Source organism: Rhinoderma darwinii, chromosome 4, assembly GCF_050947455.1.
Source record: "Rhinoderma darwinii isolate aRhiDar2 chromosome 4, aRhiDar2.hap1, whole genome shotgun sequence".
Classification (NCBI taxonomy): domain Eukaryota; kingdom Metazoa; phylum Chordata; class Amphibia; order Anura; family Rhinodermatidae; genus Rhinoderma; species Rhinoderma darwinii.
Window position 1 is genome coordinate 410,821,459 of NC_134690.1, and position 61,416 is coordinate 410,882,874.

At 56.9% G+C, this 61,416-nt stretch overlaps 2 protein-coding genes across 3 annotated transcripts; one reads left to right on the plus strand and one right to left on the minus strand.

Annotated features, from left to right (window-relative positions):
* The first annotated feature begins 4,271 nt into the window (after positions 1-4,271).
* TJAP1 (tight junction associated protein 1) lies at positions 4,272-11,762 on the plus strand. The gene is made up of 5 exons (XM_075863546.1): positions 4,272-4,427; positions 4,505-4,571; positions 5,520-5,627; positions 8,856-8,939; positions 9,178-11,762. Exons 1-5 carry the CDS (start codon positions 4,333-4,335, stop codon positions 10,303-10,305), a joined length of 1,482 nt encoding a protein of 493 aa, XP_075719661.1. The 5' UTR covers positions 4,272-4,332; the 3' UTR covers positions 10,306-11,762.
* Positions 11,763-17,402: 5,640 nt separating this feature from the next.
* On the minus strand, positions 17,403-35,787 carry LRRC73 (leucine rich repeat containing 73). 2 transcript variants are annotated; one of them, XM_075864642.1, is made up of 7 exons: positions 35,698-35,787; positions 30,780-31,113; positions 30,544-30,704; positions 30,340-30,462; positions 28,544-28,644; positions 28,017-28,203; positions 17,403-17,807 (listed from the first exon to the last, which is right to left on the minus strand). In XM_075864642.1, exons 2-7 carry the CDS (start codon positions 31,049-31,051, stop codon positions 17,722-17,724), a joined length of 930 nt encoding a protein of 309 aa, XP_075720757.1. In that variant the 5' UTR covers positions 31,052-31,113; positions 35,698-35,787; the 3' UTR covers positions 17,403-17,721. The 2 variants fall into 2 exon arrangements, with proteins under 2 accessions (XP_075720757.1, XP_075720756.1); XM_075864641.1 differs by having other exon boundaries at positions 35,627-35,716.
* Positions 35,788-61,416: the final 25,629 nt, after the last annotated feature.

Below are 61,416 nucleotides of genomic sequence, written 5' to 3' on the forward strand. Positions count from 1 at the left end.
TCTTCTCCTTCTTCTCCCCCCCCCCCCTGGTCTCCTCCTTCTTCTTCCCCCCTGGTCTCCTCCTTCTTCTTCTTCCCCCCTGGTCTCCTCCTTCTTCTTCTTCCCCCCCTGGTCTCCTCCTTCTTCTTCTTCCCCCCTGGTCTCCTCTTTCTTCTTCTTCCCCCCTGGTCTCCTCTTTCTTCTTCTTCCCCCCTGGTCTCCTCCTTCTTCTTCTTCTTCTCCGCTGGTCTCCTCCTTCTTCTTCTTCTTCTTCTCCGCTGGTCTCCTCCTTCTTCTTCTTCTCCGCTGGTCTCCTTCTTCTCCGCTGGTCTCCTCCTTCTTCTTCTCCGCTGGTCTCCTCCTTCTTCCTCTTCTCCGCTGGTCTCCTCCTTCTTCTTCTTCTCCGCTGGTCTCCTCCTTCTTCTTATTCTCCGCTGGTCTCCTCCTTCTTCTTCTTCTCCGCTGGTCTCCTCCTTCTTCTTCTTCTCCGCTGGTCTCCTCCTTCTTCTTCTTCTTCTCCGCTGGTCTCCTCCTTCTTCTTCTTCTTCTCTGCTGGTCTCCTCCTTCTTCTTCTTCTCTGCTGGTCTCCTCCTTCTTCTTCTTCTCTGCTGGTCTCCTCCTTCTTCTCTGCTGGTCTCCTCCTTCTTCTTCTTCTCTGCTGGTCTCCTCCTTCTTCTTCTTCTTCTCTGCTGGTCTCCTCCTCCTTCTTCTTCTTCTTCTTCTTCTTCTTCTCCGCTGGTCTCCTGCTTCTTCTTCTTCTCCACTGGTCTCCTCCTCCTTCTTCTTCTTCTTCTACTCCGCTGGTCTCCTCCTTCTTCTTCCCCCCCTGGTCTCTTCCTTCTTTTTTCCCCCTTGGTCGTCGTCTTCTCCCCTCCTGGTCTCCTGCTCTTCTTCTTCTCTCCCCCTGCTCTCCTCTTCTTCCACCCCCTGGTCTCCTCCTTCTTCTTCCACCCCCTGGTCTCCTCCTTCTTCTTCCACCCCCTGGTCTCCTCCTTCTTCTTCCACCCCCTGGTCTTCTTCTTCCACCCCCTGGTCTTCTTCTTCCACCCCCTGGTCTTCTCCTTCTTCTTCCACCCCCTGGTCTTCTCCTTCTTCTTCCACTCCCTGGTCTTCTCCTTCTTCTTCCACCCCCTGGTCTTCTCCTTCTTCTTCCACCCCCTGGTCTTCTCCTTCTTCTCCCCCCCCATGTCTTCTCCTTCTTCTCCTCCCCCCCCCCCTGGTCTTCTCCTTCTTCTCCTCCCCCCCCCTGGTCTTCTCCTTCTTCTCCTCCCCCCCCCCTGGTCTTCTCCTTCTTCTCCTCCCCCCCCCCCCTGGTCTTCTCCTTCTTCTCCTCTTCCCCACTGGTCTTCTCCTTCTTCTCCTCCCCCCCTGGTCTTCTCCTTCTGGTCTTCGCCTTCCTCTCCTCCCCCCCCCTGGTCTCCTCCGTCTTCTTTCCCCCCCTGGTCTCCTCCTCCTCTTTCCTCTTTCCCCCCCACGATGATCTCCTCCTTCTTCTTATTATTATTATTTCCCCCCTGGTCTTCTCCTTCTCCCCCCCCCCCTGGTCCCTACTCCTTCTTCTCCCCCCCCCCCCCTGGTCCATTCCTGCTTCTTCTTCTCCCCCCCCCCCGGTCTCCTCCTTCTTCTTCCCCCCCCCCCCCCCCCCCCGGTCTTCTTATTCTTCCCCCTTGGTCTCCTCCGCTGCTGCTTCTTCTTGCCGCCACATGTCTCCTTTTGCCAGCTCCTCACGTCTTCTCTTCTTTCTCCCCCCGTTCTTCTCCACTCTTTCTTGTCCCCCACCTGTCTCCTCCGCTTCTTCTTCTTTTTGCCTCACCCACCCATCTCCTGCTCCACTTCTTCTTCTTGCCCCCCTGGTCTATTCCCCCTTCTACTTTCCCCCCCTGGTCTCCTCCTTCTTCCCCCCCCCTGGTCTCCTCCTCCTTCTTCTCCCCCCCCCCCTGGTCGTCGTCTTCTTCTTCTCCTTCTTCTCCTCCTCCTCCTCCTCCCTCCTCCTCCCTCCTCCTCCTCTTTCTTCTTCCTCTTATTTCCCCCCTGGTCTTCTCCTTCTCCCCCCCCCGGTCCATTACTCCTTCTTCTTCTCCCCCCCCCCTCCCCTGGTCATTCCTGCTTCTCCCCCCCCCCCGGTCTCCTCCTTCTTCTTTCCCCCTCCCCCCGGTCTTCTTATTCTTCCCCCCTGGTCTCCTCCGCTTCTTCTTCTTCTTTTTGCCCCACCCACCCATCTCCTGCTCCACTTCTTCTTCTTGCCCCCCTGGTCTATTCCCCCTTCTACTTTCCCCCCCTGGTCTCCTACTTCTTCTTCCCCCCCTGGTCTCCTCCTTCTTCTTCCTTGCCCCGCCTGGTCTCCTCCTTCTTCTTCCTTGCCCCCCCTGGTCTCCTCCTTCTCCTTCTTTCCCCCACTGGTCTCCTCCTTCTTCTTCTTTCCCCCCCTGGTCTCCTCCTCCTTCTTCTTCTCCGCTGGTCTCCTCCTTCTTCTTCTCCGCTGGTCTCCTCCTTCTTCTTCTTCCCCCCCCCCCTGGTCTCTTCCTTCTTCTTCTCCTTCCCCCCTGGTCTCCTCCTCCTCCTTCTTCGTCACCCCTGGTCTCCTTCTTCTTCTTCCCCCCTGGTCTCTTCCTCCTTCTTCTTCTTATTTCCCCCCAGGTCTTCTCCGCTGGTCTCCTCCTTCTTCTTCTCCGCTGGTCTCCTCCTTCTTCTTCTTCCCCCCCTGGTCTCTTCCTTCTTCTTCTCCTTCCCCCCTGGTCTCCTCCTCCTCCTTCTTCGTCACCCCTGATCTCCTTCTTCTTCTTCCCCCCCTGGTCTCCTCCTCCTTCTTCCTCTTATTTCCCCCCAGGTCTTCACCTTCTCCCCCCCCCGGTCTTCTTATTCTTCCCCCCCTGGTCCATTACTCCTTCTTCTTCTTATTTCCCCCCCTGGTCTTCTCCTTCTCCCCCCCCCCGGTCCACTACTCCTTCTTCTTCCCCCCCCCCCCCCGGTCTTCTTATTCTTCCCCCCCTGGTCCATTACTCCTTCTCCCCCCCCCCCCCCGGTCCACTACTCCTTCTTCTTCCCCCCCCCCCCGGTCTTCTTATTCTTCCCCCCCTGGTCCATTACTCCTTCTTCTTCTTATTTCCCCCCTGGTCTTCTCCTTCTCCCCCCCCCCCCGGTCCACCACTCCTTCTTCTTTCCCCCCCCGGTCTTCTTATTCTTCCCCCCCTGGTCCATTACTCCTTCTCCCCCCCCCCCCCCCCGGTCCACTACTCCTTCTTTCCCCCCCCCCCGGTCTTCTTATTCTTCCCCCCCCTGGTCCATTACTCCTTCTTCCCCCCCCCCCCCCCCGGTCTATTCCTCTCTCTTCTCCCCCCCCCCCCCTCCCCTGGTCCATTCATCCATTCATGCTTCTCCCCCCCCGGTCTCCTCCTTCTTCTTTCCCCTCCCCGGTCTTCTTATTCTTCCCCACTGGTCTCCTCCGCTGCTGCTTCTTCTTGCCGCCACATGTCTCCTTTTTGCCAGCTCCTCACGTCTTCTCTTCTTTCTCCCCCCGTTCTTCTCCACTCTTTCTTGTCCCCCTCCGCTTCTTCTTCTTGCCCCCCTGCTTCTTCGTCTACTTGCCCTGATCACCTCATCCCAGTCCCGTCTCGCCAAGTCCCCCTGTCGTCTCCTTATCCTCCACTCTTTCTTCTTTTTGCCCTGATCACTCCCCCCCCTCTGTCTTTTTCTCGACTACTTCTTTTTTTTTCTTCTACTTGCCCTGGTCTCCTCCTCTTTGCCCTGAACATGCACTTCCGATGTCTCATAAATAATTTCTGTAAGAGATGTCCGGCAGGTTGTCCCCCTGCCTCGAGCCGCTTCCGTGTTTCCAGCTGTGTTTCCTTGTGACGTACCCAGTGAATCTAGGACACTGGACATCGGCTGCTGTCACCATAGTAAAGAGCTGGGACGTCGATAGAGCAGCCGTGCAGGAGGAGTGGTATTGTGTGAAGGCCTCAGTGTATACACATGACACAACGTCACACCCACAGTACAGATGTATCAGAGCAGCAGGAGGGTCACACAACATTGTGATAATGCTGGGACCCTGCACACAGCTGAGATCTCAGGGGCAGCACTGGATGATGGATGTAAGAAAGTCCGTCTTCCACCTTTATATGGCTTAATAGGGAAACTGGACACCCTTTAACTATCCCCTCCCCCTACAGCATCAGAGTCCCCATGTATAAGACCACCATCCTTATAGAGCCCCCGTCCTCTACTGTTGATGGTCTATAGTAACATCTTCCGCAGGAGTGGTCATCCTGTCTGCTTTACTTCAGCTTTCTGCAGCACCAGAATGACGAGCTGCGCAGGCGCCTGGCGTACGCCACCACCAAAATTGAAGCCATGGAGCACGAGGTGGACGCCAGTCGGCATTATTTGGAGGTGGAGCTTAACCGTAATCGGGAGGAGATGGAGAAGCTCAAGGACAAGTTCCGCAGGTAAATGATGTTGGGTGATGTTTATGTAGTTCCATCACCTGAGACCCCGGTTCCCATCTTTACCTTCTGTCCTCCAGGTTACAAAACAGCTACACGGCCTCCCAGAGGACCAACCAGGACCTGGAGGAGAAACTACACACGCTGGTGAGCGCTCCACCCGCTGCATGTGGCCAGGTCTAGTGGTGGGTGGAGCTGGAGGGTCCTCATTCGCTGTGTGTTATGCGGATCTGGCTCTTGCTTCAGTGGTGACAGGTGCAGTGTTGCTCTACGGATGACGTTGAACGTGTAGGAGACGGCTGGTGTGACGGGGATCATGGTATCGGTGGAGCAGATGAGGTTCAAATGACAACTTGGGTAGAGCAGATAAGGTCCAGGTGGTAGTGTAGGTGGAGCAATTGAGGTCTAGGTGATGGTGTTCATGGAGCATATGAGGGCCAGGTGGTGTAGGTGGAGCAGATGAGGTTTAGTCAGAGAGAATGAGGTTCAAGTAATGTCTTAGGCAGAGTAAATAAGGTCTAGGTGACAGTGTTCATGGAGCAGATGAGGTTCGGGTGTAGGTGGAGCGGATGAGGTTCGGGTGGAGCGGAGGAGGTTTGGGTGTAGGTGGAGCGGAGGAGGTTTGGGTGTAGGTGGAGCGGAGGAGGTTTGGGTGTAGGTGGAGCGGAGGAGGTTCGGATGGCGGTGTTGCTTGTTGTGGTGGTGACTGAGAATGGTTGAGTGTGTGGTTGTGGTGGAGCAGTGGAGGCGCACATTGTGCACTGCTATAACTTACATCTAATTCTCTCTCTCTCTCTTCGTTTTGCGCGCTCGCAGGCCTCCTTCAGCCAAAGTTGGATCTATTCAGTTGCGTTTGGTAGTGATGGGGGATGGGTGACTCTTCCAGGGTCTTTGTCTCGTCTGTCTGACTTTCCGGAATGCCACCCGCTCTCTTGTCTTCCACCTGTGGCATCTTCAGGGTTAATAGTGGCCCCCCGGCATCCTCCCCAGTGTGGCTCTGTCTTCTGTATGTCGTGTGGATGAGTTCATGTGTTTCCTCCCCCACCTGTCGTCCTTCTCCGCAGTCACTGACATGTCCCTTTTGGTCACCCGTAGATTAAGAAAGCCGAGGTGGAGCGCAAGACCCTGGACTGGGAGATTGTGGAGCTCACCAATAAGTTACTGGATGCCAAGACCAACATCAACAAGCTGGAAGAGCTGAATGTACGTCATGTGTGGGGGAGGGGGGGGGGCTTCTCTGGAGAACGCTGCAGGTTGTAGGTTCAATCCATACGGTCACCAGGGCAGGCGTTCAGGGTCAAAATTGCCCCCATCATATGAACCTCAGACTGCCAGGCAGAAGCCCCCAGACTCATTTATACAACCAGATTCCAGGGGAATTTGGGACGTAGTTGATTGATTTTTACAGGATATAACTCCGGACCAGTACAGGATAAGTAATGTAATGTATGTACACAGTGACTCCACCAGCAGAATAGTGAGTGCAGCTCTGGAGTATAATACAGGATGTAACTCAGGATCAGTACAGGATAAGTAATGTAATGTATGTACACAGTGACTCCACCAGCAGAATAGTGAGTGCAGCTCTGGAGTATAATACAGGATGTAACTCCGGACCAGTACAGGATAAGTAATGTAATGTATGTACACAGTGACTCCACCAGCAGAATAGTGAGTGCAGCTCTGGAGTATAATACTGGATGTAACTCAGGATCAGTACAGGATAAGTAATGTAATGTATGTACACAGTGACTCCACCAGCAGAATAGTGAGTGCAGCTCTGGAGTATAATACAGGATATAACTCAGGATCAGTACAGGATAAGTAATGTAATGTATGTACACAGTGACTCCACCAGCAGAATAGTGAGTGCTGCTCTAGAGTATAATACAGGATGTAACTCAGGATCAGTACAGGATAAGTAATGTAATGTATGTACACAGTGACTCCACCAGCAGAATAGTGAGTGCAGCTCTGGAGTATAATACAGGATGTAACTCCGGACCAGTACAGGATAAGTAATGTAATGTATGTACACAGTGACTCCACCAGCAGAATAGTGAGTGCAGCTCTGGAGTATAATACTGGATGTAACTCAGGATCAGTACAGGATAAGTAATGTAATGTATGTACACAGTGACTCCACCAGCAGAATAGTGAGTGCAGCTCTGGAGTATAATACAGGATATAACTCAGGATCAGTACAGGATAAGTAATGTAATGTATGTACACAGTGACTCCACCAGCAGAATAGTGAGTGCTGCTCTAGAGTATAATACAGGATGTAACTCAGGATCAGTACAGGATAAGTAATGTAATGTATGTACACAGTGACTCCACCAGCAGAATAGTGAGTGCAGCTCTGGAGTATAATACAGGATGTAACTCAGGATCAGTACAGGAGAAGTAATGTAATGTATGTACACAGTGACTCCACCAGCAGAATAGTGAGTGCAGCTCTGGAGTATAATACAGGATGTAACTCAGGATCAGTACAGGATAAGTAATGTATGTACAGAGTGACTCCACCAGCAGAATAGTGAGTGCAGCTCTGGAGTATAATACAGGATGTAACTCAGGATCAGTACAGGATAAGTAATGTAATGTATGTACACAGTGACTCCACCAGCAGAATAGTGAGTGCAGCTCTGGCGTATAATACAGGATGTAACTCAGGATCAGTACAGGATAAGTAATGTATGTACACAGTGACTCCACCAGCAGAATAGTGAGTGCAGCTCTGGAGTATAATACAGGATATAACTCAGGATCAGTACAGGATAAGTAATGTAATGTATGTACACAGTGACTCCACCAGCAGAATAGTGAGTGCTGCTCTAGAGTATAATACAGGATGTAACTCAGGATCAGTACAGGATAAGTAATGTAATGTATGTACACAGTGACTCCACCAGCAGAATAGTGAGTGCAGCTCTGGAGTATAATACAGGATGTAACTCAGGATCAGTACAGGATAAGTAATGTATGTACACAGTGACTCCACCAGCAGAATAGTGAGTGCAGATCTGGAGTATAATACAGGATGTAACTCAGGATCAGTACAGGATAAGTAATGTAATGTATGTACACAGTGACTCCACCAGCAGAATAGTGAGTGCAGCTCTGGAGTATAATACAGGATATAACTCAGGATCAGTACAGGATAAGTAATGTATGTACACAGTGACTCCACCAGCAGAATAGTGAGTGCAGCTCTGGAGTATAATACAGGATATAACTCAGGATCAGTACAGGATAAGTAATGTAATGTATGTACACAGTGACTCCACCAGCAGAATAGTGAGTGCAGCTCTGGAGTATAATACAGGATATAACTCCGGATCAGTACAGGATAAGTAATGTATGTACACCGTGACTCCATCAGCAGAGTAGTAAGTGCAGCTCTGGAGTATAATACAGGATATAACCCAGGATCAGTACAGGATAAGTAATGTAATGTATGTACACAGTGACTCCACCAGCAGAATAGTGAGTGCAGCTCTGGAGTATAATACAGGATGTAACTCAAGATCAGTACAGGATAAGTAATGTAATGTATGTACACAGTGACTCTACCTGCAGAATAGTGAGTGTAGCTCTGGAGTATAATACAGGATGTAACTCCGGACCAGTACAGGATAAGTAATGTAATGTATGTACACAGTGACTCCACCAGCAGAATAGTGAGTGCAGCTCTGGAGTAGAATACAGGATGTTCCTCAGGATCAATACAGGATAAGTAATGTAATGTGCACAGTGACTCCACCAGCAGAATAGTGAGTGCAGCTCTGGAGTATAATACAGGATATAACTCAGGATCAGTACAGGATAAGTAATATAATGTATGTACACAGTGACTCCACTAGCAGAATAGTGAGTGCAGCTCTGGAGTATAATACAGGATGTAACTCAGGATCAGTACAGGATAAGTAATGTATGTACACAGTGATTCCACCAGCAGAATAGTGAGTGCAGCTCTGGAGTATAATACAGCATGTAACTCAGGATCAGTACAGGATAAGTAATGTAATGTATGTACACACTGATTCCACCAGCAGAATAGTGAGTGCAGCTCTGGAGTATAATACAGGATATAACTCAGGATCCGTACAGGATTAGTAATGTAATGTATGTACACAGTGACTCCACCAGCAGAATAGTGAGTGCAGCTCTGGAGTATAATACAGGATGTAACTCAGGATCAGTACAGGATAAGTAATGTAATGTATGCACACAGTGACTCCACCAGCAGAATAGTGAGTGCAGCTCTGGAGTATAATACAGGATGTAACTCCGGATCAGTACAGGATAAGTGATGTATTTCCAGGGTGATACTGCTGTTGATGGAGCTTTATTGTACATGTGACCTGTAATATGCGGATCAGGGTTGGATGTACTTTCTGTTTATGACACAGTCGTCTTTATTACCAGGAGCGCTATAGACAGGACTGTAATCTCGCCGTGCAGCTTCTCAAATGCAACAAGTCCCACTTCAGGAACCACAAGTTTGCCGATGTGAGTATTCGCTTCGGTTTCCCTTCTTCTGGTGAGTGTGAGGCGGGGTGCGGGAGTCTCCAGTAAGGGGTCGGCCAGCAGTTTTTGTCGTTACATTAGCATTGATTATGGCTGTTTGTGGCTCAGGGTCTCACATGAGAAGTGTCCAGCGCCGTGGACCGTCCTCCACAGCCGGCAGTAAGACTTGTACATCAGTGCCACGTTATTGACCCTCGTTTTTATCTTTCCTCTTTCTCAGTTGCCGTACAAGCTGCAGGACATGGTCAGTAAACATCTCCAGAACTCCACCTCGTCTCCCGGCTCCGGTCAGGACACTCCTCCTCCTGGTCTGTCCCATTCGGATGTGGTGCCCACCTCCGTCATTGCACGGGTTCTGGAAAAGCCGGAATCTCTTATTCTTAACTCGGCCACGTCCAGCAGCGGCAGCGGCCCAGCTGCGGAGGACGTCTTTGTGCACGTAGACATGAGCGGCTCCGGTCAGCAGCAGAACGGCGTCCTCCAGAAGCAGGGGAGCGTGGACAGTGCCACCGAAGAGCCCCCAACCTTCGAGAAACTCAGTCCCTACCCAACTCCTCCACCTCCCCACCCTCTGTATCCAGGACGCAAGGTCATCGAGTTCTCCGATGAGAAGGTGCAGATCCCCAAAAACAGTCCACTGCCCAACTGTACGTATGCCACCAGACAAGCCATCTCACTCAGCCTCGTGCAGGGCGAGGAGAGCCCCGACCGACACCGCACTGTCCCAAACAGCCCGTCATCGTCCGGCAGCTACCCACAGCGGGCACGGAGTGCAGACAATCCTGCCCGCTCCCCATTAAGTAGCGCAGCCCCCAGCTCTGCCAGCTCAGAGGAGGACATGTTGGCGAATTGGCAGAGGATGTTTGTGGATAAAGCGGCTCTGAGTTCGGGGGGGTCCTTGGCGCACCGCACCTCCTTTAGTCGGGACACCGCGCTGGAGTTGCAGCAGAGGTTCAGCCGCTCCATGCAAGAACTGAGCCTCGCGGCACAAGCTTTTTCTGAGCGGGAAACGTCTGGGAACAGCTGGATTAGTAGCTGGGAGTCCAGTCCTGAAAAGGAATTCACCGGGACAAACAGGGGACCACTTCCCAATGAGTACGGCCAAGAATTCTCCAAGGAAGAGGCTCAGGACCTTCTGTCTGGAGCTGCGGAGGAAGAGGAGGATCTGGTGGAGCCTGAAGACATTGAAGAGGAGCAGATTCTGGAGACTGAGGAAGACCGGGAGATGCTGAGAGAGAAACCTCCAAGTGGCCGACCGCACCGAAGCCCGAAACGAATGGGTGTGCACCACCTGCACCGGAAGGACAGCCTGACCCGGGCGCAGGAGCAGGGGAACTTACTGAACTAGCCCAGGAACCCGATATAAAGGACGTCTATGGGCTGTGGCCATCACCGTACAGTATATGCAGCCATGACTATAGTGCACTACAGGAGGAGGGCTACCCACCGGACAGCTCTGGTTCCCACACAGCAGAGGAGGACCCGGTGTGATGGTGGGAGTCAGGGGGAGGGATGTGATGGTGGGAGTCGGGGAGCGATGTGATGGTGGGAGTCAGGGGGAGCGATGTGATGGTGGGAGTCGGGGAGCGATGCGATGGTGGGAGTCAGGGGGAGCGATGCGATGGTGGGAGTCAGGGGGAGCGATGCGATGGTGGGAGTCAGGCGGAGCGATGCGATGGTGGGAGTCAGGCGGAGCGATGCGATGGTGGGAGTCGGGGAGCGATGCGATGGTGGGAGTCAGGGGGAGCGATGCGATGGTGGGAGTCAGGGGGAGCGATGCGATGGTGGGAGTCAGGGGGAGCGATGCGATGGTGGGAGTCAGGGGGAGCGATGCGATGGTGGGAGTCAGGGGGAGCGATGCGATGGTGGGAGTCAGGGGGAGCGATGCGATGGTGGGAGTCAGGGGGAGCGATGCGATGGTGGGAGTCAGGGGGAGCGATGCGATGGTGGGAGTCAGGGGGAGCGATGCGATGGTGGGAGTCAGGGGGAGCGATGCGATGGTGGGAGTCAGGGGGAGCGATGCGATGGTGGGAGTCAGGGGGAGCGATGCGATGGTGGGAGTTAGGGGGAGCGATGTGATGGCGGAGCGGTTAGGTTACACTTGGTATATTGGATTGGTGACATCTTACGGCGTGGTGGTGGAGGTGGCGTTGTGCCACTGGTCCCTCCTCTGTTCTGTGCTTTCCTCGGAGTCGACATTTGCTCCTGATCTCCCCTGGATGTCATGGATGGAGCCGCTGGCGCTGGGTAGCCCGCCTCTGCCGGATTTTCAAAGCTCTGGATTTGGCCTGATTCCCCCTCCGTTGTGGGCAGATTACGGGTGGCGCCGGGCACCAGAGCTTTGGACATCTGATCGTTCTGTGGTATTGGTCGGCAGTGACGCAACGTTGAGTATTTTCTTGCGGTGAGGTGGCGGCGTGCGGCGAGCTGACCCTTCTCCTCAGCCGCTTGTGTTTTTTGTGATCTGTTATTTTTCGGTTTGGTGGTACTGTCCTGCCGCTGACGTTTTCCGTGGCTCGCTCGTCCTGCCGCTGACGTTTTCCGTGGCTCGCTCAGGGCGCGGTGTTTTACGTTCCGTCTCGTCAGACTTGTTGTCCAGATATCGGCGCTCTCCATCGGTCATGTCTGTATATAGACACATATATATATTTTTGTATCTGGCGGCACAGTATTCTCCGTTCCTGCGTGTCTGGCGCCTCCCGTCCTCCTGATCTCGGACTGTTATACCCGCGTAGATTTATTTTCAGACATTTTTTCAAAGCTGATGTCTATTTTCCAATGAGAAATAAACTATTTTAACTGAAATGTGACATGTGATAATTGATGGGGGGGGGGGGGGGGGACACCCTGCTGATATATATGTATATGTGCCCCTTCTTAGTGTCTCGCACTGATGGACTGAGGATCGGCAGACATACAGGGATGGAAGAGTCGGGGTGTAAAGAATACGGCATTAGGAGCACGTCCCTCAGCGCTGTGCAGTCCCATCAGTCTGTGTACTGGGAGCCAGAGATGTCACTTGTAGCATCAGATGTGTGACGTCATTGCAGGGGTGTGGCTATGTCACATGTAGCATCAGATGTGTGATGTCATTGCAGGGGTGTGGCTGTCACATGTAGCATCAGATGTGTGATGTCATTGCAGGGGTGTGGCTATGTCACATGTACCATCAGATGTGTGACGTCATTGCAGGGGTGTGGCTATATGTCACATGTAGTTTCAGATGTGTGAAGTCATTGCAGGGGTGTGGCTATGTCACATGTACCATCAGATGTGTGACGTCATTGCAGGGGTGTGGCTATATGTCACATGTAGTTTCAGATGTGTGACGTCATTGCAGGGGTGTGGCTATATGTCACATGTAGTATCAGATGTGTGAAGTCATTGCAGGGGTGTGGCTATATGTCACATGTAATATCAGATGCGTGATGTCATTGCAGGGGTGTGGCTATATGTCACATATAGTATCAGATGTGTGATGTCATTGCAGGGGTGTGGCTATATGTCACATGTAATATCAGATGCGTGATGTCATTGCCAGGGGTGTGGCTATATGTCACATGTAATATCAGATGGGTGATGTCTTTGCAGGGGTGTGGCTATGTCACATGTAGTATCAGATGTGTGATGTCATTGCAGGGGTGTGGCTATATGTCACATGCAGCATCAGATGTGTGACGGCATTGCAGGGGTGTGGCTATATGTCACATGTAGCATCAGATGTGTGACGTCATTGCAGGGGTGTGGCTATATGTCACATGTAGCATCAGATGTGTGACGTCATTGCAGAGGTGTGGCTATATGTCTCATGTAGCATCAGATGTGTGACGTCATTGCAGGGGTGTGGCTATATGTCACATGTAGCATCAGATGTGTGATGTCATTGCAGGGGTGTGGCTATATGTCACATGTAGCATCAGATGTGTGACGTCATTGCAGGGGTGTGGCTGTATGTCTCATGTAGCATCAGATGTGTGACGTCATTGCAGGGGTGTGGCTGTATGTCTCATGTAGCATCAGATGTGTGACGTCATTGCAGGGGTGTGGCTGTATGTCACATGTAGCATCAGATGTGTGACGTCATTGCAGCGGTGTGGCTATATGTCACATGTAGCATCAGATGCGTGATGTCATTGCAGGGGTGTGGCTATATGTCACATGTAACATCAGATGCGTGATGTCATTGCAGGGGTGTGGCTATATGTCACATGTAGCATCAGATGCGTGACGTCATTGCAGGGGTGTGGCTATATGTTACATGTAATATCAGATGTGTGACGGCATTGCAGGGATGTGGCTATATGTCACATGTAGCATCAGATGTGTGACGGCATAGAAGGGGTGTGGCTATGTCACATGTAGCATCAGATGTGTGATGTCATTGCAGGGGTGTGGCTATATGTCACATGTAGCATCAGATGTGTGACGTCATTGCAGGGGTGTGGCTATATGTCTCATGTAGCATCAGATGTGTGACGTCATTGCAGGGGTGTGGCTATATGTCACATGTAGCATCAGATGTGTGACGTCATTGCAGGGGTGTGGCTATGTCACATGTAGCATCAGATGTGTAACGTCATTGCAGGGGTGTGGCTATATGTCACATGTAGCATCAGATGTGTGATGTCATTGCAGGGGTGTGGCTATATGTCACATGTAGCATCAGATGTGACGTCATTGCAGGGGTGTGGCTATGTCTCATGTAGCATCAGATGTGTGACGTCATTGCAGGGGTGTGGCTATATGTCACATGTAGCATCAGATGTGTGACGGCATTGCAGGGGTGTGGCTATATGTCACATGTAGCATCAGATGTGTGACGTCATTGCAGGAGTGTGGCTATATGTCACATGTAGCATCAGATGTGTGATGTCATTGCAGGGGTGTGGCTATATGTCACATGTAGCATCAGATGTGACGTCATTGCAGGGGTGTGGCTATATGTCACATGTAGCATCAGATGTGTGATGTCATTGCAGGGGTGTGGCTATATGTCACATGTAGCATCAGATGTGACGTCATTGCAGGGGTGTGGCTATATGTCACATGTAACATCAGATGCGTGATGTCATTGCAGGGGTGTGGCTATATGTCACATGTAGCATCAGATGCGTGACGTCATTGCAGGGGTGTGGCTATATGTTACATGTAATATCAGATGCGTGACGTCATTGCAAGGGTGTGGCTATATGTTACATGTAATATCAGATGTGTGACGGCATTGCAGGGATGTGGCTATATGTCACATGTAGCATCAGATGTGTGACGGCATAGAAGGGGTGTGGCTATGTCACATGTAGCATCAGATGTGTGATGTCATTGCAGGGGTGTGGCTATATGTCACATGTAGCATCAGATGTGTGACGTCATTGCAGGGGTGTGGCTATATGTCTCATGTAGCATCAGATGTGTGACGTCATTGCAGGGGTGTGGCTATATGTCACATGTAGCATCAGATGTGTGACGTCATTGCAGGGGTGTGGCTATGTCACATGTAGCATCAGATGTGTAACGTCATTGCAGGGGTGTGGCTATATGTCACATGTAGCATCAGGTGTGATGTCATTGCAGGGGTGTGGCTATATGTCACATGTAGCATCAGATGTGTGATGTCATTGCAGGGGTGTGGTTATATGTCACATGTAGCATCAGATGTGTGATGTCATTGCAGGGGTGTGGCTATATGTCACATGTAGCATCAGATGTGACGTCATTGCAGGGGTGTGGCTATGTCTCATGTAGCATCAGATGTGTGACGTCATTGCAGGGGTGTGGCTATATGTCACATGTAGCATCAGATGTGTGACGGCATTGCAGGGGTGTGGCTATATGTCACATGTAGCATCAGATGTGTGACGTCATTGCAGGGGTGTGGCTATATGTCACATGTAGCATCAGATGTGTGATGTCATTGCAGGGGTGTGGCTATATGTCACATGTAGCATCAGATGTGACGTCATTGCAGGGGTGTGGCTATATGTCACATGTAGCATCAGATGTGTGATGTCATTGCAGGGGTGTGGCTATATGTCACATGTAGCATCAGATGAAACGTCATTGCAGGGGTGTGGCTATATGTCACATGTAGCATCAGATGTGTGATGTCATTGCAGGGGTGTGGCTATATGTCACATGTAGCATCAGATGTGGTGTGACGTCATTGCAGGGGTGTGGCTATGTCACATGTAGCATCAGATGTGTAACGTCATTGCAGGGGTGTGGCTATATGTCACATGTAGCATCAGATGTGTGATGTCATTGCAGGGGTGTGGCTATATGTCACATGTAGCATCAGATGTGTGATGTCATTGCAGGGGTGTGGTTATATGTCACATGTAGCATCAGATGTGTGATGTCATTGCAGGGGTGTGGCTATATGTCACATGTAGCATCAGATGTGACGTCATTGCAGGGGTGTGGCTATGTCTCATGTAGCATCAGATGTGTGACGTCATTGCAGGGGTGTGGCTATATGTCACATGTAGCATCAGATGTGTGACGTCATTGCAGGGGTGTGGCTATATGTTACATGTAATATCCGATGGGTGACGTCATTGCAGGGGTGTGGCTATATGTTACATGTAATATCAGATGTGTGACGTCATTGCAGGGGTGTGGCTATATGTCACATGTAGCATCAGATGTGTGATGTCATTGCAGGGGTGTGGCTATATGTCACATGTAGCATCAGATGCGTGACGTCATTGCAGGGGTGTGGCTATATGTTACATGTAATATCAGATGCGTGACGTCATTGCAGGGGTGTGGTTATATGTTACATGTAGCATCAGATGTGTGACGTCATTGCAGGGGTGTGGCTATATGTCACATGTAGCATCAGATGTGTGATGTCATTGCAGGGGTGTGGCTATATGTCACATGTAGCATCAGATGTGTGATGTCATTGCAGGGGTGTGGCTATATGTCACTTGTAGCATCAGATGTGTGATGTCATTGCAGGGGTGTGGCTATATGTCACTTGTAGCATCAGATGCGTGATGTCATTGCAGGGGTGTGGCTATATGTCACATGTAGCATCAGATGTGTGATGTCATTGCAGGGGTGTGGCTATATGTCACTTGTAGCATCAGATGTGTGATGTCATTGCAGGGGTGTGGCTATATGTCACTTGTAGCATCAGATGCGTGATGTCATTGCAGGGGTGTGGCTATATGTCACATGTAGCATCAGATGTGTGATGTCATTGCAGGGGTGTGGCTATATGTCACATGTAGCATCAGATGTGTGATGTCATTGCAGGGGTGTGGCTATATGTTACATGTAATATCAGATGTGTGATGTCATTGCAGGGGTGTGGCTATATGTTACATGTAACATCAGATGTGTGACGTCATTGTAGGGGTGTGGCTATATGTCACATGTAGCATCAGATGTGTGACGTCATTGCAGGGGTGTGGCTATATGTCACATGTAGCATCAGATGTGTGATGTCATTGCAGGGGTGTGGCTATATGTCACATGTAGCATCAGATGTGTGATGTCATTGCAAGGGTGTGGCTATATGTCACATGTAGCATCAGATGTGTGATGTCATTGCAGGGGTGTGGCTATATGTCACTTGTAGCATCAGATGCGTGATGTCATTGCAGGGGTGTGGCTATATGTCACATGTAGCATCAGATGTGTGATGTCATTGCAGGGGTGTGGCTATATGTCACTTGTAGCATCAGATGTGTGATGTCATTGCAGGGGTGTGGCTATATTTCACTTGTAGCATCAGATGCGTGATGTCATTGCAGGGGTGTGGCTATATGTCACATGTAGCATCAGATGTGTGATGTCATTGCAGGGGTGTGGCTATATGTCACTTGTAGCATCAGATGTGACGTCATTGCAGGGGTGTGGCTATATGTCACTTGTAGCATCAGATGCGTGATGTCATTGCAGGGGTGTGGCTATATGTCACATGTAGCATCAGATGTGACGTCATTGCAGGGGTGTGGCTATATGTCACATGTAGCATCAGATGTGTGATGTCATTGGGCATTACAGAGGGATGAAGTAATCCACCTTCTTATCAGCTTTAATAATTTCTTGATGTGTCTCAACTGAAGAACAAATCAAGTTAAACCACAGTCGGAATGTTCAGCACAGAGTATTTAAGGATATGGTTGAGCTGATTTTTTGAAAATGAGTAGACTGAGATTTACAGAGTGTATAGAGCAGAGACCCTAGCAGCACAGAGCATTTCAGCAGAGGAGAGTGCTGATCATGTGGGAGTACACCGACTGAGCGTAACATACATGAAGGAGAAGGGTCCTCCCAGCAGCACAGAGTATTTATGTAATGACCTGTCACAGGGTCTTGTGATGGAAAATATAATAATGAGAAACCCCAGAGGTAAAGTGCCCCCCGCCCACTGCGCCCCCCCCCCCACTCATGCACTACAACCCCCCCCCCCCCCCCAGGCAGCGGAGACACGGATTCTGTAGGAATATTTTTATTTCCTTGTGCTTGTAGAGTGGACAGAGCTCTGACCCGTGCAGCGCCCCCTGGTGGCAGAGGTGCAGGTTGCGTGCCAGTGCAGCATAGACGTGTAGAATAGATTTCTAGAAATATTCTGTGGCAATAATTTACCCCCCGGACCCCGCCGGCCGCTCCTGAATTGTGCAAAACTGGGAATGGTCCATCAGTGAACACGCCCGTCTTCTCCATCTGTGAAGGCTGCGCAGGTGGAGCAGCAGCCGTCGCTCACTTCTGTTTACCTTCAGTAGACGCCATGTTGTGTGACAGCAGTGGAACCTCACATCTCCGTCTCTGCAAGGAGCCCGTCAGCAAGGAGCCCGTCAGCAAGGCCGGAGGTCAGGAGAACCCGATGAGTTCCAGGACCTGAGAAACATGGGCAACAATGCAAGTGATCTGACTGTACGAGACACCCTGTAAACATGCCCACCCCTCCCCCATACTGTACATGCCCACCCCTCCCCCATACTGTACATGCCCCCCCTCCCCCATAATGTACATGCCCCCCCTCCCCCATACTGTACATGCCCCCCCTCCCCCATACTGTACATGCCCACCGCTCCCCCATAGTGTACATGCCCCATACCCACCCCTCCCCCATATTGTACATTCCCACCCCTCCCCCATACTGTACATGCCCCATACCCACCCCTCCCCCATACTGTACATGCCCACCCCTCCCCCATACTGTACATGCCCACCCCTCCCCCATACTGTACATGCCCCATACCCACCCCTCCCCCATATTGTACATTCCCACCCCTCCCCCATACTGTACATGCCCCATACCCACCCCTCCCCCATATTGTACATTCCCACCCCTCCCCCATACTGTACATGCCCACCCCTCCCCCATATTGTACATTCCCACCCCTCCCCCATACTCTACATGCCCCATACCCACCCCTCCCCCATACTGTACATGCCCCATACCCACCCCTCCCCCATATTGTACATTCCCACCCCTCCCCCATACTGTACATGCCCCATACCCACCCCTCCCCCATACTGTACATGCCCCATACCCACCCCTCCCCCATATTGTACATTCCCACCCCTCCCCCATATTGTACATCCACTCTTCATATTTCTAACGTCGCTTCCGAAACCATCATCATCCCCAATTCACCCGCCGCCTGCAACAACTGCTTCATTTACCTGGTGTTGCTCTGAATAAAGGGGGTGACCCCGTGTGCCCCGTGTACCCTGTGTGCCCCGTTGTGTCACTTTATCCTGGTGAGAACATGGAGTGGTGCAAAAACTCAACCACAAAATCCAGGAGATCAGGGGATTCCAGAGCCCGCGGAAAATTACAGGCAAAATATTAAAACCACAACAACTACACACAACCCTCTACACCTACACACAACCCTCTACACCTACACACACCCCTCTACACCTACACACAACCCTCTACACCTACACACCCCTCTACACCCACCTACACACCCCTCTACACCCACCTACACACCCCTCCACACCCACCTACACACCCCTCCACACACACACACACACCCCTCCACACCCACCTACACACCCCTCCACACACACACCTCTACACCTACACACCCCTCTACACCTACACACCCCTCTACACCTACACACCCCTCTACACCTACACACACCCCTCTACACCTACACCCACCCACCTACACACACACCTCTACACCTACACACACACACCTCTACACCTACACACACACACCTCTACACCTACACACACACACCTCTACACCTACACACCCCCCTCTACACCTACACACCCCCCTCTACACCTACACACCCCCCTCTACACCTACACACCCATCTACACCTACACACACACCTCTACACCTACACACCCCTCTACACCCACCTACACACCCCTCCACACACACACCCCTCCACACCCACCTACACACCCCTCCACACACACACCTCTACACCTACACACCCCTCTACACCTACACACCCCTCTACACCTACACACCCCTCTACACCTACACACACCCCTCTACACCTACACCCACCCACCTACACACACACCTCTACACCTACACACACACACCTCTACACCTACACACACACCTCTACACCTACACACCCCCCTCTACACCTACACACCCCCCTCTACACCTACACACCCCCCTCTACACCTACACACCCATCTACACCCATCTACACCTACACACACACCTCTACACCTACACACACACCCACCTCTACACCTACACACACCCACCTCTACACCTACACACACCCCTCTACACCTACACTCACCCCTCTACACCTACACTCACCCCTCTACACCTACACACCCCCTCTACACCTACACACCCCCCTCTACACCTACACACCCCCCTCTACACCTACACACCCCCCTCTACACCTACACACCCCCCTCTACACCTACACACCCCCCTCTACACCTACACACCCCTCTACACCTACACACACCCCTCTACACCTACACACACCCCTCTACACCTACACACACCCCTCTACACCTACACACCCCTCTACACCTACACACCCTCTACACCTACACACACACCTACACATACCCCTCTACACCTACACACACACCCTACACCTACACACCCCTCTACACCTACACACCCCTCTACACCTACACACACCCCTCTACACCTACCCCTCTACACCCACCTACACACCCCTCTACACCCACCTACACGCCCCTCTACACCTACACACCCCTCTACACCTACACACCCCCCTCTACACCTACACACACCCCTCTACACCTACACACACCCCTACACACCCCTCTAGACCTACACACACCCTTCTACACACAACTACACACCCTCTACACACAACTACACACCCCTCTACACCTACAGACACCCCTCTACACACACCTACACACCCCTCTACACCCACCTCTACACACACCCCTACACACCCCTCTAGACCTACACACACCCCTCTACACCTACACACCTCTCTACACCTACACACACCCCTCTACACCTACACACCCCCCTCTACACCTACACACACCCCTCTACACCTACACACACCCCTCTACACCTACACACACCCCTCTACACCTACACACACCTACACACCCCCCTCTACTCCTACACACACCCTTCTAGACCTACACACACCCCTCTACACCCACCCTCTACACCTACACACACCCCTCTACACCTACACACACCCCTCTACACACACTCGACACCTACAGACACCCCTCTACACACACCTACACATACTTCTACACCCACCTCTACACCCCTCTACACACACCCCTACACCCCCTCTACACCCCTCTACACACACCCCTACACACCCCTCTAGACCTACACACACCCCTCTAGACCTACACACACCCCTCTACACCTACACACACCCCTCTACACCTACACACACCCCTCTACACCTACACACACCCACCTCTACACCTACACACCCACCTCTACACCTACACACCCACCTCTACACCTACACACCCACCTCTACACCTACACACCCACCTCTACACCTACACACCCACCTCTACACCTACACACCCCCTCTACACCTACACACCCCTCTACACCTACACACCCCTCTACACCTACACACACACACACCTCTACACCTACACACACACACACACCTCTACACCTATACACACCCCTCTACACCTACACACACCCCTCTACACCTACACACCCCTCTACACCTACACACACCCCTCTACACCTACACACCCTCTACACTACACACCCCTCTACACCTACACACCCCTCTACACCTACACACCCCTCTACACCCACCTACACACACACACACACACACACACACACACACACACCTCTACACCTACACACCCCTCTACACCTACACACACCCCTCTACACCTACACACACCCCTCTACACCTACACACACCCCTACACCTACACACACCCTCTACACCTACACACCCCCCTCTACACCTACACACCCCCCTCTACACCTACACACCCCTCTACACACCCCTCTACACCTACACACCCCTCTACACCTACACACACCCACCTCTACACCTACACACCCACCTCTACACCTACACACCCACCTCTACACCTACACACCCACCTCTACACCTACACACCCACCTCTACACCTACACACACCCCTCTACACCTACACACCCCTCTACACCTACACACACCCCTCTACACCTACACACACACACACCTCTACACCTACACACCCCTCTACACCTACACACCCCTCTACACCTACACATCCCTCTACACCTACACACACCCCTCTACACCTACACACACCCCTCTACACCTACACACACCCCTCTACACCTACACACACCCCTCTACACCTACACACTCCTCTACACCTACACACACACACCTCTACACATACACACACACACCTCTACACCTACACACACACACACACACACACCTCTACACCTACACACACACACCTCTACACCTACACACCTCTACACCTACGCACCCCTCTACACCCACCTACACACCCCTCTACACCTACACACACCCCTCTACACCTACACACACCCCTCTACACCTACACACCCCTCTACACCTACACACCCCTCTACACCTACACACCCCTCTACACCTACACACCCCTCTACACCTACACACCCCTCTACACCTACACACCCCTCTACACCTACACACCCCTCTACACACACACACCCCTCTACACACACACACACACACACACACACACACCTACACATACCCCCCTCTACACCTACACACCCCTCTACATCTACACACCCCTCTACACACACACACACACACACACACACACCTACACACACACCTACACACACACCCCTCTACACCTACACACACCCCTCTACACCTACACACACCCCTCTACACACACACACACACCTACTCATACCCCCTCTACACCTACACACACACCCTCTACACCTACACACACCCCTCTACACCTACACACACACACACACACACACACCTCTACACCTACACACCTACACACCCCTCTACACCTCACACCCCTCTACACCCACCTACACACCCCTCTACACACACACACCCCTCTACACCTACACACCCCTCTACACCTACACACACCCCTCTACACCTACACACACCCCTCTACACCTACACACACCCTCTACACCTACACCCCCCCCTCTACACCTACACACCCCCCTCTACACCTACACACCCATCTACACCTACACACCCATCTACACCTACACACCCCTCTACACCTACACACCCCTCTACACCTACACACACCCACCTCTACACCTACACACACCCACCTCTACACCTACACACACCCACCTCGACACCTACACACCCCTCTACACCCACCTACACACCCCTCTACACCTACACACCCCCCTCTACACCTACACCCCCCTCTACACCTACACACCCATCTACACCTACACACCCCTCTACACCTACACACACCCACCTCTACACCTACACACACCCACCTCTACACCTACACACACCCACCTCTACACCTACACACACCCACCTCTACACCTACACACACCACCTCTACACTACACACACCCACCTCTACACCTACACACACCCCTCTACACCTACACACACCCCTCTACACCTACACACCCCCTCTACACCTACACACCCCCCTCTACACCTACACCCCCTCTACACCTACACACCCCCCTCTACACCTACACACCCATCTACACCTACACACCCCTCTACACCTACACACCCCTCTACACCTACACACACCCACCTCTACACCTACACACACCCACCTCTACACCTACACACACCCACCTCGACACCTACACACACCCACCTCGACACCTACACACACCCACCTCGACACCTACACACACCCACCTCGACACCTACACACACCCCTCTACACCTACACACACCCTCTACACCTACACACACCCCTCTACACCTACACACACCCCTCTACACCTACACACACCCCTCTACACCTACACACACCCCTCTACACCTACACACACCCCTCTACACCTACACACACCCCTCTACACCCACCTACACACCCCTCTACACACCCCTCTACACCCACCTACACACCCCTCTACACCTACACACACCCCTCTACACCCACCTACACACCCCTCTACACCCACCTACACACCCCTCTACACCCACCTACACACACCCCTCTGCACCCACCTACACACGCCCCTCTACACCCACCTACACGCCCCTCTACACCCACCTACACACCCCTCTACACCCACCTACACACCCCTCTACACCCACCTACACACCCCTCTACACCCACCTACACACACCCCTCTACACCTACACACACCCCTCTACACCTACACACACCCCTCTACACCTACACACACCCCTCTACACCTACACACCCCTCTACACACACCCCTACACACCCCTCTAGACCTACACACACCCCTCTAGACCTACACACACCCCTCTACACCTACACACACCCCTACACACCCCTCTAGACCTACACACCCTCTACACTACACACACCCCTCTACACCTACACACCCCTCTACACCTACACACCCCTCTACACCTACACACCCCTCTACACCTACACACCCTCTACACCTACACACACCCCTCTACACCTACACACACCCCTCTACACCTACACACACCCCTCTACACCTACACACACCCCTCTACACCTACACACCCCTCTACACCTACACACACCCCTCTACACCTACACACACCCCTCTACACTACACACCCCTCTACACCTACACACACCCCTCTACACCTACACACCCCCCTCTACACCTACACACCCCTCTACACCTACACACCCCTACACACACACCTCTACACCTACACACACACCTCTACACCTACACACCCCTCTACACCTACACACCCCTCTACACCCACACACCCCTCTACACCCACCTACACACCCCTCCACACCTACACACACACACACACACACACACACACACACACACACCTCTACACCTACAACACCCCTCTACACCTACACACACCCCTCTACACCTACACACACCCCTCTACACCTACACACACCCCTCTACACCTACACACACCCCTCTACACCTACACACACCCCTCTACACCTACACACACCCCTCTACACCTACACACACACACACACACACCCCTCTACACCTACACACCCCTCTACACCTACACACACACCTCTACACCTACACACCCACCTCTACACCTACACACCCACCCTCTACACCTACACACCCCTCTACACCTACACACCCACCTCTACACCTACACACACACCCCTCTACACCTACACACCCCTCTACACCTACACACCCCTCTACACCTACACACACACACACACACACACACACACACACACACACACACACACCCCTCTACACCTACACACCCCTCTACACCTACACACACACCTCTACACCTACACACACCTCTACACCTACACACCCCTCTACACCTACACACCCCTCTACCTACACATCCCTCTACACCTACACACACCCCTCTACACCTACACACACCCTCTACACCTACACACACCCACACCTACACACCCCTCTACACCTACACACACCTCTACACCTACACACACCTCTACACCTACACACACACCTCTACACCTACACACACACCTCTACACCCACACACACCCCTCTACACCCACACACACCCCTCTACACCCACACACACCCCTCTACACCCACACACACCCCTCTACACCCACACACGACCCCTCTACACCTACACACACCCTCTACACCTACACACACCCCTCTACACCTACACACACCCCTCTACACCCACACACCCCTCTACACCCACACACACCCCTCTACACCCACACACACCCCTCTACACACACACACCCCTCTACACCTACACACCCCTCTACACCTACACACCCCTCTACACCTACACACCCCTCTACACCTACACACCCCTCTACACCTACACACACCCCTCTACACCTACACACACCCCTCTACACCTACACACACCCTCTACACCTACACACACCCCTCTACACCTACACACACCCCTCACACCTACACACACCCCTCTACACCTACACACACCCCTCTACACCTACACACACCCCTCTACACCTACACACTCCTCTACACACACACACACACACACACACACACACACACACCTACACATACCCCCCTCTACACCTACACACACACCCCTCTACACCTACACACACACACACACACACCTCTACACCTACACACCCCTCTACACCTACACACCCCTCTACACCCACCTACACACCCCTCTACACACACACCCCTCTACACACACACACACACACACACACACACACACCTACACACACACACACCTACACATACCCCCCTCTACACCTACACACCCCTCTACACCTACACACCCCTCTACACCTACACACACACACCTCTACACCTACACACACCTCTACACCTACACACACACCTCTACACCTACACACCCCTCTACACCTACACACCCCTCTACACCTACACACCCCTCTACACCTACACACACCCCTCTACACCTACACACCCCTCTACACCTACACACACCACCCTCTACACCTACACACCCCTCTACACCTACACACACACCTCTACACCTACACACACACACCTCTACACCTACACACACACACCTCTACACCTACACACACCCCTCTACACCTACACACACCCCTCTACACCTACACACACACACACACACACACCTCTACACCTACACACACACACCTCTACACCTACACACACCCCTCTACACCTACACACACACCTACACACCCCTCTACACCTACACACCCCTCTACACCTACACACCCCTCTACACCTACACACACCCCTCTACACCTACACACCCCTCTACACCTACACACACCCCTCTACACCTACACACACCCCTCTACACCTACACACACCCCTCTACACCTACACACACCCCTCTACACCTACACACACCCCTCTACACCTACACACACCCCTCTACACCTACACACACCCTCTACACCTACACACACCCCTCTACACCTACACACACCCCTCTACACCTACACACACCCCTCTACACCTACACACCCCTCTACACCTACACACCCCTCTACACCTACACACACACACACCTACACATACCCCTCTACACCTACACACACACACATACCCCTCTACACACACACCTACACATACCCCTCTACACACACACACCTACACATACCCCTCTACACCTACACACCCCTCTACACCTACCTACACGCCCCTCTACACCCACCTACACGCCCCTCTACACCCACCTACCCGCCCCTCTACACCCACCTACACGCCCCTCTACACCCACCTACACGCCCCTCTACACCCACCTACACGCCCCTCTACACCTACACACCCCTCTACACACACCCCTACACACCCCTCTAGACCTACACACACCCTCTAGACCTACACACACCCCTCTAGACCTACACACACCCCTACACACCTCTAGACCTACACACACCCCTCTAGACCTACACACACCCTTCTACACACAACTACACACCCCTCTACACCTACAGACACCCCTCTACACACACCTACACACCCACCTCTACACACACCCCTACACACCCCTCTAGACCTACACACACCTCTCTACACCTACACACACCCCTCTACACCTACACACACCCCTCTACACCTACACACACCCCTCTACACCTACACACACCCCTCTACACCTACACACCCACCTCTACACCTACACACCCACCCCTCTACACCTACACACACACACCTCTACACCTACAGACACCCCTCTACACACACCTACACATACTTCTACACCCCTCTACACACACCCCTACACACCCTCTAGACCTACACACACCCCTCTAGACCTACACACACCCCTCTACACACAACTACACACCCCTCTACACCTACAGACACCCCTCTACACACACTTACACATACCTCTACACCCACCTACACACCCCTCTACACCCACCTACACACACACCCCTCTACACCTACACACACCCCTCTACACCCACCTACACACACCCCTCTACACCCACCTCTACACCCCTCTACACCTACACACACCCCCCTCTACACCTACACACCCACCTACACACCCCTCTACACCCACCTACACACCCCTCTACACCCACCTAGACACTCCTCTACACACACCCCCTTCTACACCTACACACACCCCCCTCTACACCTACACACACACCCCCCTCTACACCTACACACACCCCCCTCTACACCTACACACACACCCCTCTACACCTACACACACCCCTCTACACCTACACACCCTCTACACACCTACACACCCCCCCCTCTACACCCACCTACACACCCCTCTACACACACACACACACACACACACACACACACACGCCACTACTGATGCAGCATGTGAGGGGCCAGTTCCTGGTCCTGCAGGTCCTGTAGTCTGCTTTACCCGGGCAGAACTTCGCTCACCTTTTATATATAGATTAAAAAAAACCTTCTCCAGTGACCGGCACTAGCGGAATCCTGATATCTATGAATATTAGGCTCCGCCCCCTGCGTCATCCCCACGACTCTGTCGGCCCAGCTGCCACTTACCTAAATTGTTCTTCAGTCCTTTCTCCCTCACTGGTTTATCCTGCCCATGTCCTTCACTCTCGTCCTCATCCTCCCCTTCGGATAGCAGGTCGGCAATCTGCTGCTGCAGCTCCAGGCTGATGTTATTCTCTGACAGCACCAAAGACTTCAGGGGCGTCGGATAATTCTGCACCATGTCCAGCAGGATCTGCAGGAACAGAAGAAAAGTCCTGCAATCCCAAGTGGAAGAAAGACACAGGATCTTAGCTGAGCGGACCCAACAAAACCTCCGCTACTGGTCTGCCTGCTCCCCGGTGCCGCCCTTCCTAACCCGCCGCCCTCCCTGAACCGCCGCCGACAGAGCTGGGAAACTAGAGACTTCTCAATACGCAGAACGCCAAGGACAGAAATAGAGAGACATTGGCCAACAGCAGGCAACATGGCCGCTCTGATCCTGCACCGGGGCCGATCTAGAGGAACCTGCATAACCTCCCATACAGAAATAATGTCACCTCTACAAGAACCAATGGAGGAACCTGGAAACTTACCTGAGCCGACTGATTGCCTAATCCGGTCCCTTCCAAGTCCAAAACTTCCAGGGTTCGACTGGACGCCACACACACGGCCAACATGGAGGCAATGTGATCCCCTGTATAAATACAACCGCACACTGACACTGAGGACGTGTAACCCCTGTACAGATACAGCCACACATTGACACTGAGGACAACATGGAGGACGTGTGACCCCTGTACAGATACAGCCTCACACTGATACTGAGGACAACATGGAGGCAATGTGATCCCCTGTATAAATACAACCGCACACTGACACTGAGGACGTGTAACCCCCTGTACAGATACAGCCACACACTGATACTGAGGACAACATGGAGGCAATGTGATCCCCTGTATAAATACAACCGCACACTGACACGGAGGACGTGTAACCCCTGTACAGATACAGCCACACACTGATACTGAGGACAACATGGAGGCAATGTGATCCCCTGTATAAATACAACCGCACACTGACACTGAGGACGTGTAACCCCTGTACAGATACAGCCACACATTGACACTGAGGACAACATTGAGGACATGTGACCCCTGTACAGATACAGCCACACACTGGTACTGAGGACAACATGGAGAATGGGCGGTTGTATCTGTACAGGGGTCACACATACCCCATGTGTACTGGGATTACATGTCCTCTGTGTTGTCCTCAGTGTCAGTGTGTGGTTGTGTCTGCATAGGGTTCTCACACTGACAGAGGATGTGTGACCCCCTGTACAGATACAACCACTCACTGAGGACAACATGGAGGCAATGTGATCCTCTGTATAAATACAACCGCACACTGACACGGAGGATGTGCAACTCCTGTACAGATACAGCCGCATGCTGACACTGAGGACAACATGGAGGACGTGTGACCCCTGTACAGATACAACCGCACACTGACACTGAGGCCAACATGGAGGACGTGTGACCCCTGTACAGATACAACCGCACACTGACACTGATGACAACATGGAGGACGTGTGACCCCTGTACAGATACAACCGCACACTGATGACAACATGTAGGACGTGTGACCCCTGTACAGATACAACCGCACACTGACACTGAGGACAACATGGAGGACGTGTGACCCCTGTACAGATACAACCGCACACTGACACTGATGACAACATGTAGGACGTGTGACCCCTGTACAGATACAACCGCACACTGACACTGATGACAACATGGAGGACGTGTGACCCCTGTACAGATACAGCCACACATTGACACTGAGGACAACATTGAGGACATGTGACCCCTGTACAGATACAGCCACACACTGGTACTGAGGACAACATGGAGAATGGGCGGTTGTATCTGTACAGGGGTCACACATACCCCATGTGTACTGGGATTACATGTCCTCTGTGTTGTCCTCAGTGTCAGTGTGTGGTTGTGTCTGCATAGGGTTCTCACACTGACAGAGGATGTGTGACCCCCTGTACAGATACAACCACTCACTGAGGACAACATGGAGGCAATGTGATCCTCTGTATAAATACAACCGCACACTGACACGGAGGATGTGCAACTCCTGTACAGATACAGCCGCATGCTGACACTGAGGACAACATGGAGGACGTGTGACCCCTGTACAGATACAACCGCACACTGACACTGAGGCCAACATGGAGGACGTGTGACCCCTGTACAGATACAACCGCACACTGACACTGATGACAACATGGAGGACGTGTGACCCCTGTACAGATACAACCGCACGATGACAACATGGAGGATGGGTCACCACTGACACTGAGGACCATCTCTATTACCTAGTGGATTATAATCCAGATTTAGGGTTCGGACTTGAGAACTGTGAGCTACAGCGATGGCCAGACGTGCCCAACCAATGCACGATATTCCTGGGTTGGCAGAGAGGGTCAGCTCCCGAAGACCTAAAACCATAGACAGGAAACGGTCATCTCCACCGTGAGGTCCGGCCACAAGGCATCACACAGGATTGAGGGTCTCCTCACCTGGTTTAGCCCCATCTGGGGGCAGGAGGCCACAGATCAAGCTGATTCCCTCATCACCAAGCAGGCAGTCCCCAAGGTCCAGAGACACCAGTGCAGGGTGCCCAGCCAGAGCGGGGTTCAGGAGAGACAAGCCTGTGTCTGTGAGGGGGTTACCGTGCAGGCTGCGGGGAGGAGAGCGCCAACAATCATTATAAGGAAGGTGTCCGGCTCGCACCCGGCCCCAGCTCAATACTTACAAGAGGGACTGTAGCGAGCGGTTCCGGTGGAGACCTTGTGCCAGCTGCTGGACCCGGACCGTGCCGGACACCACTCCTAGGTTAAGATTAAGCTGCACCAGAGAAGGAGACTCTGACAGACCCTGGCACAGCCGGGCAAAGTCTCTGTCCGAGAGGTGGCACCCACGCAGCGAGAGGAGACGGACCGTGCCCTCCGCCAGCCCCTCACACACACCCTTCACCTCCGCACTGGAGAGGGTCTCCCCCGACATCTGGATAGAGCCCGGTAACATCTTGTGTGAAATAGGGGAAGCCTGCGGGGCCAATCAGTGCTGGGAACCAGGAGTGCCGCCCCCTACAGGACGAGAAGGGAATGTTAGTGACCCCCACACTACACCCCATGGTATGAACAGATCAGAAACTCCACAACTGTCACAGCACCCCCAACAGTGCAGGAAAACCCCAAACTATGAGCACAGAGATCCCCGACACACTGCACCGACATCCCCCCCCACACACTGCACCGACACATCACCCTGACACACTGCACCGACACATCTCCCCGACACATCACCCCCGACACATCACCCCAACAGTGCAGGAAAACTCCAAACTATGAGCACAGAGACCCCCGACACACTGCACCGACATCCCCCCCACACACTGCACCGACACATCACCCTGACACACTGCACCGACACATCACCCTGACACACTGCACCGACACATCTCCCCGACACACTGCACCGACACATCACCCCCGACACATCACCCCAACAGTGCAGGAAAACTCCAAACTATGAGCACAGAGACCCCCGACACACTGCACCGACATCCCCCCCACACACTGCACCGACACATCACCCTGACACACTGCACCGACACATCACCCTGACACACTGCACCGACACATCTCCCCGACACACTGCACCGACACATCACCCCCGACACATCACCCCAACAGTGCAGGAAAACTCCAAACTAAGAGCACAGAGACCCCCGACACACTGCACCGACATCCCCCCCACACACTGCACCGACACATCACCCCGACACACTGCACCGACACATCACCCCGACACACTGCACCGACACATCACCCCGACACACTGCACCGACACATCACCCTGACACACTGCACCGACACATCACCCCGACACACTGCACCGACACATCACCCCGACACACTGCACCGACACATCACCCCGACACACTGCACCGACACATCACCCCGACACACTGCACCGACACATCACCCCGACACACTGCACCGACACATCACCCTGACACACTGCACCGACACATCACCCTGACACATCACCCCAACAGTGCAGGAAAACCCCAAACTATGAGCACAGAGACCCCCGACACACTGCACCGACACACTGCACCGACACAATGCACCGACACACTACACCGACACATCACCCCGACACACTGCACCGACACATCACACTGCACCGACACACTGCACCAACACACTACACCGACACATCGCACCGACACATCACACTGCACCGTCACATCACCCCGACACACTGCACCGACACATCACACTACACCGACACATCGCACCGACACATCACCCTGACACACTGCACCGACACATCACCCCGACACACTGCACCGACACATCACCCCGACACACTGCACCGACACATCACCCCGACACACTGCACCGACACATCACCCCGACACACTGCACCGACACATCACCCCGACACACTGCACCAACACATCACCCCGACACACTGCACCGACACATCACCCTGACACACTGCACCGACACATCACCCTGACACACTGCACCGACACATCACCCTGACACACTGCACCGACACACTGCACCGACACATCACCCCGACACATCACCCTGACACACTGCACCGACACATCACCCCGACACACTGCACCGACACATCACCCCGACACACTGCACCGACACATCACCCTGACACACTGCACCGACACATCACCCTGACACACTGCACCGACACATCACCCCGACACACTGCACCGACACATCACCCCGACACACTGCACCGACACATCACCCCCGACACACTGCACCGACACATCACCCCCGACACATCACCCCAACAGTGCAGGAAAACCCCAAACTATGAGCACAGAGACCCCCGACACACTGCACCGACACACTGCACCGACACAATGCACCGACACAATGCACCGACACATCACCCCGACACACTGCACCGACACATCACACTGCACCGACACACTGCACCAACACACTACACCGACACATCGCACCGACACATCACACTGCACCGACACATCACCCCGACACACTGCACCGACACATCACACTGCACCGACACACTGCACCAACACACTACACCGACACACTGCACCGACACATCACCCCGACACACTGCACCGACACATCACCCTGACACACTGCACCGACACATCACCCTGACACACTGCACCGACACATCACCCTGACACACTGCACCGACACATCACCCCGACACATCACCCCGACACACTGCACCGACACATCACCCTGACACACTGCACCGACACATCACCCTGACACACTGCACCGACACATCACCCCGACACATCACCCTGACACACTGCACCGACACATCACCCCGACACACTGCACCGACACATCACCCCGACACACTGCACCGACACATCACCCCGACACACTGCACCGACACATCACCCTGACACACTGCACCGACACATCACCCTGACACACTGCACCGACACATCACCCCGACACACTGCACCGACACATCACCCCGACACACTGCACCGACACATCACCCCCGACACACTGCACCGACACATCACCCCCGACACATCACCCCAACAGTGCAGGAAAACCCCAAACTATGAGCACAGAGACCCCCGACACACTGCACCGACACACTGCACCGACACAATGCACCGACACAATGCACCGACACAATGCACCGACACATCACCCCGACACACTGCACCGACACATCACACTGCACCGACACACTGCACCAACACACTACACCGACACATCGCACCGACACATCACACTGCACCGACACATCACCCCGACACACTGCACCGACACATCACACTGCACCGACACACTACACCGACACATCGCACCGACACATCACCCTGACACACTGCACCGACACATCACCCTGACACACTGCACCGACACATCACCCTGACACACTGCACCGACACATCACCCCGACACACTGCACCGACACATCACCCCGACACACTGCACCGACACATCACCCTGACACACTGCACCGACACATCACCCTGACACACTGCACCGACACATCACCCTGACACACTGCACCGACACATCACCCCGACACATCACCCTGACACACTGCACCGACACATCACCCCGACACACTGCACCGACACATCACCCCGACACACTGCACCGACACATCACCCTGACACACTGCACCGACACATCACCCTGACACACTGCACCGACACATCACCCTGACACACTGCACCGACACATCACCCCGACACACTGCACCGACACATCACCCCCGACACACTGCACCGACACATCACCCCCGACACATCACCCCAACAGTGCAGGAAAACCCCAAACTATGAGCACAGAGACCCCCGACACACTGCACCGACACACTGCACCGACACAATGCACCGACACAATGCACCGACACACTACACCGACACATCACCCCGACACACTGCACCGACACATCACACTGCACCGACACACTGCACCAACACACTACACCGACACATCGCACCGACACATCACCCTGACACACTGCACCGACACATCACCCTGACACACTGCACCGACACATCACCCCGACACACTGCACCGACACATCACCCTGACACACTGCACCGACACATCACCCCGACACACTGCACCGACACATCACCCCGACACACTGCACCGACACATCACCCCGACACACTGCACCGACACATCACCCTGACACACTGCACCGACACATCACCCTGACACACTGCACCGACACATCACCCTGACACACTGCACCGACACATCACCCCGACACATCACCCTGACACACTGCACCGACACATCACCCTGACACACTGCACCGACACATCACCCTGACACACTGCACCGACACATCACCCCGACACACTGCACCGACACATCACCCCGACACACTGCACCGACACATCACCCCCGACACACTGCACCGACACATCACCCCCGACACATAACCCCAACAGTGCAGGAAAACCCCAAACTATGAGCACAGAGACCCCCGACACACTGCACCGACACACTGCACCGACACAATGCACCGACACACTACACCGACACATCACCCCGACACACTGCACCGACACATCACCCCGACACACTGCACCGACACATCACCCCGACACACTGCACCGACACATCACCCCGACACACTGCACCGACACATCACCCCGACACATCACACTGCACCGACACACTGCACCAACACACTACACCGACACATCACACTGCACCGACACACTGCACCGACACATCACACTCCACCGACACACTGCACCGACACATCACACTGCACCGACACATCACACTGCACCGACACATCACCCCGACACATCACACTGCACCAACACATCACCCCGACACATCACACTGCACCGACACATCACACTGCACCGACACATCACCCCGACACATCACACTGCACCGACACATCACCCCGACACATCACCCCGATACATCACCCCGACACATCACACTGCACCGACACATCACCCCGACACATCACCCCGATACATCGCACCGACACACTAGCTCCGGTCAGAAGGAACATTAATAGGTAAATATCCGAGACCAGGCGGAGGGGAGAGTAGGGGGTAATTACCGGGGTCTCCAGGCGGACAGGATGTATGAGAACAGTCCGACAATTACGTGTGCGGATAGACCGGTAGTTACCTCTGCCCCGCGGGTACCATCAGCCGGTTCCGGGGTCTCCTGTTCTCCCGGTGACGCCGTTCTGTTTCTATGGCAACTATCGCGTCACTGTCTGACCACGCCCTGCTGATTAACTGACGTCATCACTCACTGATTTAAAGGAACAGTGTCATCACAATTTTTTTTTTATATGTTAAAGATGTTAGTGCTTTATTAAAAACGTTTATATTTATTTGTGTGTTTGTGTTTTACTTTTTCTTATTTTTACACTTTTTCTTCCCTATGGGGGCTGCCATTTTTTTTTCCATTTCTGTATGTGTCGATTAACGACACATACAGACATGGAATACGGCAGCCACAGTCCCATAGGGACTGCGAACGGGGCCCGTTCCATCCACTAACATGTACGCCGTCTGTGTGGGAACTGCACATGCGCCGCTCCCACACAGTCCAATTTGAAATGCGCGCCGTCCGGCGCCATTTTCCTGTGGACCGGAAGTCGCGGCCGGACAGTAAGATTGCTACTTCCGGTCGCGGCTTCCGGACTTGTGCACATGGAACAGCGGCAGCAGACGGAGCGGACGGGCCGGAGGGAGCCGCAGCGGCAGGAGCAGGTAAGAGATTTCAATGTATGTTCGTGTTTGTGTACGTTTACTACTGTATGTTAACCTTCTACACTGTGTGTTAGCTCAAAAAATGGCGACACACAGTGTAGGAGGTTTGACCGTTCAAACCCCTCGTTTATCCCGGCACTAGCCAGGATAAAGGAGGGGGGGATGCTGAGAGCTCACTAGAGCGAGGGCTTTTTACCCAATTTTGCAATGCTGCAATTTTGGGAATAGCTCCATCTAGTGACCAGCAATGGGAAATGTTATAAATTAGAATCTAATTTATAATATTTCCTGACTCGTGAAAAAAATAAAAAAAATTTGAACAATGTTTAATCACCCACACACTAAATGTTTAATTAAAAAAAACAAAACATGTTTTTCTGGCAACACATTCCCTTTAAAGGCGCCGATGTAATATCCGTCCTCCGACACTAAATAGTCATAGAGTTATCAGTGTACAGAGGAGACTGCGGGGTGTACGGAGGAGGAGGAGACTGCGGGGTGTACGGAGGAGACTGCGGGGTGTACGGAGGAGGAGGAGACTGCGGGGTGTACGGAGGAGGAGGAGACTGCGGGGTGTACGGAGGAGGAGGAGACTGCGGGGTGTACGGAGGAGGAGGAGACTGCGGGGTGTACGGAGGAGACTGCGGGGTGTACGGAGGAGGAGGAGACTGCGGGGTGTACGGAGGAGGAGGAGACTGCGGGGTGTACGGAGGAGGAGGAGACTGCGGGGTGTACGGAGGAGACTGCGGGGTGTACGGAGGAGGAGGAGACTGCGGGGTGTACGGAGGAGACTGCGGGGTGTACGGAGGAGGAGACTGCGGGGTGTACGGAGGAGGAGGAGACTGCAGGGTGTACGGAAGAGGAGGAGGAGACTGCAGGGTGTACGGAGGAGGAGGAGACTGCAGGGTGTACGGAGGAGGAGGAGACTGTGGGGTGTACGGAGGAGGAGGAGACTGCGGGGTGTACGGAGGAGGAGGAGACTGCGGGGTGTACGGAGGAGGAGGAGACTGCGGGGTGTACGGAGGAGACTGCGGGGTGTACGGAGGAGGAGGAGACTGCGGGGTGTACGGAGGAGACTGCGGGGTGTACGGAGGAGGAGGAGACTGCGGGGTGTACGGAGGAGACTGCGGGGTGTACGGAGGAGGAGGAGACTGCGGGGTGTACGGAGGAGGAGGAGACTGCAGGGTGTACGGAAGAGGAGGAGGAGACTGCAGGGTGTACGGAGGAGGAGGAGACTGCAGGGTGTACGGAGGAGGAGGAGACTGTGGGGTGTACGGAGGAGGAGGAGACTGCGGGGTGTACGGAGGAGGAGGAGACTGCGGGGTGTACGGAGGAGGAGGAGACTGCGGGGTGTACGGAGGAGACTGCGGGGTGTACGGAGGAGGAGGAGACTGCGGGGTGTACGGAGGAGACTGCGGGGTGTACGGAGGAGGAGGAGACTGCGGGGTGTACGGAGGAGACTGCGGGGTGTACGGAGGAGGAGGAGACTGCGGGGTGTACGGAGGAGGAGGAGACTGCAGGGTGTACGGAAGAGGAGGAGGAGACTGCAGGGTGTACGGAGGAGGAGGAGACTGCGGGGTGTACGGAGGAGGAGGAGGAGACTGCAGAGTGTACGGAGGAGGAGGAGACTGCGGGGTGTATGGAGGAGGAGGAGACTGCGGGGTGTACGGAGGAGGAGGAGACTGCAGGGTGTACGGAGGAGGAGGAGACTGCAGGGTGTACGGAAGAGGAGGAGGAGACTGCAGGGTGTACGGAGGAGGAGGAGACTGCGGGGTGTACGGAGGAGGAGGAGACTGCGGGGTGTACGGAGGAGGAGGAGACTGCGGGGTGTACGGAGGAGACTGCGGGGTGTACGGAGGAGGAGGAGACTGCGGGGTGTACGGAGGAGGAGGAGACTGCGGGGTGTACGGAGGAGGAGGAGACTGCGGGGTGTACGGAGGAGACTGCGGGGTGTACGGAGGAGGAGGAGACTGCGGGGTGTACGGAGGAGACTGCGGGGTGTACGGAGGAGGAGGAGACTGCGGGGTGTACGGAGGAGACTGCGGGGTGTACGGAGGAGGAGGAGACTGCGGGGTGTACGGAGGAGGAGGAGACTGCGGGGTGTACGGAGGAGGAGGAGACTGCGGGGTGTACGGAGGAGACTGCGGGGTGTACGGAGGAGGAGGAGACTGCGGGGTGTACGGAGGAGACTGCGGGGTGTACGGAGGAGGAGACTGCGGGGTGTACGGAGGAGGAGGAGACTGCAGGGTGTACGGAAGAGGAGGAGGAGACTGCAGGGTGTACGGAGGAGGAGGAGACTGCAGGGTGTACGGAGGAGGAGGAGACTGTGGGGTGTACGGAGGAGGAGGAGACTGCGGGGTGTACGGAGGAGGAGGAGACTGCGGGGTGTACGGAGGAGGAGGAGACTGCGGGGTGTACGGAGGAGACTGCGGGGTGTACGGAGGAGGAGGAGACTGCGGGGTGTACGGAGGAGACTGCGGGGTGTACGGAGGAGGAGGAGACTGCGGGGTGTACGGAGGAGACTGCGGGGTGTACGGAGGAGGAGGAGACTGCGGGGTGTACGGAGGAGGAGGAGACTGCAGGGTGTACGGAAGAGGAGGAGGAGACTGCAGGGTGTACGGAGGAGGAGGAGACTGCAGGGTGTACGGAGGAGGAGGAGACTGCGGGGTGTACGGAGGAGGAGGAGACTGCGGGGTGTACGGAGGAGGAGGAGACTGCGGGGTGTACGGAGGAGGAGGAGACTGCGGGGTGTACGGAGGAGACTGCGGGGTGTACGGAGGAGGAGGAGACTGCGGGGTGTACGGAGGAGACTGCGGGGTGTACGGAGGAGGAGGAGACTGCGGGGTGTACGGAGGAGACTGCGGGGTGTACGGAGGAGGAGGAGACTGCGGGGTGTACGGAGGAGGAGGAGACTGCAGGGTGTACGGAAGAGGAGGAGGAGACTGCAGGGTGTACGGAGGAGGAGGAGACTGCGGGGTGTACGGAGGAGGAGGAGGAGACTGCAGAGTGTACGGAGGAGGAGGAGACTGCGGGGTGTATGGAGGAGGAGGAGACTGCGGGGTGTACGGAGGAGGAGGAGACTGCAGGGTGTACGGAGGAGGAGGAGACTGCAGGGTGTACGGAAGAGGAGGAGGAGACTGCAGGGTGTACGGAGGAGGAGGAGACTGCGGGGTGTACGGAGGAGGAGGAGACTGTGGGGTGTACGGAGGAGGAGGAGACTGCGGGGTGTACGGAGGAGGAGGAGACTGCGGGGTGTACGGAGGAGGAGGAGACTGCGGGGTGTACGGAGGAGACTGCGGGGTGTACGGAGGAGGAGGAGACTGCGGGGTGTACGGAGGAGACTGCGGGGTGTACGGAGGAGGAGGAGACTGCGGGGTGTACGGAGGAGACTGCGGGGTGTACGGAGGAGGAGGAGACTGCGGGGTGTACGGAGGAGGAGACTGCAGGGTGTACGGAAGAGGAGGAGGAGACTGCAGGGTGTACGGAGGAGGAGGAGACTGCGGGGTGTACGGAGGAGGAGGAGGAGACTGCAGAGTGTACGGAGGAGGAGGAGACTGCGGGGTGTACGGAGGAGGAGGAGACTGCAGGGTGTACGGAGGAGGAGGAGACTGCGGGGTGTACGGAGGAGGAGGAGACTGCAGGGTGTACGGAAGAGGAGGAGGAGACTGCAGGGTGTACGGAGGAGACTGCGGGGTGTACGGAGGAGGAGGAGACTGCGGGGTGTACGGAGGAGACTGCGGGGTGTACGGAGGAGACTGCGGGGTGTACGGAGGAGGAGGAGACTGCGGGGTGTACGGAGGAGACTGCGGGGTGTACGGAGGAGGAGACTGCGGGGTGTACGGAGGAGGAGGAGACTGCAGGGTGTACGGAGGAGACTGCGGGGTGTACGGAGGAGGAGGAGACTGCGGGGTGTACGGAGGAGGAGGAGACTGCGGGGTGTACGGAGGAGGAGGAGACTGCGGGGTGTACGGAGGAGGAGGAGACTGCGGGGTGTACGGAGGAGGAGACTGCGGGGTGTACGGAGGAGGAGGAGACTGCAGGGTGTACGGAAGAGGAGGAGGAGACTGCAGGGTGTACGGAGGAGGAGGAGACTGCGGGGTGTACGGAGGAGGAGGAGGAGACTGCAGAGTGTACGGAGGAGGAGGAGACTGCGGGGTGTACGGAGGAGGAGGAGACTGCAGGGTGTACGGAGGAGGAGGAGACTGCGGGGTGTACGGAGGAGGAGGAGACTGCAGGGTGTACGGAAGAGGAGGAGGAGACTGCAGGGTGTACGGAGGAGGAGGAGACTGCAGGGTGTACGGAGGAGGAGGAGACTGCAGGGTGTACAGAGGAGGAGGAGACTGCGGGGTGTACGGAGGAGGAGGAGACTGCGGGGTGTACGGAGGAGGAGGAGGAGACTGCAGAGTGTACGGAGGAGGAGGAGACTGCGGGGTGTACGGAGGAGGAGGAGACTGCAGGGTGTACAGAGGAGGAGGAGACTGCAGGGTGTACGGAGGAGGAGGAGACTGCAGGGTGTACGGAGGAGGAGGAGACTGCAGGGTGTACGGAGGAGGAGGAGACTGCAGGGTGTACGGAGGAGGAGGAGACTGCAGGGTGTACGGAGGAGGAGGAGGAGACTGCGGGGTGTACGGAGGAGGAGGAGACTGCGGGGTGTACGGAGGAGAAGACTGCGGGGTGTACGGAGGAGGAGACTGCGGGGTGTACGGAGGAGGAGACTGCGGGGTGTACGGAGGAGGAGGAGACTGCGGGGTGTACGGAGGAGGAGGAGACTGCAGGGTGTACGGAGGAGGAGGAGACTGCGGGGTGTACGGAGGAGGAGGAGACTGCGGGGTGTACGGAGGAGGAGGAGACTGCAGGGTGTACGGAGGAGGAGGAGACTGCGGGGTGTACGGAGGAGGAGGAGACTGCGGGGTGTACGGAGGAGGAGGAGACTGCGGGGTGTACGGAGGAGGAGGAGACTGCGGGGTGTACGGAGGAGGAGGAGACTGCGGGGTGTACGGAGGAGGAGGAGGAGACTGCGGGGTGTACGGAGGAGGAGGAGGAGACTGCGGGGTGTACGGAGGAGGAGGAGGAGACTGCGGGGTGTACGGAGGAGGAGGAGACTGCGGGGTGTACGGAGGAGGAGGAGACTGCGGGGTGTACGGAGGAGGAGGAGACTGCGGGGTGTACGGAGGAGGAGGAGACTGCGGGGTGTACGGAGGAGGAGGAGACTGCGGGGTGTACGGAGGAGGAGGAGACTGCGGGGTGTACGGAGGAGGAGGAGACTGCGGGGTGTACGGAGGAGGAGGAGACTGCGGGGTGTACGGAGGAGGAGGAGACTGCGGGGTGTACGGAGGAGGAGGAGACTGCGGGGTGTACGGAGGAGGAGGAGACTGCAGGGTGTACGGAGGAGGAGGAGACTGCAGGGTGTACGGAGGAGGAGGAGACTGCAGGGTGTACAGAGGAGACTGCGGGGTGTACAGAGGAGGAGGAGGCTGCGGGGTGTACGGAGGAGGAGGAGACTGCAGGGTGTACGGAGGAGGAGGAGACTGCAGGGTGTACAGAGGAGACTGCGGAGTGTACAGAGGAGGAGGAGACTGCGGGGTGTACGGAGGAGGAGGAGACTGCAGGGTGTACGGAGGAGGAGGAGACTGCAGGGTGTACAGAGGAGGAGGAGACTGCAGGGTGTACAGAGGAGGAGGAGACTGCGGGGTGTACGGAGGAGGAGGAGACTGCGGGGTGTACGGAGGAGGAGGAGACTGCGGGGTGTACGGAGGAGGAGGAGACTGCGGGGTGTACGGAGGAGGAGGAGACTGCGGGGTGTACGGAGGAGGAGGAGACTGCGGGGTGTACGGAGGAGGAGGAGACTGCGGGGTGTACGGAGGAGACTGCGGTGTGTACGGAGGAGGAGGAGACTGCAGGGTGTACGGAGGAGGAGACTGCAGGGTGTACGGAGGAGGAGCAGACTGCGGGGTGTACGGAGGAGGAGGAGACTGCAGGGTGTACGGAGGAGGAGACTGCAGGGTGTACGGAGGAGGAGACTGCGGGGTGTACGGAGGAGGAGGAGACTGCAGGGTGTACGGAGGAGGAGACTGCGGGGTGTACAGAGGAGACTGCGGGGTGTACAGAGGAGGAGGAGACTGCGGGGTGTACGGAGGAGAAGACTGCGGGGTGTACGGAGGAGGAGACTGCGGGGTGTATGGAGGAGGAGGAGACTGCAGGGTGTACGGAGGAGACTGCGGGGTGTACGGAGGAGGAGGAGACTGCAGGGTGTACGGAGGAGGAGGAGACTGCGGGGTGTACAGAGGAGGAGGAGACTGTGGGGTGTACGGAGGAGGAGGAGACTGCAGGGTGTACGGAGGAGGAGGAGACTGCAGGGTGTACGGAGGAGGAGACTGCGGGGTGTACAGAGGAGACTGCGGGGTGTACAGAGGAGGAGGAGACTGCGGGGTGTACGGAGGAGAAGACTGCGGGGTGTACGGAGGAGGAGACTGCGGGGTGTACGGAGGAGGAGGAGACTGCAGGGTGTACGGAGGAGGAGGAGACTGCAAGGTGTACGGAGGAGGAGGAGACTGCGGGGTGTACAGAGGAGGAGGAGACTGCGGGGTGTACGGAGGAGGAGGAGACTGCAGGGTGTACGGAGGAGAAGGAGACTGCAGGGTGTACGGAGGAGACTGCGGGGTGTACGGAGGAGGAGACTGCGGGGTGTACGGAGGAGGAGGAGACTGCAGGGTGTACGGAGGAGGAGGAAACTGCAGGGTGTACGGAGGAGAAGGAGACTGCAGGGTGTACGGAGGAGGAGGAGACTGCGGGGTGTACGGAGGAGGAGGAGACTGCAGGGTGTACAGAGGAGGAGGAGACTGCAGGGTGTACGGAGGAGGAGGAGACTGCAGGGTGTACGGAGGAGACTGCGGGGTGTACGGAGGAGGAGACTGCGGGGTGTACAGAGGAGACTGCGGGGTGTACAGAGGAGGAGGAGACTGCGGGGTGTACGGAGGAGGAGACTGCGGGGTGTACGGAGGAGGAGGAGACTGCAGGGTGTACGGAGGAGACTGCGGGGTGTACGGAGGAGGAGGAGACTGCAGGGTGTACGGAGGAGAAGGAGACTGCAGGGTGTACGGAGGAGGAGGAGACTGCGGGGTGTACAGAGGAGACTGCGGGGTGTACAGAGGAGGAGGAGACTGCGGGGTGTACGGAGAAGACTGCGGGGTGTACGGAGGAGGAGACTGCGGGGTGTACGGAGGAGGAGGAGACTGCAGGGTGTACGGAGGAGAAGGAGACTGCAGGGTGTACGGAGGAGGAGGAGACTGCGGGGTGTACAGAGGAGGAGGAGACTGCGGGGTGTACGGAGGAGGAGGAGACTGCAGGGTGTACGGAGGAGACTGCGGGGTGTACGGAGGAGGAGACTGCGGGGTGTACGGAGGAGGAGGAGACTGCAGGGTGTACGGAGGAGACTGCGGGGTGTACGGAGGAGGAGGAAACTGCAGGGTGTACGGAAGAGAAGGAGACTGCAGGGTGTACGGAGGAGGAGGAGACTGCGGGGTGTACGGAGGAGGAGGAGACTGCAGGGTGTACGGAGGAGGAGGAAACTGCGGGGTGTACGGAGGAGGAGGAGACTGCAGGGTGTACGGAGGAGGAGGAAACTGCGGGGTGTACGGAGGAGGAGGAGACTGCGGGGTGTACGGAGGAGGAGACTGCGGGGTGTACGGAGGAGGAGGAGACTGCGGGGTGTACGGAGGAGGAGGAGACTGCGGGGTGTACGGAGGAGGAGACTGCGGGGTGTACGGAGGAGGAGGAGACTGCAGGGTGTACGGAGGAGGAGGAAACTGCGGGGTGTACGGAGGAGGAGGAGACTGCAGGGTGTACGGAGGAGGAGGAGACTGCGGGGTGTACGGAGGAGGAGGAGACTGCGGGGTGTACGGAGGAGACTGCTGGGTGTACGGAGGAGGAGGAGACTGCGGGGTGTACGGAGGAGGAGGAGACTGCGGGGTGTACGGAGGAGACTGCGGGGTGTACGGAGGAGGAGGAGACTGTGGGGTGTACGGAGGAGGAGGAGACTGCAGGGTGTACGGAGGAGGAGGGGACTGCGGGGTGTACGGAGGAGACTGCGGGGTGTACGGAGGAGGAGGAGACTGCGGGGTGTACGGAGGAGGAGGAGACTGCAGGGTGTACGGAGGAGACTGCAGGGTGTACGGAGGAGGAGGAGACTGCGGGGTGTACGGAGGAGACTGCGGGGTGTACGGAGGAGGAGGAGACTGCGGGGTGTACGGAAGAGGAGGAGACTGCGGGGTGTACGGAGGAGACTGCGGGGTGTACGGAGGAGGAGGAGACTGTGGGGTGTACGGAGGAGGAGGAGACTGCAGGGTGTATGGAGGAGGAGGAGACTGCGGGGTGTACGGAGGAGGAGACTGCTGGGTGTACGGAGGAGGAGGAGACTGCGGGGTGTACGGAGGAGGAGGAGACTGCAGGGTGTACGGAGGAGGAGGAGACTGCAGGGTGTATGGAGGAGACTGCAGGGTGTACGGAGGAGGAGGAGACTGCGGGGTGTACGGAGGAGGAGACTGCAGGGTGTACGGAGGAGGAGGAGACTGCAGGGTGTACGGAGGAGGAGGAGACTGCGGGGTGTACGGAGGAGGAGGAGACTGCAGGGTGTACGGAGGAGGAGGAGACTGCGGGGTGTACGGAGGAGGAGGAGACTGCAGGGTGTACGGAGGAGACTGCAGGGTGTACGGAGGAGGAGACTGCAGGGTGTACGGAGGAGGAGACTGCGGGGTGTACGGAGGAGGAGGAGACTGTGGGGTGTACGGAGGAGGAAACTGCAGGGTGTACGGAGGAGAAGGAGACTGCAGGGTGTACGGAGGAGACTGCGGGGTGTACGGAGGAGGAGGAGACTGCAGGGTGTACGGAGGAGGAGGAGACTGCGGGGTGTACAGAGGAGGAGGAGACTGTGGGGTGTACGGAGGAGGAGGAGACTGCAGGGTGTACGGAGGAGGAGGAGACTGCAGGGTGTACGGAGGAGGAGACTGCGGGGTGTACAGAGGAGACTGCGGGGTGTACAGAGGAGGAGGAGACTGCGGGGTGTACGGAGGAGAAGACTGCGGGGTGTACGGAGGAGGAGACTGCGGGGTGTACGGAGGAGGAGGAGACTGCAGGGTGTACGGAGGAGGAGGAGACTGCAAGGTGTACGGAGGAGGAGGAGACTGCGGGGTGTACAGAGGAGGAGGAGACTGCGGGGTGTACGGAGGAGGAGGAGACTGCAGGGTGTACGGAGGAGAAGGAGACTGCAGGGTGTACGGAGGAGACTGCGGGGTGTACGGAGGAGGAGACTGCGGGGTGTACGGAGGAGGAGGAGACTGCAGGGTGTACGGAGGAGGAGGAAACTGCAGGGTGTACGGAGGAGAAGGAGACTGCAGGGTGTACGGAGGAGGAGGAGACTGCGGGGTGTACGGAGGAGGAGGAGACTGCAGGGTGTACAGAGGAGGAGGAGACTGCAGGGTGTACGGAGGAGGAGGAGACTGCAGGGTGTACGGAGGAGACTGCGGGGTGTACGGAGGAGGAGACTGCGGGGTGTACAGAGGAGACTGCGGGGTGTACAGAGGAGGAGGAGACTGCGGGGTGTACGGAGGAGGAGACTGCGGGGTGTACGGAGGAGGAGGAGACTGCAGGGTGTACGGAGGAGACTGCGGGGTGTACGGAGGAGGAGGAGACTGCAGGGTGTACGGAGGAGAAGGAGACTGCAGGGTGTACGGAGGAGGAGGAGACTGCGGGGTGTACAGAGGAGACTGCGGGGTGTACAGAGGAGGAGGAGACTGCGGGGTGTACGGAGAAGACTGCGGGGTGTACGGAGGAGGAGACTGCGGGGTGTACGGAGGAGGAGGAGACTGCAGGGTGTACGGAGGAGAAGGAGACTGCAGGGTGTACGGAGGAGGAGGAGACTGCGGGGTGTACAGAGGAGGAGGAGACTGCGGGGTGTACGGAGGAGGAGGAGACTGCAGGGTGTACGGAGGAGACTGCGGGGTGTACGGAGGAGGAGACTGCGGGGTGTACGGAGGAGGAGGAGACTGCAGGGTGTACGGAGGAGACTGCGGGGTGTACGGAGGAGGAGGAAACTGCAGGGTGTACGGAGGAGAAGGAGACTGCAGGGTGTACGGAGGAGGAGGAGACTGCGGGGTGTACGGAGGAGGAGGAGACTGCAGGGTGTACGGAGGAGGAGGAAACTGCGGGGTGTACGGAGGAGGAGGAGACTGCAGGGTGTACGGAGGAGGAGGAAACTGCGGGGTGTACGGAGGAGGAGGAGACTGCGGGGTGTACGGAGGAGGAGACTGCGGGGTGTACGGAGGAGGAGGAGACTGCGGGGTGTACGGAGGAGGAGGAGACTGCGGGGTGTACGGAGGAGGAGACTGCGGGGTGTACGGAGGAGGAGGAGACTGCAGGGTGTACGGAGGAGGAGGAAACTGCGGGGTGTACGGAGGAGGAGGAGACTGCAGGGTGTACGGAGGAGGAGGAGACTGCGGGGTGTACGGAGGAGGAGGAGACTGCGGGGTGTACGGAGGAGACTGCTGGGTGTACGGAGGAGGAGGAGACTGCGGGGTGTACGGAGGAGGAGGAGACTGCGGGGTGTACGGAGGAGACTGCGGGGTGTACGGAGGAGGAGGAGACTGTGGGGTGTACGGAGGAGGAGGAGACTGCAGGGTGTACGGAGGAGGAGGGGACTGCGGGGTGTACGGAGGAGACTGCGGGGTGTACGGAGGAGGAGGAGACTGCGGGGTGTACGGAGGAGGAGGAGACTGCAGGGTGTACGGAGGAGACTGCAGGGTGTACGGAGGAGGAGGAGACTGCGGGGTGTACGGAGGAGACTGCGGGGTGTACGGAGGAGGAGGAGACTGCGGGGTGTACGGAAGAGGAGGAGACTGCGGGGTGTACGGAGGAGACTGCGGGGTGTACGGAGGAGGAGGAGACTGTGGGGTGTACGGAGGAGGAGGAGACTGCAGGGTGTATGGAGGAGGAGGAGACTGCGGGGTGTACGGAGGAGGAGACTGCTGGGTGTACGGAGGAGGAGGAGACTGCGGGGTGTACGGAGGAGGAGGAGACTGCAGGGTGTACGGAGGAGGAGGAGACTGCAGGGTGTATGGAGGAGACTGCAGGGTGTACGGAGGAGGAGGAGACTGCGGGGTGTACGGAGGAGGAGACTGCAGGGTGTACGGAGGAGGAGGAGACTGCAGGGTGTACGGAGGAGGAGGAGACTGCGGGGTGTACGGAGGAGGAGGAGACTGCAGGGTGTACGGAGGAGGAGGAGACTGCGGGGTGTACGGAGGAGGAGGAGACTGCAGGGTGTACGGAGGAGACTGCAGGGTGTACGGAGGAGGAGACTGCAGGGTGTACGGAGGAGGAGACTGCGGGGTGTACGGAGGAGGAGGAGACTGTGGGGTGTACGGAGGAGGAAACTGCAGGGTGTACGGAGGAGAAGGAGACTGCAGGGTGTACGGAGGAGAAGACTGCGGGGTGTACGGAGGAGGAGGAGACTGCAGGGTGTACGGAGGAGACTGCAGGGTGTACGGAGGAGGAGGAAACTGCAGGGTGTACGGAGGAGGAGGAGACTGCGGGGTGTACGGAGGAGGAGGAGACTGCAGGGTGTACGGAGGAGGAGGAGACTGCGGGGTGTACGGAGGAGGAGGAGACTGCAGGGTGTACGGAGGAGGAGGAGACTGCAGGGTGTACGGAGGAGGAGGAGACTGCAGGGTGTACGGAGGAGGAGGAGACTGCAGGGTGTACGGAGGAGGAGACTGCAGGGTGTACGGAGGAGGAGACTGCAGGGTGTACGGAGGAGGAGACTGCGGGGTGTACGGAGGAGGAGGAGACTGTGGGGTGTACGGAGGAGGAAACTGCAGGGTGTACGGAGGAGAAGGAGACTGCAGGGTGTACGGAGGAGGAAGAGACTGCGTGGTGTACGGAGGAGGAGACTGCGGGGTGTACGGAGGAGGAGACTGCAGGGTGTACGGAGGAGACTGCGGGGTGTACGGAGGAGACTGCGGGGTGTACGGAGGAGGAGGAGACTGCAGGGTGTACGGAGGAGGAGGAGACTGCAGGGTGTACAGAGGAGGAGACTGCGGGGTGTACGGAGGAGACTGCGGGGTGTACGGAGGAGGAGGAGACTGCAGGGTGTACGGAGGAGAAGGAGACTGCAGGGTGTACGGAGGAGGAGACTGCGGGGTGTACGGAGGAGGAGACTGCGGGGTGTACGGAGGAGGATGAGACTGCGGGGTGTACGGAGGAGGAGACTGCGGGGTGTATGGAGGAGGAGGAGACTGCAGGGTGTACGGAGGAGGAGGAAACTGCGGGGTGTACGGAGGAGGAGGAGACTGCGGGGTGTACGGAGGAGGAGGAGACTGCAGGGTGTACGGAGGAGACTGCGGGGTGTACGGAGGAGGAGACTGCGGGGTGTATGGAGGAGGAGGAGACTGCGGGGTGTACGGAGGAGGAGGAGGAGACTGCAGGGTGTACGGAGGAGGAGACTGCGGGGTGTACGGAGGAGGAGGAGGAGACTGCGGGGTGTACGGAGGAGGAGACTGTGTGGTGTACGGAGGAGGAGGAGACTGCGGGGTGTACGGAGGAGGAGGAGACTGCAGGGTGTATGGAGGAGGAGGAGACTGCAGGGTGTACAGAGGAGACTGCGGGGTGCACGGAGGAGGAGACTGCAGGGTGTACGGAGGAGGAGACTGCGGGGTGTACGGAGGAGGAGGAGACTGCGGGGTGTACGGAGGAGGAGGAGACTGCAGGGTGTACAGAGGAGACTGCGGGGTGTACGGAGGAGAAGACTGCGGGGTGTACGGAGGAGGAGACTGCGGGGTGTACGGAGGAGGAGACTGCAGGGTGTACGGAGGAGGAGACTGCAGGGTGTACGGAGGAGGAGACTGCGGGGTGTACCGAGGAGGAGGAGACTGCAGGGTGTACGGAGGAGGAGGAGGAGACTCTAGGGTGTACGGAGGAGGAGACTGCGGGGTGTACGGAGGAGGAGGAGACTGCGGGGTGTACGGAGGAGGAGGAGGAGACTGCGGGGTGCACGGAGGAGGAGACTGCAGGGTGTATGGAGGAGGAGACTGCGGGGTGTATGGAGGAGGAGGAGACTGCGGGGTGTACGGAGGAGGAGGAGACTGCAGGGTGTACGGAGGAGACTGCAGGGTGTACAGAGGAGACTGCGGGGTGTACGGAGGAGGAGACTGCAGGGTGTACGGAGGAGGAGACTGCGGGGTGTACGGAGGAGGAGACTGCGGGGTGTACGGAGGAGGAGGAGACTGCGGGGTGTACGGAGGCGGAGGAAACTGCGGGGTGTACGGAGGAGGAGGAGGAGACTGCAGGGTGTACGGAGGAGATGACTGCGGGGTGTACGGAGGAGGAGGAGACTGCGGGGTGTACGGAGGAGGAGACTGCGGGGTGTACGGAGGAGGAGGAGACTGCGGGGTGTACGGAGGAGGAGGAGACTGTGGGGTGTACGGAGGAGGAGACTGCGGGGTGTACGGAGGAGGAGGAGACTGCAGGGTGTACAGAGGAGACTGCGGGGTGTACGGAGGAGGAGACTGCAGGGTGTACGGAGGAGGAGACTGCGGGGTGTACGGAGGAGGAGACTGCGGGGTGTACGGAGGAGGAGGAGACTGCGGGGTGTACGGAGGAGAAGGAGACTGCGGGGTGTACGGAGGAGGAGGAAACTGCGGGGTGTACGGAGGAGGAGGAGACTGCAGGGTGAACGGAGGTGGAGACTGCGGGGTGTACGGAGGAGGAGACTGCGGGGTGTACGGAGGAGGAGGAGACTGCGGGGTGTACGGAGGAGGAGACTGCGGGGTGTACGGAGGAGGAGGAGACTGCGGGGTGTACGGAGGAGGAGGAGACTGCAGGGTGTACAGAGGAGACTGCGGGGTGTACGGAGGAGGAGACTGCGGGGTGTACAGAGGAGACTGCAGGGTGTACAGAGGAGGAGGAGACTGCGGGGTGTACGGAGGAGAAGACTGCAGGGTGTACGGAGGAGGAGGAGACTGCGGGGTGTACGGAGGGGGAGGAGACTGCAGGGTGTACGGAGGAGGAGGAGACTGCAGGGTGTACGGAGGAGGAGGAGACTGCAGGGTGTACAGAGGAGACTGCAGGGTGTACAGAGGAGGAGGAGACTGCGGTGTGTACGGAGGAGAAGACTGCGGGGTGTACGGAGGAGGAGGAGACTGCGGGGTGAATGGAGGCGGAGGAGACTGCGCGGGGGACGGAGGAGGAGGAGACTGCGGGGTGTACGGAGGAGGAGGAGACTGCAGGGTGTACGGAGGAGAAGACTGCGGGGTGTACGGAGGAGGAGGAGACTGCAGGGTGTACGGAGGAGACTGCAGGGTGTACGGAGGAGGAGGAAACTGCAGGGTGTACGGAGGAGGAGGAGACTGCGGGGTGTACGGAGGAGGAGGAGACTGCAGGGTGTACGGAGGAGGAGGAGACTGCGGGGTGTACGGAGGAGGAGGAGACTGCAGGGTGTACGGAGGAGGAGGAGACTGCGGGGTGTACGGAGGAGGAGGAGACTGCAGGGTGTACGGAGGAGGAGGAGACTGCGGGGTGTACGGAGGAGGAGGAGACTGCAGGGTGTACGGAGGAGACTGCAGGGTGTATGGAGGAGGAGACTGCAGGGTGTACGGAGGAGGAGACTGCGGGGTGTACGGAGGAGGAGGAGACTGTGGGGTGTACGGAGGAGGAAACTGCAGGGTGTACGGAGGAGAAGGAGACTGCAGGGTGTACGGAGGAGGAAGAGACTGCGGGGTGTACGGAGGAGGAGACTGCGGGGTGTACGGAGGAGGAGACTGCAGGGTGTACGGAGGAGACTGCGGGGTGTACGGAGGAGACTGCGGGGTGTACGGAGGAGGAGGAGACTGCAGGGTGTACGGAGGAGGAGGAGACTGCAGGGTGTACAGAGGAGGAGACTGCGGGGTGTACGGAGGAGGAGGAGACTGCAGGGTGTACGGAGGAGACTGCGGGGTGTACGGAGGAGGAGGAGACTGCAGGGTGTACGGAGGAGAAGGAGACTGCAGGGTGTACGGAGGAGGAGGAGACTGCGGGGTGTACGGAGGAGGAGGAGACTGCAGGGTGTACGGAGGAGGAGGAGACTGCAGGGTGTACAGAGGAGGAGGAGACTGCGGGGTGTACGGAGGAGGAGGAGACTGCGGGGTGTACGGAGGAGGAGGAGACTGCGGGGTGTACGGAGGAGGAGGAGACTGCGGGGTGTACGGAGGAGGAGGAGACTGCGGGGTGTACGGAGGAGGAGACTGCGGGGTGTACGGAGGAGGAGACTGCGGGGTGTACGGAGGAGGAGACTGCGGGGTGTACGGAGAAGGAGGAGACTGCGGGGTGTACGGAGGAGGAGGAGACTGCGGGGTGTACGGAGGAGGAGACTGCGGGGTGTATGGAGGAGGAGGAGACTGCGGGGTGTATGGAGGAGGAGGAGACTGCAGGGTGTACGGAGGAGGAGGAAACTGCGGGGTGTACGGAGGAGGAGGAGACTGCAGGGTGTACGGAGGAGGAGGAGACTGCGGGGTGTACAGAGGAGACTGCGGGGTGTACGGAGGAGGAGACTGCGGGGTGTATGGAGGAGGAGGAGACTGCGGGGTGTACGGAGGAGGAGGAGGAGACTGCAGGGTGTACGGAGGAGGAGACTGCGGGGTGTACGGAGGAGGAGGAGGAGACTGCGGGGTGTACGGAGGAGGAGACTGCGGGGTGTACGGAGGAGGAGGAGACTGCGGGGTGTACGGAGGAGGAGGAGACTGCAGGGTGTACAGAGGAGACTGCGGGTTGTACGGAGGAGAAGACTGCGGGGTGTACGGAGGAGGAGACTGCGGGGTGTACGGAGGAGGAGACTGCGGGGTGTACGGAGGAGGAGACTGCAGGGTGTACGGAGGAGGAGACTGCAGGGTGTACGGAGGAGGAGACTGCGGGGTGTACCGAGGAGGAGGAGACTGCAGGGTGTACGGAGGAGGAGACTCTAGGGTGTACGGAGGAGGAGACTGCGGGGTGTACGGAGGAGGAGGAGACTGCGGGGTGTACGGAGGAGGAGACTGCGGGGTGTACGGAGGAGGAGGAGGAGACTGTGGGGTGCACGGAGGAGGAGACTGCAGGGTGTATGGAGGAGGAGACTGCGGGGTGTACGGAGGAGGAGGAGACTGCGGGGTGTACGGAGGAGGAGGAGACTGCAGGGTGTACAGAGGAGACTGCGGGGTGTACGGAGGAGAAGACTGCGGTGTGTACGGAGGAGGAGACTGCGGGGTGTACGGAGGAGGAGGAGACTGCAGGGTGTACGGAGGAGACTGCAGGGTGTACAGAGGAGACTGCGGGGTGTACGGAGGAGGAGACTGCGGGGTGTACGGAGGAGACTGCAGGGTGTACAGAGGAGACTGCGGGGTGTACGGAGGAGGAGACTGCAGGGTGTACGGAGGAGGAGACTGCGGGGTGTACGGAGGAGGAGACTGCGGGGTGTACGGAGGAGGAGGAGACTGCGGGGTGTACGGAGGAGGAGGAGACTGCGGGGTGTACGGAGGAGGAGGAGGAGACTGCAGGGTGTACGGAGGAGTCTCCTTCTCCTCCGTACACCCTGCAGTTTCCTCCTCCGTACACCCCGCAGTCTCCTCCTCCTCCGTACACCCCGCAGTCTCCTCCTCCTCCGTACACCCCGCAGTCTCCTCCTCCTCCGTACAACCCGCAGTCTCCTCCTCCGTACACCCCGCAGTCTCCTCCTCCTCCGTACACCCCGCAGTCTCCTCCTCCTCCTCCGTACACCCCGCAGTCTCCTCCTCCTCCTCCGTACACCCCGCAGTCTCCTCCTCCTCCGTACACAACGCAGTCTCCTCCTCCGTACACCCCGCAGTCTCCTCCTCCGTACACCCCGCAGTCTCCTCCTCCGTACACCCCGCAGTCTTCTCCTCCGTACACCCCGCAGTCTCCTCTGTACACCCTGCAGTCTCCTCCTCCGTACACCCCGCAGTCTCCTCCTCCTCCGTACACCCCGCAGTCTCCTCCTCCAGTGGTGGTATACAGGGGGACAGTGGAGCTGGTATACGGGGGACAGTGGTGGTATACAGGGGGACAGTGGTGCTGGTATACGGGGGACAGTGGTGCTGGTATACAGGGGGACAGTGGTGGTATACAGGGGGACAGTGGTGGTATACAGGGGGACAGTGGTGGTATACAGGGGGACAGTGGAGCTGGTATACGGGGACAGTGGTGCTGGTATACAGGGGGACAGTGGTGCTGGTATACAGGGGGACAGTGGTGCTGGTATACGGGGGACAGTGGTGGTATACAGGGGGACAGTGGTGCTGGTATACAGGGGGACAGTGGTGCTGGTATACAGGGGGACAGTGGTGCTGGTATACAGGGGGACAGTGGTGGTATACAGGGGGACAGTGGTGGTATACAGGGGGACAGTGGAGCTGGTATACGGGGGACAGTGGTGGTATACAGGGGGACAGTGGTGCTGGTATACAGGGGGATAGTGGTGCTGGTATACAGGGGGACAGTGGTGCTGGTATACGGGGGACAGTGGTGCTGGTATACGGGGGACAGTGGTGGTATACAGGGGGACAGTGGTGCTGGTATACAGGGGGACAGTGGTGGTATACAGGGGGACAGTGGTGGTATACAGGGGGACAGTGGTGGTATACAGGGGGACAGTGGAGCTGGTATACGGGGGACAGTGGTGGTATACAGGGGGACAGTGGTGCTGGTATACGGGGGACAGTGGTGCTGGTATACAGGGGGACAGTGGTGCTGGTATACAGGGGACAGTGGTGCTGGTATACAGGGGGACAGTGGTGCTGGTATACAGGGGGACAGTGGTGATATACGGGGGACAGTGGTGGTATACGGGGGACAGTGGTGGTATACGGGGGATAGTGGTGGTATACGGGGGACAGTGGTGGTATACGGGGGACAGTGGTGCTGGTATACGGGGGACAGTGGTGCTGGTATACGGGGGACAGTGGTGCTGGTATACGGGGGACAGTGGTGCTGGTATACAGGGGGACAGTGGTGCTGGTATACGGGGGACAGTGGTGCTGGTATACGGGGGACAGTGGTGCTGGTATACGGGGGACAGTGGTGATGGTATACGGGGGACAGTGGTGATGGTATACGGGGGACAGTGGTGATGGTATACGGGGGACAGTGGTGATGGTATACGGGGGACAGTGGTGATGGTATACGGGGGACAGTGGTGATGGTATACAGGGGGACAGTGGTGATGGTATACAGGGGGACAGTGGTGCTGGTATACGGGGGACAGTGGTGCTGGTATACGGGGGACAGTGGTGCTGGTATACGGGGGACAGTGGTGCTGGTATACGGGGGACAGTGGTGGTGGTATACGGGGGACAGTGGTGGTGGTATACGGGGGACAGTGGTGGTGGTATACGGGGGACAGTGGTGATGGTATACGGGGGACAGTGGTGCTGGTATACGGGGGACAGTGGTGATGGTATACGGGGGACAGTGGTGATGGTATACGGGGGACAGTGGTGATGGTATACGGGGGACAGTGGTGATGGTATACGGGGGACAGTGGTGATGGTATACGGGGGACAGTGGTGATGGTATACAGGGGGACAGTGGTGATGGTATACGGGGGACAGTGGTGCTGGTATACGGGGGACAGTGGTGCTGGTATACGGGGGACAGTGGTGGTATACGGGGGACTGTGGTGCTGGTATACGGGGGACAGTGGTGCTGGTATACGGGGGACAGTGGTGCTGGTATACAGGGGGACAGTGGTGCTGGTATACAGGGGACAGTGGTGCTGGTATACAGGGGGACAGTGGTGCTGGTATACAGGGGACAGTGGTGCTGGTATACAGGGGGACAGTGGTGGTGGTATACGGGGGACAGTGGTGATGGTATACGGGGGACAGTGGTGCTGGTATACGGGGGAAAGTGGTGATGGTATACGGGGGACAGTGGTGATGGTATACGGGGGACAGTGGTGATGGTATACGGGGGACAGTGGTGCTGGTATACGGGGGACAGTGGTGCTGGTATACGTGGGACAGTGGTGATGGTATACGGGGGACAGTGGTGATGGTATACAGGGGGACAGTGGTGATGGTATACAGGGGGACAGTGGTGATGGTATACAGGGGGACAGTGGTGATGGTATACGGGGGACAGTGGTGCTGGTATACGGGGGACAGTGGTGCTGGTATACAGGGGGACAGTGGTGCTGGTATACGGGGGACAGTGGTGCTGGTATACGGGGGACAGTGGTGCTGGTATACGGGGGACAGTGGTGCTGGTATACGGGGGACAGTGGTGCTGGTATACGGGGGACAGTGGTGCTGGTATACGGGGGACAGTGGTGCTGGTATACGGGGGACAGTGGTGCTGGTATACGGGGGACAGTGGTGCTGGTATACGGGGGACAGTGGTGGTGGTATACGGGGGACAGTGGTGATGGTATACGGGGGACAGTGGTGCTGGTATACGGGGGACAGTGGTGATGGTATACGGGGGACAGTGGTGATGGTATACGGGGGACAGTGGTGCTGGTATACGGGGGACAGTGGTGCTGGTATACGGGGGACAGTGGTGGTGGTATACGGGGGACAGTGGTGATGGTATACGGGGGACAGTGGTGATGGTATACGGGGGACAGTGGTGCTGGTATGCGGGGGACAGTGGTGATGGTATACGGGGGACAGTGGTGATGGTATACGGGGGACAGTGGTGATGGTATACGGGGGACAGTGGTGATGGTATACGGGGGACAGTGGTGATGGTATACGGGGGACAGTGGTGATGGTATACGGGGGACAGTGGTGATGGTATACAGGGGGACAGTGGTGCTGGTATACGGGGGACAGTGGTGCTGGTATACGGGGGACAGTGGTGCTGGTATACGGGGGACAGTGGTGCTGGTATACGGGGGACAGTGGTGCTGGTATACGGGGGACAGTGGTGGTATACGGGGGACAGTGGTGCTGGTATACGGAGGACAGTGGTGCTGGTATACAGGGGGACAGTGGTGCTGGTATACGGGGGACAGTGGTGCTGGTATACGGGGGACAGTGGTGCTGGTATACGGGGGACAGTGGTGCTGGTATACGGGGGACAGTGGTTCTGGTATACGGGGGACAGTGGTGATGGTATACGGGGGACAGTGGTGCTGGTATACGGGGGACAGTGGTGCTGGTATACGGGGGACAGTGGTGCTGGTATACGGGGGACAGTGGTGCTGGTATACGGGGGACAGTGGTGCTGGTATACGGGGGACAGTGGTGCTGGTATACGGGGGACAGTGGTGCTGGTATACGGGGGACAGTGGTGGTATACGGGGGACAGTGGTGGTATACGGGGGACAGTGCTGGTATACGGGGGACAGTGCTGGTATACGGGGGACAGTGGTGGTATACGGGGGACAGTGGTGCTGGTATACGGGGGACAGTGGTGCTGGTATACGGGGGACAGTGGTGCTGGTATACAGGGGGACAGTGGTGCTGGTATACGGGGGACAGTGGTGCTGGTATACGGGGGACAGTGGTGCTGGTATACGGGGGACAGTGGTGCTGGTATACGGGGGACAGTGGTGCTGGTATACGGGGGACAGTGGTGCTGGTATACGGGGGACAGTGGTGCTGGTATACGGGGGACAGTGGTGCTGGTATACGGGGGACAGTGGTGCTGGTATACGGGGGACAGTGGTGCTGGTATACAGGGGGACAGTGGTGCTGGTATACGGGGGACAGTGGTGCTGGTATACGGGGGACAGTGGTGCTGGTTTACGGGGGACAGTGGTGCTGGTATACGGGGGACAGTGGTGATGGTATACGGGGGACAGTGGTGATGGTATACGGGGGACAGTGGTGATGGTATACGGGGGACAGTGGTGATGGTATACGGGGGACAGTGGTGATGGTATACAGGGGGACAGTGGTGCTGGTATACGGGGGACAGTGGTGCTGGTATACGGGGGACAGTGGTGCTGGTATACGGGGGACAGTGGTGCTGGTATACGGGGGACAGTGGTGCTGGTATACGGGGGACAGTGGTGGTGGTATACGGGGGACAGTGGTGCTGGTATACGGGGGACAGTGGTGCTGGTATACGGGGGACAGTGGTGCTGGTATACGGGGGACAGTGGTGCTGGTATACGGGGGACAGTGGTGCTGGTATACGGGGGACAGTGGTGATGGTATACGGGGGACAGTGGTGATGGTATACGGGGGACAGTGGTGATGGTATACGGGGGACAGTGGTGATGGTATACGGGGGACAGTGGTGATGGTATACGGGGGACAGTGGTGATGGTATACGGGGGACAGTGGTGATGGTATACGGGGGACAGTGGTGATGGTATACGGGGGACAGTGGTGATGGTATACAGGGGGACAGTGGTGCTGGTATACGGGGGACAGTGGTGCTGGTATACGGGGGACAGTGGTGCTGGTATACGGGGGACAGTGGTGCTGGTATACGGGGGACAGTGGTGCTGGTATACGGGGGACAGTGGTGGTGGTATACGGGGGACAGTGGTGATGGTATACGGGGGACAGTGGTGATGGTATACGGGGGACAGTGCTGCTGGTATACGGGGGACAGTGCTGCTGGTATACGGGGGACAGTGCTGCTGGTATACGGGGGACAGTGGTGATGGTATACGGGGGACAGTGGTGATGGTATACGGGGGACAGTGGTGATGGTATACGGGGGACAGTGGTGATGGTATACGGGGGACAGTGGTGATGGTATACGGGGGACAGTGGTGATGGTATACGGGGGACAGTGGTGATGGTATACAGGGGGACAGTGGTGATGGTATACGGGGGACAGTGGTGCTGGTATACGGGGGACAGTGGTGCTGGTATACGGGGGACAGTGGTGCTGGTATACGGGGGACAGTGGTGCTGGTATACGGGGGACAGTGGTGCTGGTATACGGGGGACAGTGGTGCTGGTATACGGGGGACAGTGGTGGTATACGGGGGACAGTGGTGGTATACGGGGGACAGTGGTGCTGGTATACGGGGGACAGTGGTGCTGGTATACAGGGGGACAGTGGTGCTGGTATACGGGGGACAGTGGTGCTGGTATACGGGGGACAGTGGTTCTGGTATACGGGGGACAGTGGTTATGGTATACGGGGGACAGTGGTGATGGTATACGGGGGACAGTGGTGCTGGTATACGGGGGACAGTGGTGCTGGTATACGGGGGACAGTGCTGCTGGTATACGGGGGACAGTGGTGGTATACGGGGGACAGTGGTGGTATACGGGGGACAGTGGTGGTATACGGGGGACAGTGGTGCTGGTATACGGGGGACAGTGGTGATGGTATACGGGGGACAGTGGTGCTGGTATACGGGGGACAGTGGTGCTGGTATACGGGGGACAGTGGTGCTGGTATACGGGGGACAGTGGTGCTGGTATACGGGGGACAGTGGTGCTGGTATACGGGGGACAGTGGTGCTGGTATACGGGGGACAGTGGTGCTGGTATACGGGGGACAGTGGTGCTGGTATACGGGGGACAGTGGTGGTATACGGGGGACAGTGCTGGTATACGGGGGACAGTGGTGCTGGTATACGGGGGACAGTGGTGCTGGTATACGGGGGACAGTGGTGCTGGTATACGGGGGACAGTGGTGCTGGTATACGGGGGACAGTGGTGCTGGTATACGGGGGACAGTGGTGCTGGTATACGGGGGACAGTGGTGCTGGTATACGGGGGACAGTGGTGCTGGTATACGGGGGACAGTGGTGCTGGTATACGGGGGACAGTGGTGCTGGTATACGGGGGACAGTGGTGCTGGTATACGGGGGACAGTGGTGCTGGTATACGGGGGACAGTGGTGCTGGTATACGGGGGACAGTGGTGCTGGTATACGGGGGACAGTGGTGCTGGTATACGGGGGACAGTGGTGCTGGTATACGGGGGACAGTGGTGCTGGTATACGGGGGACAGTGGTGCTGGTATACGGGGGACAGTGGTGCTGGTATACGGGGGACAGTGGTGCTGGTATACGGGGGACAGTGGTGCTGGTATACGGGGGACAGTGGTGCTGGTATACGGGGGACAGTGGTGCTGGTATACAGGGGGACAGTGGTGCTGGTATACGGGGGACAGTGGTGCTGGTATACGGGGGACAGTGGTGCTGGTATACGGGGGACAGTGGTGCTGGTATACGGGGGACAGTGGTGCTGGTATACGGGGGACAGTGGTGCTGGTATACAGGGGGACAGTGGTGCTGGTATACGGGGGACAGTGGTGCTGGTATACGGGGGACAGTGGTGATGGTATACGGGGGACAGTGGTGATGGTATACGGGGGACAGTGGTGATGGTATACGGGGGACAGTGGTGATGGTATACGGGGGACAGTGGTGATGGTATACGGGGGACAGTGGTGATGGTATACGGGGGACAGTGGTGATGGTATACAGGGGGACAGTGGTGCTGGTATACGGGGGACAGTGGTGCTGGTATACGGGGGACAGTGGTGCTGGTATACGGGGGACAGTGGTGCTGGTATACGGGGGACAGTGGTGCTGGTATACGGGGGACAGTGTGCTGGTATACGGGGGACAGTGGTGCTGGTATACGGGGGACAGTGGTGGTGGTATACGGGGGACAGTGGTGATGGTATACGGGGGACAGTGGTGCTGGTATACGGGGGACAGTGGTGATGGTATACGGGGGACAGTGGTGATGGTATACGGGGGACAGTGGTGATGGTATACAGGGGGACAGTGGTGATGGTATACGGGGGACAGTGGTGATGGTATACGGGGGACAGTGGTGATGGTATACGGGGACAGTGGTGATGGTATACGGGGGACAGTGGTGATGGTATACAGGGGGACAGTGGTGATGGTATACGGGGGACAGTGGTGCTGGTATACGGGGGACAGTGGTGCTGGTATACGGGGGACAGTGGTGCTGGTATACGGGGACAGTGGTGGTATACGGGGGACAGTGGTGGTATACGGGGGACAGTGGTGCTGGTATACGGGGGACAGTGGTGCTGGTATACGGGGGACAGTGGTGCTGGTATACGGGGGACAGTGGTGCTGGTATACGGGGGACAGTGGTGCTGGTATACGGGGGACAGTGGTGCTGGTATACGGGGGACAGTGGTTCTGGTATACGGGGGACAGTGGTGATGGTATACGGGGGACAGTGGTGCTGGTATACGGGGGACAGTGGTGCTGGTATACGGGGGACAGTGGTGCTGGTATACGGGGGACAGTGGTGCTGGTATACGGGGGACAGTGGTGCTGGTATACGGGGGACAGTGGTGCTGGTATACGGGGGACAGTGGTGATGGTATACGGGGGACAGTGGTGCTGGTATACGGGGGACAGTGGTGCTGGTATACGGGGGACAGTGGTGCTGGTATACGGGGACAGTGGTGCTGGTATACGGGGACAGTGGTGCTGGTATACGGGGGACAGTGGTGCTGGTATACGGGGGACAGTGCTGGTATACGGGGACAGTGGTGGTATAAGGGGGACAGTGGTGCTGGTATACGGGGGACAGTGGTGCTGGTATACGGGGGACAGTGGTGCTGGTATACGGGGACAGTGGTGCTGGTATACGGGGGACAGTGGTGCTGGTATACGGGGGACAGTGGTGCTGGTAGACGGGGGACAGTGGTGCTGGTATACGGGGGACAGTGGTGCTGGTAGACGGGGGACAGTGGTGCTGGTATACGGGGGACAGTGGTGCTGGTATACAGGGGGACAGTGGTGCTGGTATACGGGGGACAGTGGTGCTGGTATACGGGGGACAGTGGTGCTGGTATACGGGGGACAGTGGTGCTGGTATACGGGGGACAGTGGTGCTGGTATACGGGGGACAGTGGTGCTGGTATACGGGGGACAGTGGTGCTGGTATACGGGGGACAGTGGTGCTGGTATACAGGGGGACAGTGGTGATGGTATACGGGGGACAGTGGTGATGGTATACGGGGGACAGTGGTGCTGGTATACGGGGGACAGTGGTGCTGGTATACGGGGGACAGTGGTGCTGGTATACGGGGGACAGTGGTGGTATATTAGGAAGGAGACTTTTCTAGTGCCAGTTGTATTTTTTCACAGCACGGCTTTATTGATCGTTGTATAATCTGGGGTGTAGCGCCCCCTTGTGCCG

Coding starts and splice junctions, on each gene's coding strand:
- TJAP1 (XM_075863546.1), top strand. CDS start 4,333: ATGGAGCACGAGGTGGACGCCAGTCGGCATTATTTGGAGGTGGAGCTT. Junction 4,428..4,504: donor CTCAAGGACAAGTTCCGCAG/GTAAATGATGTT, acceptor TCTGTCCTCCAG/GTTACAAAACAGCTACACGG. Junction 5,628..8,855: donor ACAAGCTGGAAGAGCTGAAT/GTACGTCATGTG, acceptor CTTTATTACCAG/GAGCGCTATAGACAGGACTG.
- LRRC73 (XM_075864642.1), bottom strand. CDS start 31,051: ATGTTACCGGGCTCTATCCAGATGTCGGGGGAGACCCTCTCCAGTGCG. Junction 30,463..30,543: donor CCCAGATGGGGCTAAACCAG/GTGAGGAGACCC, acceptor CTATGGTTTTAG/GTCTTCGGGAGCTGACCCTC. Junction 28,204..28,543: donor TAGGCAATCAGTCGGCTCAG/GTAAGTTTCCAG, acceptor CTGTTCCTGCAG/ATCCTGCTGGACATGGTGCA.